A 71,750-nucleotide genomic window follows, 5' to 3' on the forward strand; every position below is an offset into this window, starting at 1 on the left:
AATATCCAATCTAAACCTCCCCCATTGCAACTTGAGATCATTACTCATTGTTCTGTCATCTGCTGCCACTGAGAACAGTCTAGATCCATCCTCTTTGGAACCCCCCTTCAGGTAGTTGAAAGCAGCTATCAAATCCCCCCTCATTATTCTCTTCTGCAGATAAAATAATCCCAGTTCCCTCAACTTCTCCTCACAAATCATGTGTTCCAGTCCCCTAGTCATTTTTGTTGCCCTCCACTGGATGCTTTCTAATTTTTCCACGTTCTCCTTGTAGAGTGGGGCGCAAAACTGGACACAGTACTCCAGATGAGGCCCCACCAATGTCGAATGTTTGTTAAGGGGGGGAACGAGAACAGGAAACGAGGACACAGGCAAGGCTCTGCGGCATCACAGCTGGGAAAGAAACACTGGGGAACAGACTGTACCAGCATATAGAGCAGGGGTCGGCAACCTTTCAAAAGCGGTGTGCCAAATCTTTATTTATTCACTCTAATTTAAGGTTTCACATGCCAGTAATACATTTTAATGTTTTTAGAAGGTCTCTTTCTATAAGTCTCTAATATATAACTAAACTAGTGTTGTATGTAAAGTAAATAAGGCTCTTAAAATGTTTAAGAAGCTTCATTTAAAATTAAATTAAAATGCAGAGCCCTCCCGAACTGGTGGGGCAGGACTCGGGCAGTGTGAGTGCCACTGAAAACTAACTCATGTGCTGCCTTCGGCACCCGTGCCATAGGTTGCCTACTCCGGTATAGAGACTGGTGTGAAGAGCTTCAGAATACATCATCCTATAGGTGTAAAAATTGTACAGACTATACCACGACCCTGTGACATCATCAGCAAAGTGGCCATTTGTGCCCGGGTAGCGGCCCTGCTATGGAAGGGAGGAATGCAGCAAAGATTCAGCATCGGTGGCCAGGGTCGTTGTTCATAGAGATGGGGAGGTTACATGAGGAGGGGGGTAATGAGTGGGAGAGGGAGGTTAAGAGTTAAAATAATAATTTGGGGGGGGTAGAAAATGTAAAAAGTGAAACTGAACAGAAATAAAACTGGAGTGTAGGCTCTAAAGTAACAAGGCTTCAGTAGGGATTAGGGGTTAAAGGTCTGGGATCCCCCACAGCTCTAGAGCCCCAAACCTCTCCTTCCTCCCACTGACCCACGCAGCCCACTTCCCGGGTGCCCTTCCTCCACACTCCCCTCCCCTTCTTCCCATTACTCTCAGCCAGCAACACCTCCCAGCACCTTGGGAGCTTCTTGTGTTCCCTCCTCATCTCTCATTACCTCATCCCTCCCTGCTGCTTCTTAGCTCTAACACTGCATACACGCTCCCCATGTCCTGGCACCCCAAAGTTATCTAATCCCCCCATCCCTTCTCCTCTCACAGTTCTGTTCTCCCTCCACCCGTGGGGTCCTGAATGGCAACATTATATGCTCTCCTACAGAAAGAGGAGCTCATCTGACTGTCACACAAGCTATGCATCAGTCACACACCTATTTATTCAATTTAGAATTCTACAGGCAGCATATTTTCCTCTTAAAATGAGGAAATGGCATGAAAGCTACAGTGATTAATATAGTTATTAATGTAGCCAATAAGGATACATTCAACGCAATTTTAAAATGACTGTCGGCACCAAAGAAGGCAAATGTCCAAAAATTACACTAGTGGGTGGGAGATAAGGCAAAAAAGCTGGGCAAGAAAACTTGTCAAAACTTGTGAGATGAATGAAGGTGTAAAGTTATTACTACTCAGGGTCTTTAGAGACCCCACAGCTTCTAATAACCAAGGGGACAGGACTTCTTACTCAGCAAGATCACTGTCTCATAGTTCTCCTGCATGACATCTCTGTAGAGGGCTCTCTGAGTGGGGTCCAGCAGTGCCCATTCCTCCTTGGTGAAATACACAGCCACCTCCTCGAAAGTCACCAAATCCTGAAAGAGAAAGAGTCCAACACTCAGTACTTGCTGCCCCAGTCACAACCCCAGCAGCACCAGTAAATGGAAGCCCCAGGAGGCACATGTTAACAGAGCCCCACCCCACCTTGCTTAGAGCAGCCAGGAGGCATCAGGGTAGAAAGAGAGAACCTTTGTGTCTCCCAGCTGATAGACAGAGGCAGGGTCTTCACATTTATCACATACCTACTAGCCAGAGCTTGATATAGGAGATGGGGCTGGCTCTGGACCCTACTGATGGCTCCCTGGTAGGAATCCCAACACTCTCCAAATAAAATATATGGAAAAAAGGGGATGTCAATAGTAAACAATATAAGTTAGAACAGGGGTAGGCAACCTATGGCACGCAAGCTGATCTTCAGTGGCACTCACAGTGCCCAGGTCCTGGCCACCAGTCTAGGGGGCTATGCATTTTAATTTAATTTTAAATGAAGTTTCTTAAACATTTTAAAAAACCTTATTTACTTTACATACAACAATAGTTTAGTTATATATTATAGACATAGAAAGAGAATTTCTAAAAACATTAAAATATATTACTGGCACTCGAAACCTTAAATTAGAGTGAATAAATGAAGACTCAGCACGCCACTTCTGAAAGGTTGCTGACCCCTAAGTTAGAAGGTCAACATTGTAGAAAGTTGGTAAGAGAAACTATCAAAAATCAATGACCAATCAACGAAAATAAGGAAGTTTTGAAAAGTATATTAATCCTAACAATGGTAGTGATAAATTACTAGATGGAAATGGCAGAATTATCAAAAATAACGCAGAAGAGGTAAAAGTGTTCAATAAATATTTCTCTCCTGGATTTGGAGAAAAACAGATGCTGTACTCATATCATAAAATGTTAACGACAACACTCTTTCCATTCCAATAAGAACTCACGAGGACGTTAAACAGCAGTTACTAAAGTTAGACATGTTTAAATAAGCAGGTCCAGATAACTTGTATCCAAGAGTTTTTAAAGACCTGGTGGAGGAGCGTGGTGAACTATTAATGCTGATTGTAATTAGGACTTGGAACATTGAGGAAATTCCAGAAGACTGGAATAAAGCTAATGCTGTACCAATACTAAAAAGTGTAGAAGAGATGACCCAGCTAATTACAAGCATGTCAGTCTGATATCAATACTGAGCAAAATAATGGAGCGGTCGATACTGGATTTCATTAATAAAGAATTAAAGGAAGGTAATATAATTAGTACCCATTAACAAAGGTTTAGAGAAAATAGATCCTATCCAACTAACAGGATATCCTTATTGGATGAGATGAAAAGTTTGGTTGCAGCTAATATTATTGATGTAATATACCTAGACTTCTGTAAGGCATATGACTTGATTCAGCATAATATTTTGACTAAAAAACTAGAATGATACAAAATAAACACGGCATACATTAAATAGATTAAAAACTGGGACTGTAAATGGGGAATCATGGTCGAGTGGATTTATTTCTAGCAGGTTCCCACAAGCATTGCATTTTGGCCATGTGTTATTTAACATTCTTATCAATGACCTAGAAGAGAATATAAAATCATCACAGATAAAGTTTGCAGTTGCCACAACTAATGAAGTGTCAGTAGATTCAGGCTCTGGCACTGGGAGTCTGGGAAGTTTTCCCAGTCCTGGCTGTAGGGTCATTTCCTGTTCCACAAAGAGGAGAAATTCCATTCCCAAATCCCATGCCTTGAAATTAGGCCCTATCTAACACTACACCCCATATTCAGCATAGTTGTATGATTATAATAGGATTAGGATATAATTATGATGCATTTTGTGCAAGATGCATCATGTGCTGAATATGATTATCCTATTTGTTTGCATGGATCATGTTTGTACTGAAGTTATAGATATTGATACATTTCAAATGTGCTTACTCTGGGTAACACCCACAATTGCCTTTCAGGTACAACAATGAAGCCAGACACTGCTGATGGCTCATTAACAAAAGACAATGGACCGTGGAAGAGCTTAGCCTTCCTGTGAATGTTTCAGCCAGTCTATTAGTCATGGATACTATGACTCAGCAGGGCATGCTAAGGCATGTGACCAAACCACATGACAATGAACTCCATTTTGGTACCTGTATTTTTGCACAAACTGGACTGGGAACTGAGTTTGGAACAAAGGGGTCCCGCCATATGGAAAAGGTACATAAGGTGGGGTATGCCATCATCTCTTGGCCTCTTTCCCCACACAAGAGAACTCCTGGAAACATCTGAGGAACAAAGTCTGAAGTGGAGGAAGTGCTGGTCCAAGGGTATAGCGATTTCTAGCTTGTGTATGGAAACTTAGGGGACTGCTTGTATCATCAGTCAGGGTGAGAAATTGCTAATTCAAATTCTATCCATTTAGTATGTTAGCAAATAACCAAAAACTCAAACTAAGCCTAACAGTGATCTGTTTGCTATCACTTAGAATTGTTGGGATATTTTAGGGTTAAGTAAAAGAGCTGGGAAGCTGCTAATGTGCTGACATGGCATTAGGGGACAAAGGCATAAGCAGGCAGTAATTCTTTGCTTAATAAATAAGTTGTCATATTTTTCCTTTCCCTGTTGCTTGTAAGAATTGATAAGGATGCAGATGCAAGCGAAATTTTTCAGAATGAATGTCTTTTATGTAAAAGAAATGTTATCTCTCCCTCCCGTCCTTTCCCAGCTACATAAACAAGCCCTGGCTTATGGCCCCTTCCTTCCTCCCCTGAGAACTGCTCATTGCCCCTTCCTATGTCCCCTGAGAACTGCTGTTTAGGGAAATTTGTAGCAACACATTATTGCAAATAACTGTATTTTCAAGGTAAAAATGCCTGTATGACATGCCTAATGCTTTGATATGGTGGATATACTAACGGTATGGTTGTTTCTCTTACTCAGAGGGTTTTTGGGGTGCTGTAACAGACGTAGACATTTACATACTAACTTAGAAAAAAGGAGTGTGATGTAACTAATCCAGTGCTGACTCGACAATTGGGTCGAGGGAAACAAGTATCACAATAAAGAAGCCTGCACTCATATCCGCCTCTGAGTCAACCTGCTCCTTTTTTTCTTCTAACAATAATCACTTAAAATTGATCTTTCTGCAGTTAATAAACTTGTTTTATGCTTTATCTTAATCAGTGTATTTTGAGTGAAGTGTCTGGGGAAAATCTCAGCTTGGTTAGCACAAGCTTGTTGTGCATATCTGTCCCATATTGAGGAGAAGGCGAATTATATTAATGATCTTACATTATAGAGATCCCTGTGCACTATAAGATGGTATAATTCTGAATTTATACTTCAGCAGGTGTGCAAGGTTGGGGAGCTGGAAAATTAGCTGTTGTTATATATCTGCCCTTGAGTGGCTTAGGTAAAGCACTCAGGTAGCTCAGTTGAGTGCATGGCACCACATGCTCTCATGTTGGGTGATAAGACGGCCTGGAGAGGCCGGCTGAATCTCCAGCAAAGCAGTGTGAGGAGGGCCAACCCAGCTTGAGGGTTAGCAGGCACAGTGGTTCCCAGAAGCCTCCCAGACTGCACCCCGGGGTGACAACCCATCACACCCTAGAGTACACAAGTCTCAGCAGGTTTGTCACATCCTGTTATTTTCTGCTTCCCACCACCTGTAGAAGCTACCACCTTCCTGTGCCTTTACTGCTCCTCTCCCTCCAAGCAGAGCCCACCACCAGTTCTGTGATAATCTCTTACCTGAGCCAGCTCCATTGCAGCCATTTCCTTCCCCCTGGGAGGATGGGATGATCTGGAGCAAACGTGGACGTTATTCTGTAGCTTGACAGGACAAGAAGGGCAATGTGAGAGAATTCAGACTGGGCTTTCGTCCATTCCACATGCCAATTCCCCCCAGGATTTTCCCCTGCTAATGGACATTCTGGTTCTTCCACACTGTGAAGTCCAGAGTGACCTTATTCCAGTACAGGCCTAGTCCTCTCCCACCAGGGTATAACCCCCTGACACTTGGTGAAACCTTCCCAATAACAGTCTCTGTTACACTTATCAAGTTTTCAGATGATACCAAGCTCGGAGAGGTTGCAAATACTCTGGAGGATAGGATTAAAATTCAAAATGATCTGGAGAAACTGGAGAAACAGTCTGAAGTAAATAGGATAAAATTCAATAAGGACAAATCCAAAGTACACCACTTAGGAAGGAACAATCAGTTGCACACATACAAAATGGGACATGACTGCCTAGGAAGGAGTGCTGCAGAAAGGGATCTGGGGGTCACAGTGGATCACAAGCTAAATATGAGTCAACAGTGTAACGCTGTTGCAGAAGAAAGAAAGAAAGGAAGAAAGAAAGAAAACATTCTGGAATATATTAGCAGGAGTACTTTAAGCAAGACACAAGAAGTTATTCTTCTGCTCAACTGGAGTACTGTGTCCAGTTGCAGGTGCCACATTTCAGGAAAGATGTGGACAAACTGGAGAAAGTCCAGAGAAGAGCAACAAAAATGATTAAAGGTCTAGAAAACATGACCTATGAGGGAAGATTGAAAAAATTGGGTTTGTTTAGTCTGGAGAAGAGAAGACTGAGAGGGGACATGGTAATAGTTTTCAAGTACATAAAAGGTTGTTACAAAGATGCAAGAGAAAAATTTTTGTTCTTAACTGCTAAGGATAGGATTAGAAGCAATGGCTTCAAATTGCAGCAAGGGTGGTTTAGGATGGAGATTAGGGAAAAAACTTCCTAACTGTCAGAGTGGTTAAGCACCGGGTGGAATCTCCATCACTGGGGATTTTTAAGAGCAGGCCGGACAAACACAACACCTTGAGTCCTGCCTTGAGGGTAGGGGACTAGACTAGATGACCTCTCGAGGTCCCTTCCAGCTCTATGATTCTATGAATCAAAGGTCAGAGAAGAGGAGAATCAAAGGAGTCACTTTGAGTATTCTCCCTGTCATTGGCCCCAAGGCAGCTGTCTCAGGTTAACTAAGTTGTTTGACGCTCCAGCCTTTATACTGTCTCTCCTGGGAGTGGCGCTTTCATGGGCTGGGCCTACTTTTAGCTTTTGGCAAGCGTGACCCCTGGGGCTCTGAGACTGGACCTTCTTGCTTCAGCACATCTTGTTTCTTTCTGTGGCTCCCCAGCGAGTTCAAATGAGTAGATACTCCTGATAGAGACCGTGAACATAAGAAGGGCCCACTGCCTCAGACCAATGGTCCATCTAACTCAGTGACCAACGCCAGGTGCTTCAGAGCAAAAGAACAGAACAGGTAATCATCAAGTGATCCATCCCGTCACTCATTCCCAGCCGCTGGCAAACAGAGGCTAGAGACACCATCCCTGCCCATCCTGCCTGTGACACTGGCAGATGAGGTGTTAGCTCTTGCAAAAAAACCCCATGTTTTAATTGAACATGGACAAACACATAGCTGGAATCAGTCTGACTCACCTGTGTTAGTATTGTTAAAACAGGTATTAGAATTGTAAGAATGTGTTTACACTTTATTGAATGCTTGAGAGTTGGTGCCTGGGTTAATATCTGACTAGTTGCAGGGGGTAGGACTAGATGACCTCCTGAGGTCCCTTCCAACCCTGGTATTCTATGACTATGACTGGCAGTAACCTGAACATTGCTGTGATTTGTGGTGTAAGGCAGTGATTCTCAACCAGGGGTCAGGGGCCCCTTGGGGGGCCCGTGAGCAGCTTTCAAGGGGCTGCCAAGCAAGGCCGGCATTAGACTCGCTGAAGCCCAGGGCAGAAAGCTGAAGTCCCAGTGCATGGGGCTGAAGTCCAGGGCCCTGAGCCCCACCACCAGGGGCTGAAGCCAAAGCCTAAGCAATGTAGATTTGTGGGGCCCATGTGGCATGGTACCCCGAGAGTGGAAGAAAGTGCCCCAAGAACTCAGCCAGAGGGTTGAACCCTGACACACTACTGGCTTAGAGGGTCTCTGCCAGTCAGGAAGGGGTGGTAGTGAGGGAAGACTGGCAACTGATGGTTGGAGGGGGGAAGAGGTTTGGGGTATGGTGGGGGAAGAAGCGTCTGGGACTGGATAACCTGGGGCTGGGCAGTCTCCATAGGGGACACTTGCTCCTCCTGTGCCCTTTCCAAACCCTCTTCCGAGCAGAGAATGACCACCCTGTCCCCACCCCCAGAGGCAGCCACATCTGAGGACTCTTCCAAGTTGCACCCACTAACTCTCTTCCCATTTGGAGTATAGCTCGGGGCAACAATTTGCCACCAAGATCAACCCAGCTGGCTGCTGGCTGTTCTGGTGCGACAGGGTGGGTGAAAGGCAGAACTGCAGCACTTCTCGGGCAGAATTTATTTTCTTCATGCAAAAAAAAAAAAAAAATTCTGCGCTGGATGTGAATTCTGTTTGTATGCAGTGGTGCAGAATTCCCATATGAGTAACTCACACCCAGCACAAACATAACCTGCTCACTCTCATCTCTTCTCCCTATGTGTCGAGTCCCAAAGCTGCTGCTGTCATTAATGCACACAGGCTTTCACTCCCATCAGTACTGGTGAGACCCAATACAGTTACAGGACTGAACCCTTATTTTCCCATCACATGGGACAGTCTCAGCTGAGGGAGGGTGAGAGTGGGAAGGGGTACAAAGGGAAAATGACAATAAAATAAATAAATTACCTATCTCCTAGAACCAGAAGGGACTTTGAAAGATCATTGAGTCCAGACACCTGTCTTCATTAGCAAGACCAAGTACTGATTTTTGCCCCAGCTCCTGAAGAATTGAACTCACAACCCTGGGTTTAGCAAGCCAATGCTCAAACCACTGAGCTATCCCTCCCCCCAAACAAAAAGGAAAAGAAAGCAACATGATGCAAACTACAACATCCTAGGACAAAAGTACACCATGGAAAATAGCTCAACTCAAACCAACACAACACAGGGACCAAACATGCTGAGGCAAAACAATGCACCATAAAACTGCAACACAACATGGTGCATCAGAGTTACAAATGGTACCATGCAAAACAGCTCAGCATAGAACAGGACACAGCACAAAAGAGAATTATTTAATTTAATTAAATTGTAGGCCAGGAAGGGATCTTGAGAAGTCATCTCCTCCAGCCTCCTGTGCTGAGGTAGGACCAAGTATCCTAGACATTCCCAGACTGGTGTATCTCTAACTTGATCTTAAAAACCTCCAATGAAGGAAATTCCACAGCTTCCCTTGGAAGCCAATGCAATGCAAACATAGACCAAAACAATGCTGTACACACACATGCTGGGCTTTGGGTTAAGGGGAGAGGCAAGAATTCAAACAATCTGGGTTCAGTTCCCAATTTTGCCCCAAATTCTCCACGCAAATTTGAGCAAATTACTTCAGCTCTGTGAGCTTCAGTTCCCCCATCTGTAAAATGGAGAGTCGCCTAGCACCATTGGCCTATTTAGCCTTTAAGCCTTTTGTGGCAAGGCCTCTCTGCAGGGCCAGCTCTATGTTTTTTTGCCGCCCCAAGCAAAAAAAATTTGGCTCCACCCCCCGACCTTTTTTTTTTTTTTGGCTTTTACACGTTTGCACTTTGGAATTTTTTTTGTTTTTTGACTGTTTAAAATTTTAAAAAATGAAAACAGACCATTTGTAGTTAGTGAAATAAAACAATTTCCGACTAGTGTACTCATTTAATTTTAAGCATAGAGAAATGTTTGAGAAATGCTTGTCTCGGTCTAATCAACTGCGAATAATTTACATTCTGAGTCCAACTTTTCAGGATAAGTGAATTTGACTTTTCTCAAAGCTGTATGTGTGTTTGAAAGAATAATTTTCCCCATTTTCTAAATATATTCTCCTATTCAGCACTTTCTTTACCAAAGTGACAGAATCTGCCAACCCTATTGCTGTTCCAGTGCCACATTTCCATGCTATGCTAAGCCAGTCCTTCTGTAGGGAGTATTTCTTGTTAGTATGGCACAGGAAAAATGGTAAAACACACACAAAATCTGCAGAGGTTCCTTTGCTCTGGCAGGAGAGGAAAAAAATAGCTGTCAATCTGGTTCACAACTGAGATCAGACTGATTGATTGTAGTAACAAAGCCAAGTAAAGTTTAAAATGGATTTAAGGTTAACAGTGTGACCTTGTAAAAGACCATTTGAGCTTTTTGACTACAGTGTCTGGCTTTTGTTCTTTTGGGACACAACCTGAAAGTTACTTGTTATCTGTATTTACTTTTTGGAACTCTGATCTCAGAGCATAACTTTCTGAAGAATATATTGGTACATCCGTAAAAGAATTTACCATTTTTTGTTTAATCTTTAAAATGCTTGTATTTTTAAATAAGACTCCTTTTTCCATTTATATGTAAGTGTGATTCCCCAAAGGATGGAGTATTTATTTGTTTTATTTTACCAAAGTTAAATATATATTGTCCTCTTTCAGGTAAGATCCTATTCATGTGCCGGAGCAGCTTATATGAAGAAAATATACATATAAAGCATTAGTAAAAGCATTTAACCATTGTACTGCTGTTATAGTACTTGTTATAGTACTATTGAGAAATATATTGTGGTTTCTGAGCATTTATTAGAAATTTAAACATTCTTAATGCTCATCACATTAAATATTTGCCCTGGGAATGTCACTGTTTTCACATAAGCAGAGCATAGAAAGTGCGTGCTTAGGGTCTGATCAGAGGCTCACTAAAGACAATGGAAAGAGGGCTGCCGACTTCATTGGGTTTGGGATCAGCCTCTTATAGTCCAACCTTGTTAACTAAATTAAAATTCGATAAGCCTGGTGATGAAATAGCCTCTGGGGAGCTTTCAGTCCATTCTGAGGCTCTCCCTCCCTCTCATTGCCCACTGGAGTGCTCCAGGTGGGACTGTCTCAAGGGTCCTCTAGGAAGCTGCCCACTGCCTGCTGATTGCAAGCTGCACCCAGCGTTGGCAGCATCAATGTGCTTGTCTTGCAAACAAACTGCAATAGGACAAAGTTTTGGGCAGAGTGGGGGGGCGCCCTTTGCTAAACTCCCTGGAATTCCCAATGCAGCAATTTGGAAAGCAAGGTTAAAGCAGATGATGATGAGTCTGACAGCATGTGTGTGTTTCTCATGGCGTGGCATCGCTGGCGTGGAGAACAGCTCTGCACCGCCAAGTCTAGCAAGTAGCTAGAGTGGAGGAGGCGGCGGTAGAGGCTGTGCACAAGGCTGCTCAGCAGGGGCAATTATTGCTCCAGCTGTTTGGACAAAGCCACAAAATCCTATGAGAGGAAAGGGTGGCGGATTTGGCAGCCCAGGAGCGGCGGCTGCGTTGCCTGCCCGGAGCCAGGCTCATGCAGGCTGAGCTGGTGGGCTCAGAGTGACTGGGATTCCCACTTCCCTCCCTCCTGCGGGAGGCTGGTGCTGGGCAGAGGCATCAGGCACCTGCCCAGGGGCGGGCTTGGCTCGAAAGCTGGGGTCCCAGAGCCACTGGAGAGGGGAATCCTTGGATTGGCTTCTCAGTTGGGCTCCCTGCTCCAGCAGCTGTTCCAGGGAGGGGACCCGCCTCTCCCTGTATGTGCCTGGATGGAGCTGGCGCTGCTGCCTGGGTCTAGCCACCGCCTGCTGCCCCAGTGCACAAGCCTGGGCCTGGGTGCAGCCGCCTAACAGGAGCTGCCCATGGACATGGGCTTGTGCCAGGATTGTGCCTGTGTGGCTGCCCGGCGTTAGCCCATGAGCCGAGCCGCTGCCCAGAACAAACCAGCCTCCTGCACTTCCCATATGCTTCAGCCTGCACCTGGGCGCCACAGCCACTGCTGGCTGGGACTAGCTGCCTCCTCCCCCAGTGGATGCTGCCGGGGAGCAGGCGGAGCACACAGACAGAGAGGCAGGCTGCCGTGGCCGCTGGAGCCAGAGTGCCTGTGCCCTCTGCGCTCACCAGTTTTACTTCCAGACGGTGATCATGGCAGGGACTGTGGTGCTGGCTTATTACTTCGAGTTCAGGGACACCTTCACCATTAATATGCAGAGCTTTTTCTGCAACAGGGCTCCTACCCAGGGCCGGCTCTAGGTTGCTGCCCCTGGAAATGTGCCGCCCCAAGCATGTGCTTGTTTTGCTGGTGCCTAGAGCGGGTCCTGCCTCTCTGTCACCATGGGCATGTCCACACTGCAGTCAGACACCGGCAGCTGGACCGTGCTCGCTGACTTGGGCTCACATGGCTCAGGCTGTGGGGCTGTTTAATTGGGGTGTCGATGTTCCCGCTTGGGATGCAGCCTAAGGTCTGGCACCCTCCCACCTTGCAGGGTCCTACAGCCTGGCTCCAGCCCGAGCTCAGACATTTACACTGCAATTAAATAGCCCCTTCGCCTGAACCCCGTGAGCCTGAGTCACCTGGCATGGGCCAGCTGGAGGTTTTTAATGGAAGAGTAGAGATACCCTTGGTATCTGTTCAGCATCTGTCACAATGGGGATTCTAACCATGGTCTGTGCAGAGCCGTGCACAACAGGGGCCTGATCTCAGCTGGGGGCTCTGCAACTCCCAGCATTACAGGATCCTTGATTTTGTTTGGGGTCCTGGCATAATGTGGGGCCAGGATCTCTGTCAGGGTCTGTGCAGCGCCCAGTACAGTGGTGCATGATCTGGGTCAGGGTCAGTGCAGTGCCAGCCCCAACATGGACAAAGATCTCAGTTGAGGTCTCTGAGGTGCCTAGCACAATGGAGGCAGAAATCTGGGCTGCAGTCGTGCACTCCCCGGCACAAGGGGGACCATGATCTCGGTTCAGGTTTCAGTTTTACCTGGCACAATGGGGGGCCTGATGTCTGTGAGGTCTCTGCAGTGCCCAGCACAACCTGGGCCCAGATCTCTATTAGGGTCTCTGCAGCACCTGGCAGAACAGGGCACAGATCTCACTTGGGGTCTCTGCAGCTCCAAGAACAAAGTCCCCGATTTTGTTTGCTGCCTCTGCAGCATCTGGCACAATGGGAGCCTGATTTCACTTGCTGTTGATGCAGGGCCTGGCACAACAGGGGCCTGGAGCTCAGTCAGGGTCACTGTAGCACCTGGCACAACAAGGTCCCTGCTCTCTGTAGGGGTTTGTGCAGTTTCCAGCACAACCAGTGCCCCAAACTCGGTCAGGGTTTGTGCGGTGCCCGGCACACTAGGGGACCTGATCTCAGGCCAGACCTGCACCACGCTCAGTATAAGAGTCCTGATCTCAGTCACACACCTGGGGAGAAAAGCAGGAAGATTTTCAAGAATTTGATATTAGTATTTCAGAACTGAGGAGAAAATTGGGCACAAACTAAATATTTTGCCAACGTAAGAGAGAAGCACCAACATCTGGGGAGATTTTATGTCACCATTCAACAGTTCAAGAGAAAAGAGGGGAAATTTGAGGAGATTATACAGTGATATTCAATTAACAACAGAATGAGATGGATTCTTCTTGCCTCACATTCACATGGCCAGCAGGGAGCCCTGGGTGATATGGCTTTCACAGGGGAAAGGAGTGGGGCTGGAGTGAGGTCACTGGCTGTGGGGAGGGCTGGTAGTGGTGTCTGGGTATGTGACTAGCAGGTGATGGCAGGGGTGCTGCTGGGTTGGGCAGGGGGAGGTGAACTGGACTGGACTGGGAAATCTGGGATAGGGCATCTCCATGGAGGACACTTGCTCCTCTCTTCCTTCCTGGGCCTTTTCATGCCCTGTTGCCAGCAGAGAGTGGCCCCTCCAATCCAGCCCAGGGGTATCCCTGTCTCAGGACTCTCCCAGCCTCTGCCCATTAACTGTCTTCCCAGTTCAGAAATCACTCAGGGGAACGATTTCCCACCTAAACAAGGACACATCACTGCAGGTAAAAATGGGAGAGAAACACCCCAAACCTGAGATTTGAACTGGACACTGGCAAAGTGGAGAGAAAATGAGACATAATCGGGGAAGGAGAACAGGTAACTTCTCAGGGATTTGAGGGGGAAGGGGTCATCCTAGATGTTGCTCGTTGCTCTCTAGAGAGAAAGGGGGCAGGACAGGAGAGGACAGCAGTAAATCCGAGAGGATCTCAGTCCCCACCCCCACTTTTGTCTCCCCGCTCCTCGGGGGTCACCTGCTCTTCTCCTCCCCCGACCACGTGAGGGCTACACAGACTTTTTCCACCCGCACCTCTCCCAGGTCTCTTCCCACCGCCAGGCAGCCCCCACCTGGCCCCATGCAGAGACCCCAGTGGGGCTGGTCACCGCTCCCCGGGACTCCCTCGTGGTGCCCCAGGGCAGAGCCTGGCCGGGCCCGGGGGTCGTTGGGCTCCTGCGGAGACAGCAGCTCCGAGCCCCCCGCAGGCGCTGCCCCCCATGGAGCAGATCCCCGCGCTGCGAAATGCCGGGTCCCCCCCACGGACACTGGGGCAGAATCACCGCCCGGCCCCACCCCCGCGGTTCGCTCCGGTACCTGAAAACTGCAGCTTCGCAGCGGGGCGGGCAGAGCCCGGAGCGGCGCCAGGGCGGCTGCAGCGGGAGCAGGGCGCGGGCCGGGCACGGTGGGGGGGAGGGGGGATTAATGAAGGTCTCTCCGGCACAGACCCTCCCGCTCTGCCCGGGCTTCCAGCTCACAATGGAGCAGCAGCAGCACCCAGCAACCAATCACACACCACCCAGTCCCCGATCTCCGCATGCCCAGAGCCGTGAAACGCAACTCGGAGAGTCAGGAACTGCGTTTCCGAGCCTGCCCCGGGGTCGCTTCCGCCCTCTCCAGCCCAGGAAAAGGAGGGTTTCAGCAGCTGAAATTGCGCATGCTCCTTGCGAGCCCCCGGGGGGGAGAAGAAAGCTGCTGACGTCTCCATGTGAGCTAGGTTGCTGCTCCCCGGGTCTGTGCGGGGAGGGAGCGGCATTAACCCCTCCGTGCCCGGCCGGGGAGGGGCTTTCTCCAGGCGGGGGCAGCCCCGGGGCTCTGCACGCACCTCCCCGGCCCTGAGCCCCCGGTGAGTGAGAGACCCCGGGGGGGCGCTGGGGCCGGCGGGAAAGTGACTCTGCCCGGAGAACCTGGGAGAAGCCTCGGAGCTGCCTCAGCCCCAGTGGAGCTGCAACAGGATCCGCCCCGGCCCCGCTGGGATGCGGGGGGCAGAGCCTGGGGCCCGGTGGGGGGTCCCTGTACGGTGTCGGGCGGGGTGGGGGAGAAGCTGGAGCTGGCGGGGGGAGTGTTGAACTGTCTCTGTGCAGCCAGGAAATTCCAGGGGGGGAAATGGCAGGACGGGAGTTAATTGGATCCTGTCCCTGTTTGTGCCACTTGCCTCTCACCCCCGATACAAATTCTCTCTAGTTCTGCTTCTCTTCTCGCTCAGCATCTCACAGGAGGTTTTAAAATCCGGGGAGATTCTCCCCATCCCCCTCCAATGATCGGTTCTCTTGGCTCCCCCGATTTCCCCCGTTCTCTGCATGATTCTCAAATGTCAATTTAAAACCTCTCCGACATGGGGCATTTTCCCACTCATTTTCTCTGCAGCGATTTGACCTTATTTAAGTGGGAAATTGTTGCCCTGAGTCATTCCCCAGAACGTGGCTGCCCTGGAGTGGGGATGGGATGAGATGCCTGTTCTCTGCCAGGGCGGGGAAGGGAGGATCAGGTGTCCCCCATGGGGACTTCCCAGACCCTGGGTTCCTAATCCCACTTGTTGCCCCCTAATTACCAACACAGTTGCCCCCAACCATCAATTTCCATCACCTGCCCATCCCCCACTGCCCCTCCTTCCTTTCTCCGGGGAGCCTTCCAGCTCCCCCTCCCTCTCCCTTGTCCTCTTAAAACAGCTCCTCAAGAGGCTCCCTGCTGCCCATGAGCCTGGTGTGGGGGGGGGTAACTATCACGTTCTGTTTATGTATTGGACAGTGGTATAAAATCCAGTCAAACAGCCCCCCTTTTCCAACTAGCAATATAAAATTCCCTCTTATCAGGGAAAGTGCTGGGGATTGGCATAAAAGTGACTCTGCACAAACAGCCCCCCTTCATTTCTTCTCCCATTAACAATTGCGAAGAGAAAATCCAGCCATGTGAGAGCAAAGCACCAAGGAATGGGACTTTCCCAGCCACAGAGGTAGGGATAGAGGACAGGGGAAGGAGAGACTGAAAGGGGCAGTGATGGAAATGAGTGGAGGGAGAGCTTTTCAGCTCTCTAATCCACTGAGACAAATGTATTGCAGGATGAAGGGGGATAGCTTAGTGGTTTGAGCATTGGCCTCCTAAACCCAGAGTTGTGGGTTTAGTCCTTGAGAGGGCCATTTAGGGTACCTGGGCCAAAAAAATGGGGATTGGCCTTGTTTTGAGCAGAGGGTTGGACTAGGTGACCTCCTGAGGTCCCTTCCAACCCTGATAGTCTATGGGTCTGTGATCCCTGGGCAGAATCACATTCCAATCAACAAGAGAAGGATCAGACAGAGGAAAAGCCAGTTCTTCACTCCATATTCCTGCTGCTGTGGGGTCAGTGTCCAAGAGAATCGCCCACAGTGATTCCTTTGGTTCTGCTCATTTTCTAGCATTGTCTTCAGTCTTTGTTACGGGATGGAGGGAGGGAGAAGGGAGGCTAAAAATCTCTCTGTGGGCTTACTGGCAAGAGGGGCCAGGTCTACACTGTAATAAAGAGATCAAGCATTTTCCTAGCATGGCAGAATCTAGGATGTCTGTCTGCATGGAAAGGGCCTGGGAGGATCATGATGTGAAATGAACTAAAGCCTATTCTGAAACCCCCACAATTACCCTTCTCACCCTCCCAGGCTGCAGAATGACATCCATGTTTCTCTCCAGCACATCCCATCCTCCCATGGGACAGGGGAGAAAAATGGCTGCATTGGAGCAAGTTCAGGTAGGGATTATTGGGGGGTTGCTGGTTGGCTCTTGCAGGAGGGAAAGGGACACCAAATACACTAGAGATGGGAAGATTTGCGCAATCTGGTTTGGAGGTTGGAGCAGGGCAGGAAATTCACTGGGTGGGAAAGAGAGGAGGACAGGTTGTGGCAAACCTGCTGGGAGTTGTTTAATAAGTGGCCTGGATTCTAGGAACAGACCCATGCAATTAGCGGGTGGAAATTCTGTAATTTGTTCAACAGAAAATAACCCACTTTCATGGGGCTGAAAAAATGCAGCTTCTCACAGTGAGGAGGGTTTTGGGCTTCCTTCCACAGAACTCTCCCTAGACCCTTCTAGGGGCTCCATTTCCTTTATCAGTCTGTGGCTAGTATGTGTGTGATGGATCTGCTGGGAGAGATGAGGGGCTCTCTCTTTGTCTCCTCACCCTGGTGTTTCCAGGATGCTCTGAGCAGCTAGGGGTGGGACTCTGTTGACTTCGATCTACCAGAGCTTCCATTTGATTTGGAGTGTGAGTGAGGCAGCAGGTACTGAGTGTTGGACTCTTGCTATTTCAGGGGCCGGTGACCTTCGAGGAGGTGGCTGTGTATTTCACCAGGGAAGAGGGGGCTCTGCTGGACCCCACTCAGAGAGCCCTCTACAGAGCCGTCATGCAGGAGAACTATGAGAATGTGACCTTGCTGGGTAAGGATTCCTGTCCCTTCTGTTCTTGGAAGGGGAAATGAAGAGTTAAGGTTCATGCCACCTCCATAATACCACCTCTACTCTGTCCTCTTTCAGCATCACCCCAATATGCCAGTGACACACACACTACCAGAGACCCTCCCCTACTGCAGAAAACTTTGGGATCAGAGCACAGGAGCAGTATCACACAGTGTCAAATATCTCCTGTTTGCTCAAGTAAAACGGGGGGTTAGGTCCAGCATAACGAACAGAAGCTTCCTACCCTTGACCTTCACTCAAACCCTGAGCTTACTGCACCGGGACCAGAATGTGCTTGGGGTGTCGCAAACGGGTTGCTGGGGTCAGAGCTGCTAGCCCAGAGTTAATTATCTCACAGACACTCAGTATGTTCTTGAATGCTGGCTGGGAGTATCCAGACAAGGGAGCTCCAGCAGCAGAACACCGAATCTCACCCAGGATTACAGGTCTGTCGCAACTTACGTGCATTTAACATGCGCGATTTCAGCTTTATGCTGAAGGGCTGGAGTCTGGGGCATGGCCTCAAGTGGAAGAGGTGTTTTCTCAAGATTTAAAGGTCCTGAGGCACTGTCATGGAGTGTGGGGGAGTCCGGCCCTGCACCCCTCTTCCTGGGACCCACAGTGACTCTCGGCCAGCCAGTAAAACAGAAGGTTTATTGGACAACAGGAACACAGGTTACAGCAGAGCTTGCAGGCACAGTCAGGACCCCTCCACCGAGTCCTTCTGGGCTTTCAGGGTGCTTGGATCCTAGCTAGGATACCCTGAATTCCGCCCATCCAGCCCCAAGCCCAAACTCAAACTGCTTCCCTCCTGCCGCTCCCTTCCTTTTGTCCCCTTCCCGGGCAAAGGTGTTGACCTTTCCCCTCCCTTACCTAGCTCAGGTTACAGGCCCTGGCATCGTCCATCCCCTAAAGTCCTCCCCTGCTCTCCCACTCCCCACACAGACAGTCCCTACTGCATCACATCTCTCCCCCCTTCGAGACTGAACTGAGCGGGGTCACTCTGCCCAGTGATCTGGGGAAGTTCAGGGTCCCCTCTCCGGGACAACGCATCCGCTGTCAGGTTGGCACTTCCCTTCACATGGACCACGTCCATGTCATAGTCCTGCAGGAGCAGGCTCCACTTCAGGAGCTTAGCGTTGGCTCCTTTCATCTGGTGCAGCCAGGTCAGGGGAGAGTGGTTGGTGTACACGGTGAAGTGTTGCCCAAAGAGATATGGCTCTAGCTTCTTAAGGGCCCACACCATGGCCAGGCATTCCTTCTTGATGGCCGCGTAGCTTTGTTCCCGGGGTAGCAGCTTCTTAGGTACACGATGGGGTGTCTCTCCCCCTTTTCATCCTCCTGCATTAACACCGCATCCAGTCCCGTGTCTGAGCCATCGGTGAATACCATAAAGAGTTTGTCAAAATCTGGGTTTGCCAGAACTGGGTCGCTAACCAGAGCCTCCTTCAGTGCCCGGAAAGCCTCCTGGCACTGCTCAGTCCAGATCACCTTGTCTGGCTTCCCCTTTTTGCACAGTTCAGTGATGGGGCCGGCTATGGCACTGAAGTGGGGCACGAACCTTCGATAGTACCCCGCCATCCCAATAAAGGCCTGGACCTGCTTTTTGGTTTGGGGAGCAGGCCAGTCTCTGATCACCTCCACCTTGGCTGGTTCCGGCTTCAGGCAGCCGCTCCCCACCCGATGGCCCAGGTAAGATACTTCAGCCATCCCCACTTTGCACTTCTCAGCCTTTACTGTTAACCCAGCCTTTCGGAGTCGGTCCAGGACTTGTTTAACCTGGGACATGTGGTCCTCCCAGGTCTGGCTGAAGACGCAGATGTCGTCAATATACGCCACGGCAAAACTCTCCATCCCCCTCTGTAGCTGATCCACCAGGCGCTGGAAGGTGGCCGGTGCTCCCTTGAGGCCGAAGGGCAGGGTCAGAAACTCATAGAGCCCCAGAGGGGTGATAAAGGCTGATTTCAGCCTGGCATCTGCGTCCAGCGGCACTTGCCAGTAGCCTTTGGTAAGATCCATAGTGGTGAGGTACCGAGCACCTCCCAGCTTGTCTAGGAGCTCGTCAGGCCTGGGCATAGGGTAGGCATCAGATACGGTGATGGCATTGAGCTTTCGATAGTCCACACAGAACCGGATTGACCCATCCTTCTTGGGAACCAGCACTACTGGCGAGGCCCAAGGGCTGGAAGACGGCTGGATCACCCCCAAAGCCAGCATGTCCCTGACCTCTCTTTCAAGATCCTGGGCAGTTTTACCAGTGACCCGAAAAGGGGAGCATCTTATGGGGGATGTGACCCGGTCTCCACCCGGTGGACAGTCAAATTAGTGTGTCCAGGCTGGTTGGAAAACAGCTGTCGGTATAGATGCAGCACCCCTCTGATCTCAGCGTGCTGGCCCGGGGTCAGCTGATCAGAGAGGGGAATCGCCTCCAGGGGGGAACCAGCTTTTGTCCCAGGGAATAGATCTACTAAGGGGTCATCTCCCTGCCCCTCCCAATGTCCACACACGGCCAACACCACATTCCCCTTGTCATAGTATGGTTTCATCATGTTCACATGGTACACCCGACGGTGATGTGCCCGGTTTGACAGCTCCATCACATAGTTTACCTCATTCAGTTGCTTGATAACCTTGAAGGGCCCTTCCCAGGCGGCCTGGAGTTTGTTTCTCCTCACGGGGATGAGAACCATCACCTGATCTCCGGTGGCGAAGGCACGGGCCCGTGCCGTGCGGTCATACCAGACCTTCTGCCTCCTCTGGGCTCGGGCCAGATTCTCCCTGGCCAGGCCCATGAGCTTGGCCAGTCTTTCCCGGAAGGTCAGGACATACTCCACCACTGACTCTCCCTCGGGAGAGGCCTTCCCCTCCCATTCGTCCCTCATCAGGTCTAGGGGTCCCCTTACCCGCCTTCCATACAACAGTTCGAAAGGTGAAAACCCGGTAGATTCCTGCGGCACCTCCCTGTACGCGAACAGCAGGTGAGGTAAGTACTTGTCCCAGTCCTGCGGGTGCTGGTTCATAAATGTTTTTAGCATCATCTTCAGCGTCCCGTTGAACCTTTCTACCAGCCCGTTGGACTGGGGGTGATACGCTGAGGCCCAGTTGTGCTGGACCCCACATTTCTGCCATAAGGACCAGAGCAGGGCCGACATGAAGTTGGACCCCTGGTCCGTTAAGACCTCCTTGGGGAACCCCACCCGGCTGAAAATTGTCAGCAGCGCATCTGCCACTGTGTTGGCTTCGATAGAGGACAAGGCCACCGCCTCGGGGTAGCAAGTGGCAAAATCCACCACCACCAGGATGTATTTCTTCCCTGACCGGGTCATCTTGCTGAGGGGTCCCACTATGTCCATGGCCACCTTCTGGAAAGGTTCTTCTATGATGGGTAAAGGCCTCAAAGCTGCTTTCCCCTTGTCCGGGGCCTTCCCCACCCTCTGGCAGGGGTCACAGGATTGGCAGTACTGTCGGACATGGGTAAAGACCCCAGGCCAGTAAAAGTTCTGTAGCAGCCTCTGCCTGGTGCGTCGGATTCCCTGGTGCCCTGCGAGAGGGATGTCATGGGCCAGGTACAGCAGCTTGTGACGAAACTTCTGGGGAACCACCAGCTGCCTCCTGATCTCCCATGACTCTACTTCCCCTGGGGGAGCCCATTCTCGGTACAGGAACCCCTTCTCCCACAGGGACCTCTCCTTGCAACCTCTCCTCATGGTCTGTACCGCACTAAGGTCAGCCCGGTCCCGGTGCTTCCGCAAGGAGGGATCTTTCTGCAACTCGGCCTGGAACTCAGCAGCTGGGACAGGGATGGGGACCGGCTCTCTCTTGCTGGCTGGGTCTGAGGCCGCAGCCTCTCTGCACCGTGCCCCTGGGCGTTCCCCGCTCCCTGGGTTAGGGTCCTGCACCTCGAGTGGAGTACCTTCCCCGTTGTCGGGGTGCAGTGCCCTTTGCCGACTCTGACTACGAGTCACGACCAGGGCACTCTGGGTGTTACTAGGCCAGTCCTCGAGGTCCCCTCCCATTAACACGTCAGTGGGCAAATATCGGTGTACCCCCACATCCTTGGGGCCCTGCTTAGCCCCCCATTTCAGGTGTACCCTTGCCACGTGCACCTTGAATGGGGTCCCGCCCACGCCCGTCAGGGTCAGGTAGGTGTCGGGCACCATCCGATCTGAGGCCACCACCTTGGGTCGGGCCAGCATCACCTCTGCGCCCATGTCCCAGTACCCAGTGACCTTCCTCCCATCTACCTCCAGGGGAACAATGCACTCCTTCCGGAGGGGCAGCCCCGCGCCCACCCTGTAAACCACAAACCCGGAGCCTGGCGCATCCACAGGTGGTATGTTGCCAGCCCCCCTTTCCTCGGAACGTAGCCCCTCCTCCGATTGGGTTTTTACTCAGTCCACCCTCTGCGGGTTGGGTCTGCTTGGTCTGTCCCTGAGCTTGGGGCACTGGGACGGTATGTGACCTCGTTGGCCACAGCGATAGCAGCCCATGTCTCGTGGGTCCCCTTTAGTGAGTCGGAGGGACCTGCTGCTGGATGCCCCCCTTTTGGGGGGGTTCTCCATAGGACCCCGCTGGGAGGTCCCATGATGACTCTCTCTCTGCGTTGAGGCAGGCTTGCTCCTTCGAGACTCCTCCCTGCCATCCCCTGCCCAACTGTCCACAAATTGGTTGGCCAGCTGGCCTGTGTGCTGTGGGTTCTCCGGCTTCTGGTCCATCAACCACAGCCTCAAGTCGGACAGGCACTGCTCGTACAGGTGCTCCAGTATGAATAGGTCGAGCAGGTCCTCTTTAGTTTGGGCCCCAGCTGTCCACTTGCGGGCATACCCCTGCGCCCGGTTGACCAGTTGTAGGTATGTGACCTCACGGGTTTTACGCTGGCTCCGGAACTTTTTCCAGTACATCTCAGGAGTCAGCCCAAACTCACGGAGCAGGGCCTGTTTGAACAGTTCGTAGTCTCCTGCCTCCACCCCTTTCTTTACACCTCCACGGCTGTGGAGTCCAGTAAGGGGGTGAGAACTGTGATCCTGTCTGCAGGGTCAACCCTGTGCAGCTCGCAGGCATTCTCAAAGGCCGTCAGGAAGGTATCTATGTCCTCCCCCTCCTTACGCCGGGGCAGCAAGTGCTTATCAAAGCTCTTTGTAGGCTTGGGTCCGCCCCTCATTCACCGCAGCTGGGGCCCCACTGCTCGCCAGCCGGGCCAGCTCCAGCTCATGTTCACGCTGTTTCGCCTTCTCCTCCAGCTTTTGCCTCTTTAACTCGAGCTTCTCCCTTTCATATTCCAGCCGCGTCCGCTCCACGGATGCCGAGCGTTGCCGGGAGGATCCCCTGCTGGGGGGTGGGCTTCGCCAGGCAGATCCCCTGCTGGCCGGGGGTGTCACGGTGCCCTCGGTATACACTGGGCTCCTCCCCGCCCTTCCCCTAGGCCTAGGAAGGGGGGGTCTCGGGAAGCCCTCATCCGCCGGCTGACCACTCCCATTGGGGACAGACACTGGTGCCTGCGCTGCATCTGCCCGGCTGCTTCCCTCAGAGACAGGGCTCCGTTCATTCATGCAGTCTCCCTGCTCGAGCTGGGCAATCAGCTGGTCCTTGCTGAGCCTCCCTGGGTGCAGCCCACTCTGCTTACACAGCTCCACCAGGTCACACTTGCGCCGCTTGGCATACATCTTCCTGATGACCACTCACAGGCCGGGGTGCTTGCCGCTCCCCACGGTTTCCAGGGGGACCCCTAGTGCACCAGCCCTTCTTGAGGTCACCACCTCTCTGCCAGGGTCGAGCTGTAGACTCCTCCGCCCCTGGGACCGCTCGCTGCAATCCCCCAGGGGACCCTGTGATAGGGAAACCCCCCTGACCCCACCTTACCCAAGGCCCCAGGCTTTTTTCTGAGAATAAAGTAAGAGTAGGCCCTTAGCTAGAAGTTGGGCCCTGGGGTTGGAAGGGGACTGCCTGCGGTCCTCCGATTCAGGAGAAGCCCTCTTGTGGGTTCCCGGCCAATGCACCAAATTGTCGTGGAAAATGACCACCACCGAGTTGAGTTGATCAGACAGCCTGAGGCTCCTTTATTGATTAATCAGAGAATACATGCATATGCATGGAGAGACGACAGGTCCTCTAGCAAGAGGTAAGTCGCTCTGCCCTACAGCAGTGATACCTGGGTTTATAAAGCCAAAAACCGCACATTACCATATGAACTTATACATCCGAGGATACCATATTTGGTCAATACAATGACATCTTTTAACCATCTGCTAAAAAACAATTGCTATTAATATACTGGTTATGAGCTAATTTGCAAGCCTGCTCTTTGTTACTTCCCCTTTTTACGGGTTTTTGTAATTGTCAGGACTTTGACACCTGGTTTCCACCTACTTGCGGTTTCAGCAGCTGTGTTCTGAAGCAAATTTTGAGGAACTTGGGTCCAAAAATACCTATTGGTGTACCTTTGGTCAAATGATCATGAGTTATATTTTACGCCCACACAAGCAACTTAATAAACCATAATAAACTAAAAGCTGTTATAACTTAACAGATTTTCTGGTTCCCCTTTATCCAATTCTAGTTCCTCTTTTTGAGGCCCTGACCACATCTTTTTGCCTCAGCGTGCCCTTTGTACAGAAAAACAAGTTTAGCAGGAGTTAAAACTCTTGCTTCTAGCTAAGGGCCTACTCTTACTTTATTTTCAGAAAAAAGCCTGAGGCCTTGGGTGATAGGGAAACCCCCCCGACGCCACCTTACCCAAGTCCTTCTCACTGGGCACACACTCCCAGGGGTTAACCACCCCTTCGTTTTACTGCTCCCCAGTCACTTACTGCAGGAAGCGCCGTCCACGGGGTGCAGTATCTCCCGCCGCTGCCACCAGTTGTCACGGAGTGTGGGGGAGTCCGGCCCTGCACCCCTCTTCCTGGGACCCACAGTGACTCTCGGCCAGCCAGTAAAACAGAAGGTTTATTGGACAACAGGAACACAGGTTACAGCAGAGCTTGCAGGCACAGTCAGGACCCCTCCACCGAGTCCTTCTGGGCTTTCAGGGTGCTTGGATCCTAGCTAGGATACCCTGAATTCCGCCCATCCAGCCCCAAGCCCAAACTCAAACTGCTTCCCTCCTGCTGCTCCCTTCCTTTTGTCCCCTTCCCGGGCAAAGGTGTTGACCTTTCCCCTCCCTTACCTAGCTCAGGTTACAGGCCCTGGCATCCCAGGGCCTTTAAATCACCCAGGGGGCTCCCAGCTGCAGAGGTGCCTGGTAGCCCCTGGAGTGAACTAAAGGGCTCGAGGCTCCAGCCACTGTGGAGCTCCGGGCCCTTTAAATGCCAGCCCCAGCCCAGCTGCCAAAGCTGCAGGTGGGATTTAAAGGGCTCCTCCAGGCTCCCCAGCGTGGCGGGGAGCCCGGCGGAGCCCTTTAAGTCCCGCCCACAGCTCCAGCAGTGGGGCCGGGGCTGCATTTAAAAGGCTCCACCGGGCTCCCTGCCGCCACAGGTCCCTGTGGTGGCCGGAGCCCAGAGGAGCCCTTTAAATGCTGCCCCGGCCCTGCCACGGGAGCTGCAGGCGGGATTTAAAGGGCTCGAGGATATAATTTTCAGCATACGCAGTTTTCGCTTTACGCGATAACCGCAGAACGGAACCCCTGCATGTGATAAGACTTACCTATACAGACAACACAACTCCTTACTGATCTGGATTTCACACCAGCATGTGAAAATGGCTTAGGCTGGTAATGAGACTCTTGAGACATGGAAACTCTTGCTCCCCCATCACCATGGGAAATAGCCACAATCTCTCTTCTCTGCAGGCTCCTTGGATTTTTGAGTCCCTTGTTCCCGAACTCACAAGACCCCGATTCTTCTTTTTCACATTCTGCTTTTCCAGAATAGTTAGAGTCTGTTGCTCCTGAATTATAGCTTCTAATTTCCCAATGTTCTCCACACCCAGGGATTTTCCTGCTCCCTCCCATTACACTGGACTCACTCAATTCCCTAGTACATAAAAAACAGCTATACTGGGTCTGTCCAGAGGTCCACAGCCCTGTATATTGCCAATGTCGGGTGCTCCAGAGGGAATGGACACAACAGGTAATCATCAAATGCTCTATCACCAGGGGGGAGTGGTAGCTCAGTGGTTTGAGCATTGGCCTGCTAAGCCCAGGATTGTGAGTTCAATCCTTGAGAGAGCCACTTAGGGATCTGGGGCAAAAATCAGTACTTGGTCCTGCTAGTGGAGGCAGGGGGCAGGACAAGGTCCCTTCCAGCTCTAGGTAATAGGTATAATTGGAGATATACCTGACATGCTTTGCCAGCTTCTAGCAAACAGAGGCTACAGATATCTTCACTGGCTAACAGCCATTGATGAACCTATCCTCCATGAATTTGTCATGTTCTATTTTTGTACCCTGTTATAGTCTTGGCCTTCACAACCTCCTCTGGCAGAGTTGCACAGGTTGACTGTGCATCGTGTGAAGAAACACTTCCTTTTGTTTGTTTTATACCTGTTGCCTATATATTATTTTTTTTTTGGTGATTCCTAGTGCTTGTGTTATGAGAAGGAATAAATAACACTTTCTTATGACTTTCTCCATGCCAGTCATGATTTTATAGACCTCTTTCCTCTTCCCCCTTCGTCTCTTTTCCCAGCTGAAAAGTCCCAGTCTTCTTAATGTCTCCTCATACAGAAGCTCTTCCATACCCCTACTCATTTTTTTGCCCTTTTCTAAACCTTTTTCAATTCCATTATATCTTCTTTGAGATGGGACCACATCTGCAGGCAGTATTTGAGGTGTGGGCATGCCATGGATTTATACAGACGCAATTTGATATTTTCTGTCTTATTATCTATCCCTTTCCTAATGATTCCCAACATTCTGTTCGCTTTTTGACTGCCGCTGCACATTGAGTGGATGTTTTCTAAGAACTATCCACAGTGAGTGCAAGATCCCTCTCTTGAGTGGGACCAGCTAATTTAGACCCCATCATTTTATATGTATAACTGGGATTATGTTTTCCAATGGGCTGCACTGTGTGCTATCGTGACATCTAGTACTGCTGAGATCCTGCATTCAGTAATATCCTTGCCCTTCCTGTTCTCTTTTTCCACTGAACCCTACCAGCCCATGGTTCCTGTTCCCACCTTCTGCAGGACTCTCTCACTGTCTCTGGACCTGTCTGTCAACAAGAAGCAGTGCCAGGGATTCTTGCCCTATGTCTTGAGTCTTCGATTTCTGGGACATGGATTTAGTTTCTCAGTGTTTTAGGAACCGCTTTGAAACTGAGTGTCTGTGACATTAACCACAGCACAATTTGGACTGTTGAACAGCTGTGTCCCCTAAGCTCCCCAAGCTGGGGTGCCTTTTACACTGCTTTACTGTGAGAGAAGCCACTGTGAGGCAGTTAACACATAGTCTTCAGCATGTAACTCACTCCCAGCCACACAGTATTGAGTGCTGCTAATCAGCGACTCACGAATTGCAGTACCCCACTGGAGAACCCCAGAAAATTCTCTGGTCACAGACTTTCCCCAGAAATGTGAACTACTGAACAACGCAAGCTCATATGAAGTCTGTCATTTCATCAGTGGAAAATGACATGCACCAGCCTTGTTATCCCAAATGGAGTTTCCAACACTCTTTTATTGTTCTATCTAACTAGCGTGTTTGGATTAAGCAAGATTGTTAAAATCTATTTTTTTGTAGTTAAGTGCCTATGGGTAATGAGGCATTAAAGTCAGAATTGTTTACAAAAGAAATGCAAGATAAAATACAAAGTAATGTCTAACATGAGAAGCTAAAACGGATTCAAAGCAAATGTTTCTGTCGTCATATGCTGAAACAGGGTGGATTTCCTTTCAGCCAAGATTCCCCCTAATCTGCATCTGCCTCCCAAGTTCAGTTCTTCATGAGTTTTCATGAGCAGAGGGAAAGAGGGGGGAGAGAGAGAGAGTCAAGCATTTTCCTCACCTCTTTTTATAGCTCAGTCCTTTGTACTAGAAACAATTTCAGTTCTCATAGACTCATAGACTCATAGGTCAGAAGGGACCAATCTGATCATCTAGTCTGACCTCCTGCACAAGGCAGGCCACAGAACCCCACCCATCCAATTTTATAACAACCCCTAACCCAGGACAGAGTTATTGAAATCCTCAAAATTGGTTTGAAGACCTCAAGCTGCAGAGAAACCACCAGCAAGCGACCCGTGCCCCACGCTGCAGGGGAAGGCGAAAAACCTCCAGGGCCCCTGCCAATCCGCCCTGGAGGAAAATTCCTTCCTGACCCCAAATATGGCGATCAGCTAAACCCTGAGCATGTGGGCAAGAGTCACCAGCCAGCACCCAAGAAGGAATTCTCTGCAGTAACTCAGTTCCCATTCCATCCAACATCTCCCCGCAGACCATTGAGCAGACCTATCTGGTGGTAATCCAAGATCAATTGCCCAAATTAACAATCCTATCATAACATCCCCTCCATATACTTATCAAGCTTTGTCTTAAAGCCAGGAAAGTCTTTTGCCCCCACTGCTTCCCTCGGAAGGCTGTTCCAGAACTTCACTCCCCTAATGGTTAGAAACCTTCGTCTAATTTCAAGTCTAAACTTCCTAATATCCAGTTTATACCCATTCGTCCTCGTGCCTACATTAGTACTAAACTTAAATAATTCCTCTCCCTCCCTAACGTTAACCCCCCTGATATATTTATATAGAGCAAGCATATCCCCCCGCAGCCTTCTTTTGGCCAGGCTAAACAAGCCAAGCTCTTTGAGTCTCCTTTCATAAGGCAGTTTTTCCATTCCTCGGATCATCCTTGTAGCCCGTCTCTGAACCTGTTCCAGTTTGAATTCATCCTTCTTGAACATGGGACACCAGAACTGCACACAGTATTCCAGATGGGGTCTCACCAACGCCTTGTATAACGGTACTAACACTTCCTTATCCTTGCAGGAAATACCCCGCCTGATGCATCCCAAAATCGCATTTGCTTTTTTAACAGCCATATCACATTGGCGACTCATAGTCATCCTGCTATCAACCAGTACCCCAAGGTCCTTCTCCTCCTCCGTCGCTTCCAACTGATGCGCCCCCAACATATATCCAAAATTCTTATTATTAATTCCTAAATGCATAACCTTGCACTTTTCACTATTGTATTTCATCCTATTTCTATTACTCCAGTTTACAAGGTGGTTCAGATCTTCCTGAATAGTATCCCTGTCCTTCTCCGTGTTAGCAATACCCCCCAGCTTCGTGTCATCCGCAAACTTTATTAGCACATTCCCGCTCTTTGTGCCAAGGTCAGTAATAAAGAGGTTAAATAAGATCGGTCCCAAAACCGATCCTTGAGGGACTCCACTAGTGACCTCCTTCCAGCCTGACAATTCACCTTTCAATACGACCCTCTGGAATCTCCCCTTTAACCAGTTCCTTATCCAACTTACAACTTTCATATTCATTCCCATCTTTTCCAATTTGACTAACAGTTCCCCGTGCGGAACCGTGTCGAACGCCTTACTGAAATCTAGGTAAATTATATCTACCGCATTTCCTTTATCTAAGTAATCCGTCACCTTCTCAAAGAAGGAGATCAGATTGGTTTGACACGATCTACCTTTACTAAATCCGTGTTGCAATTCGTCCCAATTACCATTGACCTCTATGTCCTTAACTACTTTCTCCCTTAAAATTTTTTCCAAGACCTTGCATACTACAGACGTCAAGCTAACAGGCCTATAATTACCCGGATCACTTTTATTCCCTTTCTTAAAAATAGGAACTACATTAGCAATCCTCCAGTCATACGGCACAACCCCCGAGTTTATCGATTGCTTAAAAATTCTCGCTAACGGGCTCGCAATTTCACGCGCCAGTTCCTTTAATATCCTCGGATGGATTGTCCGGGCCCTCCGACTTCGTCCCATCGAGCTGTTCAAGTACGGCCTCTACCTCAGTTGCGGTAATATCCACTTCCATATCCACATTCCCGTTTAGCATCCCTCCATCATCGCAAGGTTCCTCACTAGTCTTATTAAAAACTGAAGCAAAGTACTTGTTTAGATGTTGGGCCATGCCTAGGTTATCCTTAACCTCCATTCCATCCTCAGTGTATAGCGGCCCCACTTCTTTCTTTGTTTTCTTCTTATTTATGTGGCTGTAGAACCTTTTACTATTGGTTTTGATTCCCTTTGCAAGGTCCAGTTCAATGCGGCTTTTAGCCTTCCTCACTTTATCCCTACACGTTCTGACCTCACCAAGGTAGCTTTCCTTACTGATCCTGCCTTTCTTCCATTCCCTGTAAGCTTTCTGCTTTTGTCTAATCCCCTCTCTGAGTTGCTTGCTCATCCAGTTTGGCCTACAACTCCTGCCCATGTTTTTTTTCCCCTTTCTCGGGATGCAGGCTTCCGACAGTCTCCGCAGCTGCGACTTAAAGTAATTCCAGGCCTCTTCCGCATTTAAATCCACTAATTCCTCCGTCCAATCCACTTCCCTAACTAATTTCCTTAACTCTTTAAAATTAGCCCTCGAGAAGTCAAAAACTCTGATCCCAGATCTACATTTGTTTATCCTTCCATCTAGTTTGAACTGAATCAGCTCATGATCACTCGAACCAAGGTTGTCCCCTACCACTATTTCTTCTACGAGGTCCTCACTGCTCACCAACACCAAATCTAAAATGGCATCTCCTCTCGTAGGTACTTCAACTACTTGATGAAGAAATCCATCCGCTATCACATCCAGAAAAATCTGACCCCTATTATTCTTGCAAGTACTCGTTCTCCAGTCTATGTCCGGGAAGTTGAAGTCCCCCATAATCACACATTTCCCCTTTGTGTTTACTTCATTAAAGACATTAAAGAGGTCTCTATCCATATCCCAATCAGACCCCGGCGGTCTGAAGCACACGCCAAGCACTATCTCAGGGGAAGCTCTAGTTGCTTTTTTACCCAGTGTGATTTTTGCCCAGACAGACTCTGTCTTATCCATTCCATCGCTTCTTATTTCGCTACAGTTAATTTCATCATTGATGTACAAGGCTACTCCACCACCTTTGCCTTTCTTCCTGTCTTTTCTAAACAGCACATAGCCTTCAATACCCGTGCTCCAGTCATGAGTACTATTCCACCAGGTTTCAGTTATCCCTATAATATCCGGTTTCACTTCCTGCACCAGTAACTCCAGTTCCTCCATCTTGTTACCTAGACTCCTCGCATTAGTGTACAGACCTTTTGGCGTCAGTGACATTCTTTCCCCCATTGTGCAGAGACCTTTTACCACCAGCATCACCCGTTACTCTGGTTTCTCCACTATTCCTCCTTGGATCAATTCTTGGGACCGCAAGGGTATCCCCTCTCACTTTGTTTACTTCCTCTCCAGGTTATATTCCGGCGTGGAGATCTCCCGAACATCTCCCAACCATCTCCCCCAACTTCCTAGTTTAAAGCTCTCTTGATGAGGTCGGCGAGCCTCCATCCTAGAATTCTATTTCCCTCCTTGCTTAGATGAAGTCCATCCTGAGCGAACAGTCGTCTATCCGTAAACGCTTCCCAGTGACCGTACATCCCAAAGCCCTCCTTATAACACCACTCCCTAAGCCATCTGTTGATCGCCATAATCTTGTCACTCCTTCGTCGCCCCGCTCTAGGAACCGGCAGAATCCCACTGAAGATCACCTGAGCCTCGATGTCTTTGAGCCTCTTCCCCAGTCTGGCATAGTCCTCCTTGATACAGTCCAGCGAGTAACTAGCCGTATCATTCGTTCCCACATGAAGCACAATCAACGGATTCTTTCCCGCTCCCGCTAAGATCGTTTTCAGCCTCAGGTCCACATCCTGTATCTTAGCCCCTGGCAGACAGCACACCCTTCTGTTCTCCCGATCAGGCCTAGTTACAGGCCTATCTACTCTTCTCAGTAAAGAGTCTCCAATCACGTAGACTTGCCTTTTCCTGGCGACAGTGCGATTCTGCGGTCTATCCCCCACAGCAGGTGGTCGCAATTCCTTTCGATTTGTATTCGCCCTTACAGTCCTCCTAGGGCTCATACTTGGTGTCGCCTCCATCGACTCCTCCCCTCCTTCTGCAGGACTAGCTGCTCGCCTCTTCTTCCTCGCCCTTTGTCCTTCAGCAGCCTGCTGTGCTCCATCTTCATTTCCCAACTCAGCAAACCTGTTCCTGAGTTCTATTTCTCCATCGCTGGCCCGTCTTTTCCTCTGCCTGGTTCTCCTAGTCACATGCTTCCACCGTCCACTTTTCTCACCCAGCAGCCCCTCCTCAGAGTCCTTTGGTCCTGCTTCTATCCGCTCGTCTGAGCTCGTCCCCTGTGCCTCATCATGTCTGTGTTCCATCAACTGCTCGAATCCCCTTCTAAACTCAGCCAGAGTTTCCACTTGCATCTCCAGTCCCCTTACCTTTTCCTCCAGCAGCTCTACCAGGCGGCACTTCATGCAGATGAAACTCCTTTCAGGTGCTCCCTCATGGTGACAGGCTATCTGTTGGAGGTATGAACTTCCAGTGAAGGAATGTAAATGTCTTCTTCACACCTTCCTCCCTCCAGAGAATGGCTATTTGACCAGCTGTTTTCCTTGCTGTCTCTGAGGAACTGGTCTGTGGGTGTTCCCCAGAACTGTAACTTTTTCGGTAATATAATACAGTAAAATCTCATAATTTTACGTACAGTGCTGCTACACATATTTTAACAGGAGGATAATATTCAGTAGATTATGTGTTTTTAAAATGATACCTCACAAGCTGTACTATGTACAAAATTGGTCATAATTTTCTTGAAGAGTCAACATAGGGGTACAGACTGACACACTGTGTGTATGTGTTCCCAGCAGATATGTGGGTATTTCAATCCCTCATAAGCAGAGTGTTTGGCATCTTCAAGGCCCTGGGGAGCTGGTCCTGGGAATTCAGTGGTTTACGAAGTGTGACACTGTATGGAATTGAGGCAGTTTATATTATTATTCTATTATTAATACCAATGTGATATTGCAATGAATTGTGCTATATATGCCATGTAAAATGTTATGATTTTACAAGTATGATAATTTTGTTTCTGTTTGTATCACCTTTCTGTTGTGAGTTATAGATATTTAGAGTATATCTGTATTTCCAGACTTGTGCAGTGTTTCTAGGTGATACCCCCAGACATGTTGGCATCAGCACTGCCTAGGCTGTTTGATGGCCCATTCAGGGTCATCAGCTGTACAATGAGCCCATGGAAAGGATCAAAGGCAGGGGTGGGCAAACCTTTTGGCCTAAAGGCCACATCGGGTTTGCAAAACTGTATGGAGTGCCAGGTAGGAAAGGCTCGCCAAACAGCTTGGCCCCACCCCCTCTGAATTCCTGCCCCCTGACTGCCCACCTCAGAATCTCTGACCCATCCAAGCCCCCCACACCCCCGCTCCTTATCCCCTGACCTCACCCTCCTGAGACCACCCACCTTAACTGCCCTCCCAGGACCTCACCCCTACCCAACGCCTATGCTCCCAGTCCCCTGAATGCCCTGACCCTTATCCATCCACCCACCCAACCCCTGACAGACCTCCGGGACTCCCATGCCTATCCAACCTCCCTGTCCCCTGATCTCGCCCCCCGCCCAGAACCTCAGCTCCATCCAACTGCCCCCTGTTCCCTGACTGCCCCTGGGACTCCCTGTCCCTTACCCAAACCCCTGGCCCTCTTACCATGCTACTCAGATCAGCATGTCTGGCAGCCATGTGGCCTGCATGGAGCCAGACATGCTGCCCCTCAGGAGAGCACAGCATTCCCCCCAGAGCACTACCTGCACAGTGGCATGGCTGGAGGAAAGGGGGAACAGCAAGAGGGGGAACTAGCCGCCCTGGACAGGAGCTCAGGTGCCAGGCAGGACCGTCATGTGGGCGGATGTGGCCCCCGGACCATAGTTTGCCCTCTCGTGATCAAGATACACTTTATTGAGTCAGCAAGACATGCAGGGATATGCCTGTGTACTGAGAACTCCAAGGCTTTTCCATGCCCTGCGCTACGAAGCTTGTGTTTGGGACACAGGAAGTACAAGCCACATGGCAAAAGGAACATAAAGGGCAGCTGCATCATCTCCATTTTGTCTTCAATCCCTCTTTCTACTGCTGGAGCAACTTCTCTGCAAACTGAAGCCTTTAACAAAGAGCTGAAGACCCATCCAAACTGTGGATGGCTTCCAGATGGACTTTCAAGCCAGCAACTCACCAATACTGCTAAGAACCCAATCTCTAGATTTTGGAATGTATATGGCTGCTTTCCCATTTAACAACTCCCTTTTTCTTTCTATCTTTCTTTTATAATAAACCTTTAGTTTTGATGCTAAAGGTGTAACAATGCTGGTTCTGGTGGGACCAACTGAGAGTGCCAATTCACAACAAATTGCTTCAAGCGGGGCCATTACAGCCCAAGGCTGGGGTTTTTCCACCTCTAAGGCAAACCAGCCAGCCAGAGAGGACTTTGGTTTTATCACACTGGCTAGCCACAAGTCACACAAGCAATTCCCTTGCTTGTGTGACTTGTGTGACTTGTGGTGATACCGTTTTCCCGGTATCACCACAAGTGCCACTTGCTTTGGGGACAAATGGTTATGAAAACCGATACCCCAGTAAAAGAGAGAGGTTCTCCCGATCTCAAAGGACCAAGCCCCAGACAAAGGTCATTATACAAATCAGATCTTACCCACAAATTGTGCTGTTGCTGATCCTTTAGAATCTGCAACCTAAAGGTTTATTCATAAAAGGAAAAAGAGCTGGCATTGTTTAAATTGAATAAATTCCATACAGTAATGGCAAAGTTTTTGGTTCATCAAGCAGGCTAGGCAGAGCTGATACCAGCTTTTGTGGGATGTCACCCAGAAGCATAGCATAAGTTTGCAATACAGACAGTATAGAGACAATATTCGTAACTTCAACTAGAAAAACGATACACACATACAGACAGCATAACCATAACCAGCAAACCAGAAACTTGTCCTAAACACTTCAAATGCCAGCCTTTGTACAATTCTTGCTGCAAATATGTAACAGTGGTTGCAACAGTGATTTACGCCGTTACAGGTTCTGTCAACAACGTCACAAAAGGATTGGCTGGCAGCAGGGTATTTTGGGTAATGTCCGAACCTAGAGTGACCCAGTAATGTGGCTGAGCCTTGGGGGTCAGAAGAACACTTTGTGTGTGGGCAGAGTTTTTAAATAACCTCTCACTGTGTTGTACCGAGGTGCTGATTTTGATTCAGAACTGGGATATGATAAAGGGGGCTGTGTGATTTCTTTTTTCAGTTTCTCGATAGTAGTGTGGGGGATCAGAAGCACAGTTTGTGACTGGTTGGTGAGGGTAACTTCAGTGTTAACCACCAGTTTTGAGAGCGTCTGCCCTTCCTTTTTCAGCCTGACTTGCCCTTGGCATTTTCAGTGAGGACTGCCCTAGGCACACCAGGTCACACTAAGCACTGAAGTTAAATTTATAGATTTTTTTTGACAAAGTCTTATGAAATCAACTGAACTCCTTTGTTTTCTTTCATCTGAGCAGTATTTCCAGTTTCCAAACCTGATATAATCTCCCAGCTGGAACAAGGGGAAGAGCCACGGGTCCCAGACCTGCAGGGTTCTGAGGAAACAGAGATCCTGAGAGCTCCCTGCACAGGTGAGGAAACATTAAACCAACTCAGAATCTGTAAGTGCCTGAAGGAAACATCTGGGATGCCCTAAAAAGCCCTTGGGAGGTCTCTCAGTTCATTATTGTCTCTAGCAGGGGTCAGATCCTCCAGGTAAATATAGCTCATGGCTTCCTATAGATCCTAGCAGACACCAGGAAATAGTTTCCTCCCTTCCCCCTGTGAATTTGGATGGGATGTGAAGGCCGAATTGATCCCTTTCTCTCTCCTATTTGGGGGAAAGTTTGTGAGAGTTCAGTTTCTGATCTTTATTTGACACCTCTCCAGCACTTGTTTTATTTTGCTCTTCCCATCTCCATCCCTGTCTGAGGTTTCTGTCTCTATCACAGCAGGTGATGCAATGGATTGTGAGAAAGAGGAGCAGAATTCTCAGCAGGAAAATGTTGAGCAAGTGGATAAACACAGAGAATTGTCGCAAAGATCGAAAAGGAATGTGTCCAAGAGTCATGAGCTGGGGAAATCCTGTAAGATTCAGCACGGACCAGAAAGAGAACAGGGAAGCCAGCCAAGGGAGAGAAAGTGGGTGAATGTATTTCCTGTCCAGGAACCCAGAAGGACCTTAAGGAAAGCACAACACAGCAGGAAATCCTCAGGGGAAAGAGAAAAAATACATGCGCTGAGTGTGGGAAAAACTTCCGTGACTATTCAGCCCTTATTAGTCATCAGAGAATCCACACAGGGAAGCAGCTCTATGAATGCAGTGAGTGTGGGAAAAACTTCACTACTAGGCATCAGATAATCCACAGAGGGAAGAGGCCTTATAAATGCAGTGAGTGTGGGAAAAACTTCACTCACAAAGCAGCCCTTTCTGAACATCAGAATATCCACACTGGTGTGAGACCCTATGAATGCAGAGTGTGTGGGAAAAACTTCACTCACAGATCATCCATTATTAGGCATCGGAGAATCCACAAAGGGGAGAGCCCTTTTGAATGCAGTGAGTGTGGAAAAAGCTTCAGTCAAAGATCAGATCTGTTTCAGCATCAGAGAATCCACACAAGGGAGAGACCCTAACACTGCACTACGTGTGGGACTACCTTCTCTTGACACTCAGACTATGTTAGGCATCAGAGAATCTACAAGGGAGATCAACCTGATAAAAACCTCTAGGATTACCATTTTTTTTTCTTTAATACTTTTCCTGATTCCCACAGAGTAACTTTTAAAGCTGTTTCACTGTTTGCAGCACCGTTATCCCAGTTTGTCCAGTTGATTGGCCCATTTTTGCTTTTTGCAGTTCTCCCTGTTTTGAGGTGGACAAATAGGTCTCTAATTTGAGTGTGCCCTTCCTATCGGGAACCAGGGAGCATCACATTAATACCATTCCTCCTCTTTCAAAGTTATTATTAGAATGTGATGTTATTAATATGAACTGGGACCGTATAGATCAGTGGTGTCCAATAGAAATTCAATGCTAGCCACACTTGTGGTTTTGAATTTTTCTTATTAGCCATATTATAAAAAAGCCACATGCATTGGCCACAATTCAATAGCCTATTCGCCAGATGTGGCTAGTTGCGAACGTGTTGGACACTGCTGATATAGGTCATTGTTGCAACTAAGGTCCTGTAGTGGAACCAAATCTTGTATAAAGTGGGTCGAATAAGATGTCTAAGACAAGGTTATGATTTGCTAGTTATGTTTATGCTATCTCTGTGCCTGTATCATTTCTGTATTTAAAGTTAAGTATTTGCTCTATACTGTCTGTATTTCAAGCTTGTGCTATTCTTCTGGGTGACACCCCAGACAATTTGTCAGCAGCACTGCCTTGCCTCCCTGATGGCCCATTAAGGACCATCAGCTATACAACTGACCTATAAAGAGCTATCTATCGATCAATCTATCTATTTTCTTTTTATGAGTAAACCTTTAGATTTTAGATTCTAAAGGATTGGCAACAGCGGGATTTGTGCATAGTATCTGATTTGTATATTGACCTGGGTTTGGGGTTTGGTCCTTTTGGATTGGGAGAACCTTTTTTCTTTTACTGGGGTGCTGGTTTTCATAACCATTCATCCCCATAACAAGTGGCACTGGTGATGATACTGGGAAACTGGAGTGTCTAAGGAAATTACTTGTAGAACTTATGGTTAGCCAGTGGATTGAGACCAAAGTCATCTCTGTTTGACTGGTTTGGTGCCATAATAATAAAGGAAACCCATCCTTGGGCTGTGACTGCCCTGCTCTAAGAAATTTGTCCTGAATTGATACTCTCAGTTGTGTCCTGCCAAAGGCAGCATCGTTACAGAGAGTCACCAGTGATACAGATTGTGTCATTGTCAGTTGTTCTCATGTTGCTCTGGGTTGTGCTGAAGCACAGTTATATTGGGAACTTTTCAAATTGTATTTAAGTGAAGAGGATCAGGGCGGGAAAAAAGTCATTTCATCCTCTCTGACACGCTACTACAGATGCTACTATAGATGCTTTCACCCAATGGGAGAGATCTCTCCCATCAGACTTTATTATTCCAGCCCCCGCAAGCGGCAGTGGCTCTGTTGGCAGGAGAAACTCTCCTGCTGATGTAGCACTATCTACACAGGGGGTTAGGGCTCTGTAACTACATTGCTCAGCTGTGTGGATTTTTCACACCTCTGAGCAATATAGTTATACTGATCAATGTCTTTAGTATAGACCAGACCTTAGTTTTCTCTTGTGTATTGTGCATTTAAATCACTTCTCTTCTCCTACTTTGAAAGATTAAAAAGTATGACGAGACCGGTATTTTTCCTCATGCTGCAAACTTTCTGACATAGGAGAGCCCTTCCACCAACACGCAGGGCAGAAGATCCTGAGATATATGAACTCACAGAAGTGGGCGGGACCTATGTTGGGACAAACCGCACCTTTAGCCAAGGTTCAGTTGTTGGCAATGGGGATTAAAAGAAAACCAACATATATGACCAGATTTTTTGTTCTTTGAATATGTTATTGTTACCAATGAAAATGAAATTTAGGTGAAGTTGTTGGTTTTGAGCAAGACACTACTTGAGTGATGATCGATCTGAATTATTTTGGAAATAATTCAGGAAATGATGTCAAATCTTGAAAAGTTAATTTGATTTAATCCATTCCCTGTAGTGTAAGGCGTTCTGGTAAAAAAAACCACCCTCCAAAGGTTGGGGTGGTAGAATGTGTGTGAGAATGAGTGTTTAAGAGAATATTGGCCCAGTATCGACTTTAATTTTTTATGTTTCAAATAAAACTTATTTTGCTTAGCTTTAAAGTCAATTTCTATTAAAGGGAAAACTACTCAAGGAGACAAGTTGTATAACGTTTTACCCACTTAGACTGTAAGGGTCACTGACTTCCCCACTTCTCTAATTTGCAAAAGAAAGGCCTGACATCTGTCATAGGATGTGTCCAGCAGATAGGAAAGTTGCAATCGTCAACCATCAATATCAAGGAAAAGGCTGATTACTTTGTTTCCTTTCATGTCAAAAAGCCACCTAGAGGCTGGTCTGCACTGAAAAGCCATGTTGACATAGCCACATCTCTCAGAGGTGTGAAAAATCCACGCCACTGAGAGAAGTAATTAATGTGACCTGAGCGCCAATGTAGACAGTGTTAGGTTGTCAGAAGAATATTTCCAGTGTTTGAAGTGTAGACATAGCCTTAGACAGATTGATCCCCTATGGGAATCAAGTCATTACATCAGTTCCAATTTTGACCCATCTCCCTGCATGCGAGAAAGCTGCTAGTATGGAGGGCTGAGCAGCTGTCCGATTGCCTAGTTCCTCAACTGTAGCTACAGCTCTTAGTGCCCATCAATCCAAAGACTGAGAGAAATGGAGAGTTCCAACCATTGTCATTTTAGTGTAATCGGAGAAAAAGGTAGTTCTCACTCTCTGGTTGGGTGCAGCAAAGTCAGATACTTTATTTCTCAAGCAATTGCATAGAGAGAGTGAGTGTGCTAGGACACGGTTTCCCCCTCCTAGGCAGGTCTCTCTACAGGTAAACAATTCCAGCAGCATGTATACCTTTTGTTACAGACAATATTAAGCAAGAGCTGCATTTTGTTTATACATAGGTCATCTTGATATCTTATTTTTCTCACTTCTATTTAGACTACAGTCTACATTCCATATCTAACACATGGTCATAACAACTTCACACAGTTCTTTCCCATTTGCCTCACACGATCCTCACTTCTACAAATCTCGCGTTATTAGGGTTACAGTTAGCCTGACTCTTGCTAACAGAAACTGGCATGCATTGAAATCCCCTTCAAATCCCTGTCAGTTCTAGCTCTACTTCCACATCATCTGCCCCCTTTTGGACTTCTAGTACAATAAATATTCTCAAACCTCTATTTGCATTAAGCCATGGATTTCAGATTCTACATCAGATGTTTCAACCTTAGGTGTTTTAATTGGATGTAATGACAATGTATGATTAGCCTGGACATGAAAGGTATTACTATTATCACGTCCTTTACAACAACAACATAATCCTAAACTAAATAACAACAATACAAGCAGTAACATACAGAAATATGATGGGGTTGTTGTACAGTTTTAGTCACAAAGCACAATACATCATACTTATTACATAAAGTAGACACTCTATAAGCTGTATGAAAGGCATTCTTTTCAACTTGATATATATTTTGAATCATGTGAATTTGCCCTTGTACTTCAGAGATTCTTAGAACCTCTGGTAACAATGAAAGCGAATCTTGAAACCTATCAGGTACTAAACTAATCCAATTAAAGGGTATCTGGAACCTAAGGGCTACTTGTAAAATGCTATCTACAGGCCAGTAAATAATATGATTGCCTGCAGCAGTAGTGAGATTAAAATGTATATCTTGCAACATGGTGGTTTTAACATACACACAGCTATCATCATTAGCTTGAAAAAGTAGGTGTCCTGTCAGAGTAGTTCTTTGTCCCCTAACCTCCCAGCAAATGTTATGAATGTTGACAACTTCCCCTGGCTTCAGCTTATGTATACACTGAAGCTGGGGGAGGGGATTCTAACTGCGAAAATGTCCATTGACTCCCTAACCCCATCCAAATGTCGAGTGTTATTCCAGGAACACTAACAGCAAATCGGCAAGGCATACCAGATGGTCTAATCTCCCAGCAGCTACATCAAACCCCTGTGTAGCTAACAGGAATGAACACAAACACTCCCTTGTATCTGAAGAGATGTTTAGTTTTACCCTTAGTAAACTACATGACTAAAGGGAAAGATGGTGGTGCCAAATATAAAGAGTGAAACATGAAACACCTGGCAATTTGCTAACCAGGCCTATCTTAGCAAGCAAGGCTTTCTGTTTACCCCAGCTTTCTCTTAGCTGATGACTATTTGCTAGGCCTCTGGTCCCTTGACCATTCTGGACTTTGGGTCTGGAAAAGAGCTGGCACGATCCATAGACCAGGTTGTTATATAAAATCCACATGGATTTTAACTCTTCTCATACAGTAATGTCAAAGTTCTTGGTTCAGGCTTGTAGCAGTGATAGAATAAACTGCAGGTACAAATCAAGTCCTGGAGTCCATCCACAGCTGGGATGGGTCATTCAGTCCTTTGTAGAGAGCTTCAGTTTGTAGCAAAGTCCCTCCAGAGGTATGAAGCAGGACTGAAGACAAGATGGAGACGAGGCATCAGCTTTTTATAGTCTCTTGCCATGTGGTCTTTGCTTTCTTTGTCCCAAGGACACTCTATCCAGCATGTGATGTAGAAAAACCAGAGTTCTGTCCGTAGGCAGGTCCCTGCATACCTTGCTGAGTCACAGAGCATATCTGCCTTCTCTTAATGAGTCGACTGTATAGCTGAGGGTCCTTAATGGGCCATCAAGCAGGCTAGGGCAGAACTGACACCAACTTGTCTGGCTGGGGTGTTCCCTGGAAGCATAGCACAAGTTTGAAATAGGGACAGCATAGAGCCAATATTCATAACGTCAACTACAAAAACGATACACATCTAGAGAAAGCATAATTACAATCAGCCAATCATAACCTCTCCATAGACCCCTTACACGACAACCTTTCTACAATATTGGCTGCAAATATAGAACAGTGGTCTCAACAGTGTTCTATACAGTTACAGATGATGTCAATAACATCACAGGAGGTGACATGGCATCAGTGAGACTGATATTGGAATAGCCTCCAGTTTTGGTGTCCTCATTTGAAAAAGATGTGAAATTGGAGCCGGGGCAGCAAAGAGCCAGCAAATGTTCTGAGGGCTGGAGAAAAATGCCTTCTAGTGAGCGATTGAAAGAGCTCAACCTGTTTAGCTTATCAAAAGAAGATTGAAAGGTGACTTCACTGAAATGTTGAAGTGCCTTAATGGAAAGAAAAGATTGGGTATTAAAGGGCTCTTGAATCTAGCAGAGAAAGGAATAACAAGACCCAATGGCTGGAAGGTGAAAAGAGACAAATCCATATTACAAATAAGGCACAAATAGTCAACAGTGAGGATGTTTCACCACAGGAACAAGCTATCAAGAAAAGTGGTGGATTCTCCATCTCTTGATGTCATTTAATGAAGACTAGATGCCTTTCTGGAATGTGTTTGCTCCAAAGGTAGCTATTGTGTAATACAGGAGGCCTGTGATATGCAGGGGGTCAGATTAGATGCTCTAATGGTCTCTTCTGGCCATAAAGCTGACTAATTTCTGAAAAACTGAGCGTAGCATTGGGTGCAGCGTCTGATGTTTTACTGTCTAGCCGGCTTGCTTCCTAGAAAGAACGCTCCTTGAGTGGGGTGATCCACAGGGAGTAGCTCAAACCTCCAAAGTGCCTGGCTGGGGCAGGACATTAGCACAGCAAGGGAGGGGTGTGGCAGTGACATCACAAAGGCCTTTTGAAGGACCTCAAACTGTTGGTCAAAAGTGGTGGGGTGGTGGTGACCTCACAGAGAGATGCTGACAGCAGCCAGACAGGATAGAGGCGAGGGGCCAGGGAAACCTCAGAGACCCCTGTGTCTTTGCTTCAGCAAGTCTCCGTCTCGAGGTCTCTCTTTAAGGACAGAGAGAGTGTTTGGGTTCACGTACATGAGCGCCAGGAGGAAACTCTTTTGAGTTTTCTCCTTCCCTTTTAGTGATTTTACTAGAAAACAGCCGTCCCTGTTTAGAAGGTAAGAGCCTCCTCGAGGGAAGGGGTGTGATGGGGGCATCACAGTTCGGACACCAGTGCCTCCCCCCATGCTGTAAGGAAGCTCCTGTCACCCTGCTCTGTGTTCACAGTGCGGGAGAGAGCAGCATTCCACTGCAGTGATTTGCTCCTGGCTGCTGGAGCAGAGCAGCAGGCTCAGCTGTCAGAACGTCCTGGAGCTATGAAAGAGGAGGGGCCCATGGCTTTGCAGCAGGAATGCAGGCATTGTGGGATACTGGTGGAGGCCAGTTATGGTGATATAATGAACAGCAGCATCTGCACTGACACTCTGTCACTTTAAGTTTGCTGCAAAAAGCTCTAGGCATCTGGTTGAGATGGTTTTATTTTGTCACCAAAACAGGGCAGTTTTGTCGCCAGATGTGGCATTGCAGTGTGTACACCAGCCACAAGCTGCTGACTGAGGGAGCGTAGTGTGTTTTTCACACACCTGAGCAGTATAATTCTACACACACGCGCGCACGCGCCTTGCCAGGAAAACGTCACCTACTCCTCTGCTTTGCAGAATCCAAACACACGCAAAGCTTGTCAGGTCCCTGTGGGGTTGGCAGGGAATCATGTGTGGGCAGACACAATGTTTTAACCACAGGCAGGCACCATGGCTTAGTTGGTTAAAGCACCTGCTTTCTAAACAGTAGATCCTGGGTTCAACTCCCAGGGTGCAAGGTTGACTGGTTGTTGGGGCCCCTTGCATTGGCTACTGTTAGAAGACAAGATTCAGAGCTAGATGGACCTTGGTTCTAGCCCAGTGTGGCTTTTCTTATGGTTTAAATTACACTCACTGGCACTGATAAAAGAGTTACTGAAAGTTTGTGAGTTAAGAGCTGATAGGTCAGTGGTCCAGTCCCCTCACAGACGATCCCCTCCCTCTGGGACAGGGGCAGGTCTGAGCTCTCGCACCAAATGCTCATTGTGGCTGCCAGAATCTGTGGGTGGCTCATTTAGTTTGCACTGAGGGTTGGATCCTGCTTTGTGCACCGTGTTAGAGGATGAAAATCTTAAACCACCCTTTGAAATAACGAATGCAGCAGGTGTTATTGTCCCTGCCCCAAAGCAGACAGACCAATGGAGAAATGCCACGAGTCCAGGATAATACTCCACTGCTGTTCTACCTTTTTCACTTGCTAAACTCCCTGCCAGCTTTGTGAGGTCCAGAGCCCGGTATTGAGCCTGAGCCGAGATGTCTACTCTGCAAATTTACCACCCCATGGCCCAACCGCCAGGAGCCTGAGCTGGCATGGGGCAGCCCTGGGTGTTTCATTGCAGTGTCGGCATAGCCTAACATTATGTCTACACTGCCATTAACACACCCAAGTCACTATTCTCAAACCCTGGGTCAGCTGATTCAGGCTTGTGGGGCTTGTGCTGCAGGGTTATAAAATTACAGTGTAGACACTTGGGCTTGAGCCCAGCCTCCGAGACCCCACGAGGAGTGAGGGTCTTTGAGTCTGGGCTCCAGTCTGAGCCCAAATGTCTACACTGCAGTTTTTAGCCTCACAGCCTGAGCCTCAGGAGCCCAAATCAGATCATGCAGGCCAGCTGGGCCACAGGGATTTTATCACAGTACAAATGCCCTCTTAGGGTATGTCTACCTTGCAATGTAAGCCCAGGGTTAGTAGAAGTCATGTCAGCAGCCCCAACACATAAACATAAACCACAAAGAAAAGATCCACACCCAAATAAGCTGGGCAGTGTCTTTTCCCCTCAAGTTCATAAATCTAGCAAGCAAAAGTCTTTTAACATAAACTATTCCCTCTCTGCACCCCACTCACAATTGTTGTCCTGAATCAGTGCAAGCCCAGAAGTGCCTCTGTAGAGTACACCTGCCATCCTGGGTGGAAAAGAGAAAAACAAGAAGGCACCATACTCACTATGTTGTCTAGGGACTCATTCATTCATTCATTCCTCCACAACCACCCTGTCCTAAAGTTGATCTCCTAAATTTTAATAATGGGACCATAGCCCACTTGGCTTTGGAACCCATGTCCCCTGCCTGGCAAGTGCTCTTGAATTGAGGGTGAGTCCTTCAATCGGCATCTGCCATGCACAGTTCTATTGCCCTTGAGTCACACAACAAGGATAACAACCCTTTATTTCTCCTTCCCCAATAAAGAGGAGATGGGGAATCCAACACCAGCCAAAAGTGATCATTTTGGCAAGCAGTCCCATCATGCTGAGCTCTTAGACTGTGCCCATGCGAATGAGATCAGCTCCAGAAGTGCTCTTCCACAGCTCATCACTAGATGTCAGGGGAAAGCTCATTCAAACCCTGCTTACATATTTAATATAGACATTTCCAACATACTGTAAAATCCACATGAAGAGTCATACACAAAACCTAGCAAGAAAATCTTCCTGAGGAGGTCTGAGCACTTGCTGCTGGAGGGAAGGAGAGAGCCCTGGGTTGGGACTGAGGAACACTGTAAAAAGGAGGGACCTGTGGGTTGGGAATGAGGGGCACTGGGAATAGGAGGGGGTTATGGGCTGGGATTGAGGGGCACTGGGAATAGGAGAGGGTTGTGGGTTGGGACAGAGGAGAAGGGTGAAGAGGAGTAGGCTCTGGTTGGGAGTGAGGAGCAGCGTGCATAGGAGGGGCTGTGGGTTGGGACTGAGGGACACTGGGAATAGAGGGGACATGGGTTCAGGCTGAAGAGCATCCTCATTTGGGGATCCAGCAGGCCAGAGGAAGGCAGCAGGTGATTCTTATTCCTTAAAGATATTCTGTGTGTTTGTGTGTGTGTGTGCAGGGGAGGAACAAGATATATGCCCAGAGGCCTTTATTCCTCCAGGCTGTAAGGACAGAGGGGATGTCAGGAAATTATCCCTTCAATCCCCCACACACAAAGGCCCTTCTTAGGAAAGGCAAAATCCTGAAGAGAAAAAGTAACACCAACAAGGACTCCAGAAAGACAGATTTTTAAGATTTCAATGAATAGTTTATCAGCTGACCAGGGACTTGAATGCTGGGCCCTCAGATTAAGAGTCTGATGCACTACCACCTGAGCTAGCCAGGCTCACAAAGAAAGAATGCAAGTTGGTGCAGAGGAGAAACTAGTCAAGAAAAAGCAAGATGGACACAATAGAGGAAACCTGATGCTGTCTCTCTCTTCCCAGCCCTGGCCTGGTCTGGTATTAGTGCTGGTTAAACAGAGGGGAAAATATCGGCATCTAGCAGCCTTTCATAGCTCTACAAGATTCAGGCATAATAGAGATGTGCCCATCTGCAAGTGCTGAATGGATGGATTGGCTAATGCAGCCTGTAGAAGTCCAGGCCACACTGGGATATAGAGCCAAGTGTCCATCATCATCATTATTTCAAAGGGATAATGATAATGATAGGAAGGGTCACAAGTGACTCAGTAGTTGCATACAAAGGTGCATGTTTGACAGTTACATTGGGAAATTTTGACTCCTTCTCAGGCTCAGATTGGCCACCCCAGTCTAGATGCAGAAGTTACAAAATTAAAACTTGAACGAGGGACCAATTTCCCCATCATTTCACACCTTTACATCCAAACACGATCACTTTCTGAATGAACCCTCCTTGTTCAGCCAGAAGATCTTGGGGTGGATGTAGGAGTCACTGGGTAAAATTCTCTGGATTCTGTTCTGAATCAAGTCAGAGCAGAAGTACCTAGTGATCTAATCTGGCTGTAAAATTTATATATCAACAGCAAATATGGTGTGAAATTAATACTCAGAAATGGCTCTTCCCCACCTGGATCCCAGCAAAGGGCTCTCCCAAGAAGGTGGCTGTTGAGGAAGGAAAGAAGAAAGATGTTCTCTCCCTGGAGAAACCGGGCTCTGTGCTTCGGACAGAAAAGAGGGGAAGGAAATGGCCACACGATGGCAGCAGAACATAAGAAATGAAACACAACAGGCTTCTGTGAATATTGATTCTGAACAGTGAATGAATCTGACTCCAATAATTCCTGTCTGAACTTGAGCTGCCTGTTATTAAAAGTTGGTTCCCCAATTCAGTTCCAGCTGCTCTGCTTGAAACATCCCCAGATTCCTGCTCACCCCAGGAAGAGGAAAAAGAGAAACCCCCACTGGGCACTGCCCTTGACTCAGGCTGCTGTCCTGGAGTGCGGGTGGGGACTGATTCCTGCTGAGGAGTGAGCCAGTAGAGGCCTCTGGTGCTCTGCTCCTAGCATCTGCCCAGCCCAGGCTGTCCTCTGCCTCAGCTGCTGCTTCCTGCCTGCTCTAGAGTCAAACACACAGGTCCCCCAGGGGAACAGAGGCTGGGACAGGGCAGCAGTCTGGGTTGGGCTGGGAAGATGCTGGGAATTCTCGTTCCCTGAGAACTGGTCTGACTCACTTCTCAACAGCAAACAAATCAATTCCACGTCCCCTCCCAAGAAAAATCATCCTGGAGCCAAGGGCAGCAGGAGACGATTCCCTTTAGCTCTCACCGAGGCATGAGAGAACCCACGGCATTTCTAGCAGATCTTATGGAACTGATGTGGAGAAAACAGCCTTTAATAACAGGCAGTTCCAACTTAAGCTAAGTATTTTTAACAATTTTTACAACATTAAATAACCCTTCAATTATAGTGTCACCATCCATAAAATTGCTTTAGCCTTATAGGTTCCCAAGCGCAAAACTAAACATCTCTTCAAATCCAAGGGAGTGGAGATCAGTCAATGTTCAGAGTCACCCTACATAGAAGAACCATGTTGTGGTACACACTAGTCCCATCATGTGGCCATCGCCTTTCCTTCTTCTCTGTTAAAAGTTTTGGTATTTTGCACAGAAACTTTCTTCCCTCAGGAGAGACCTGGGAACCAGGGCTGCCAGACAGACAAACACCTTTAAGAGGAGACGTAACCTGTCAAAATATGACCTCCCTTCTTCAATTCAGTGACAGCCTGAAATGCTACTTATCCCGGCAGAGCTGGCAGATTGAAAGCAGCTACATCAAACCCCTGTGTAGCTAGCAGGAATTAACACAAATGCAAGTACTAACAACAGTGGCTGCCTTTTAGCCATAGCTGTTAATCAGGTCAATACATTGATACAAATACCTGTTAAAAAATTTCTCAGCCCGAGTCCTTCACCCACTTTCCTTAGGGCATTGGGCCACCATGTGGATGTTTCATTTCCCTCAATTTCACACAAGCTAGGTCTACATTGGAGGATGGGGAGTCGACCTAAGATACGTAACTTCAGCTACGTAAATAGCATAGCTGAAGCCAGGGTATCTGACTTCAATTTACCTGGCTGTGAGGACAGCGACAAGTCGACTGCTGCCACTCCCCTGTCGACTCCGCTTCCACCTCTTGTGCACGGTGGAGTTCCGGAGTCAGTGACAAAGCTATTGAGAATCGATTTTATCGAGTCTACACTAGGTGCAATAAATCGATCCCCAATAGATCGATCACTACCCGCCGATCCTGTGGACAGTGTAGCCATATCCACAGAGACACAATTTCCTTTGCACAGATCCATGAAAAGAAAAACCTCCCTGTGTCTCTTGTCTGAGCCAGGGCATTCAATTCCACTGAAATCTTCTCTCCTGCAATGGCAACAGTCAGACAGAGGGGACGTGGCCACCTTCACCTCTGACAGTGAAATATTGGCTCAGCTCTTTCTTTACGCTGCTGTTGTTAGTCCGTGAAACATCAGGAATGGAATGCAAGGCTGAGCTCATGCACCAACCCCCTGAAAAATTTCTGTGCCCCAGAGAAATCCTGACCCCAGGTATTGAAATGATATGGTGGAGATTTGAATAGGAACCGGACTGTCTGAATTGTCAGTGTGGGGAATGAACAACAATCTATAGCAATGTCATTATGCACAGACACACTCTAATCATGTTCCAGCTGGAAGAGAAATGGTCAGGAACTTTTGCTGTTCAGCCATGGACACACTTACATTCATGCACAGCCGTGAGTGTGCTGGGGAAGCTGGTCTGAGCAATTTGAAGTGAAAATTCAGTGAGAACAGAATCGTTGTGCAGTGAAGTAACTGTACATCTAATAGTGGTGGCTGAGTGGTTAAGGCAATGGGCTAGAAATTAAATGGGGTTTCCCCACACCAGTTCAAATCCTGCCAACTATGGAAGTATTAGTGTGTTGTCATTGCTGGTACCTGAGCACCCATGGAGCCATATTTGGTCTCACTCTGAGGCTGTCTACACTTAAAGCACTGTGGAGTAGACTGTTGGTATGGTGACTGCAGGGCTTTTCTATCCCTATCATAGCTACCTTGACAGAACAATCTTTCCTTTCACTTAGCATTATTTAACCATGGCTTAGGTCAGCTTAATTATACTGGTTCCAGTGGCGTAGACAGATTTTAAATGTAGGGGGAGCAAACATGAAAAAGGTGCCCTCCCTTGGCTCCTCCTCTGGCCACGCCCTCCAACACCTCCCCAGATTAACCCCAGGGCTGGCTCAGGACTCCTGCGGGCTTCCCGGGGGTGTGGATACCCCCCCATCTCCCTGCAATCCCGGGAGAGTCTCTCCTGCTCAGCACGCTCTGCAGGTATCCCCCGCCGGGCTGTGCCACCCAGCCCTACCCACGGGGTCCCATCCCCCAGGCTCCTGCACCACGCCAGGGCCCCTCCCCGTACAGGCTGCGCCCCGGCCCTGCGGACCCGCTGAGGAGCCCCTCACCTGGACCCCCCAGTGCAAGGCACCGGATCCCCTGCCCGCTCACCTTCGTCCTGCGCCACCGCCTGTCCCCGGCCTGTTGCCGGCACTCGGTGCACTCCATGTGGGGCTTACAAGCCAGGTGGCCTATAAGGGGCAAGGGCCATTTCACCTGCCTCCGCCCGCCGCATTAGCAAGGTGTCATAACTTTCCTACTCAGATCTGAACCTTAGAGTTCAGAACATGAGAAGCTAGCATGAAACCTCCAAACTTAATTACCAGCTTGGATCTGATATCGCTGCCACCAGCCAGAAAATTCCAGTGTCTGGCTCACTGTGGTCTCCCCAAAACTTTCCCTGGGGGACCCCAAGACTCAGATTCCTTGAGTCTCACAACAAAGGGGAATAAACCATTTCCCTTCCCCTTCCTCCCCTCCAGGTGTTCCCTCCCTGGGTTCCTGGAGAGATATACGGATTCAAGCTCTGTGAATCTAAACAAAGGGATTCCACCCTTCCCTCCCTCCTCTATTCCTGTTAAGTACAGACTCAATTCCCTCGAGCCTCAACAAGGGGGAAAAACAAAACCAAACAGGTCTTCAAAAGCAAAACTTTATATAAAAAGAAAGAAAAAGACATAAAATAGGTCTCTGTATCAAGGTGACAATGTACAAGGTCAATTGCTTAAAAGAAAAAATGAATAAACAGCCTTATCCAAAAAGAATACAATTTAAAACATTCCAGCAACTACACACATGTAAATACAAAAAAAACCTATTGTCTTACTATCCTTGTACTTACAACCTGGAAACAGAAGATTAGAAAGCCTGGAGATAGAGAGATCACTCTCAGAGCCGAGAGGGCCACCGAACCAAGACAAAGAACTCACACCCAAACTTCCCTCCACCCAGATTTGAAAAAGTCTTGTTTCCTGACTGGTCCTCTGGTCAGGTGTTTCAGGTCACTGTTTGTTAACCCTTTTATAGGTGAAAGAGACATTAACCCTTAGCTGTCTGTTTATGACACAAGGGGTGGGGGCCAGGGAGCGCTTGGGCACTGAGCCCTGAGCTACCGCCACAGAAAATGGCTGCAGTGATGTTGGGGCCGCACTGAGCGTGAGGCATGATGGCCGAGGAGCCGGCCCCCTCGCTCCTCCGGCTGCGCCTGCCGCCCCCTCGTGGCTCCTCCGACCATGCTGCCCGGCTGGCACCACTTCTGCGCCTGCTGCCCCCCCATACGGCTCCTCCGGCCATGCTGCTTCCAGTGCTAGCCCTGCAGGCGCCGCTTTCACAGCTGACACACACCCCCACATGGCTCCTACGGCTGTGCTCCTGCCAGTGCCAGCCCGGCAGGCGCCGTTTTTTGAAAATATGCTGAGGGGAAGCGGCTGCTTCCCCTGAACCCGGCTAGCTATGCTACTGACTGGTTCCGGGGTTTTTCACACCCTGAAAGACATACTTGTTAGAGGGTGAGAGCAGCAATACACGAAGTTCAAAGGTGCAGATAATTCAATGTTTGTTAGGGTAAACTTCCAGCAAGCAATTATTCCAATTTCCTTCCTCAGTATCCCCCTTCCCAGCTCTGACACCACAGAGGCTTGCCTGTGTCCCTGTTCCCATCCCCTGTTCCTATTCCCCCCCCCTTAGCAAAACATAATTCTAATTCCAATTCCCCTCCCCCATTCCCCCCTTACTTCCTGATTGACTGCAGACTATATAGTAAAACTGAAGTTCTGCTTAGCTATACCTTAGCCAATCATTTTACTGAAATGTAACTAGCCAATCCTAACATGATTATCTAACAATTATATCCCACCAACTTAATCAGTTTACACCCAACGAATTAATTATACAGCAGACAGAAACAATCACAGAACCAGACAGAGATTATACAGCCAAGCAATAGGAAAGTGGAGACTACAGTGATAGAACAACAAAGAAATGAGGATTTCACACCTCAGCTATTGATAAATGAGTTGTTGCCAGACAGGATGCTATCATGGTAGAGGTTGTGGGTGCTGGTTGCTTAACTGTCTAGCCCACAAGACAGGATTTTGAAGGTCACCATTACTGTCTCAGAATGCCAGCAACCATCTTTTGTTCACTTAAAACGTGAACAGGGAGATTCCAACACCTCAGAACTCACGGAGCTCAGGAAACATGTAACTTTAGGTGCGAGTGAGTGTGTCTAAAAATCAGCTGAGCTGTAGAAGGTCTCTAGGAGTTGAAAGAGATGTGCCATCTCAACCTCCCTAAAGAGTTAATCAAATATTAATGAAAACAAGAATTGATAAATCACATTCTTTGTAGCAGCAGGATGGTAGACTGGTCTAAAGTGCTAGTTTTATGACTCCTTTTTCCTATCTCTTGGGTGTTTTGGTCTCTGCATAGAGACGTGGTTTCAAATCCCACTCCTGACATGCCCATTTTCTTCTATCTGGAGAAAATGGCCTCACTTTAATCTCCTTTGCAACAGTAGAACACCATTTGCTTAGCTTTTCTATTCCAGAGGTTGTGAGAGAAGTTCCAAACCAGGGGGAAAGAGTGCCTTTTCTCTCTACCAATCAATTTTTGTCTTCCTTCATTCTAAGCCATTTTCTCAAATACATCCATATTTCCCACACTGTTTTGTTTAGCCTTCTTTGCTTTTAGGGTCATCATTTAATTGCCACACAACTGTACTTATGAAGTAAAGTGAAACACAATATTTTTTGGATATTCTTGCAGAAAAGTTTTGCTTTCTGATCTGGAATTGAACAGGGGCTGCCCGAGGGGGACAATGCTACTCCCTTTTCTTGACTCATCCAAAAAACATAAGTTCTTGATGGCCTTTGTTTCCCTGTTCTTCAAAAGGAAATCAGCTGGTTTAGCAGCTACTGAGAAAGCCTTAGAAAAGGGCCCCAGAGCTGACAATAGCTGGTTTCTGTAGTGTAGTGGTTATCACATTTACCTAACACACAAAAGGTCCCTGGTTCAAAACCAAGCAGAAACATTGTTATTTTCCCTGTTTTGGTCTTTCATCACTCCAAGTCCTTTCTCAAATACATCCATAGCTTCTATGCTTTTTCCTTGTGATTTTTTTCCCTTTCATAGAGCTTTAAGTTCAAAAGAAGAGGCTTAGCTGGCATTTTGAGGGAAGGAACAGACCATCATTTGGGAGACTGCCAGCTACATAACAAATCTGAGCACAGAAGAATCCCAACCCTTTGGACTGCATATTTAGCTCCCAGCCAGCAGTTTCCCCCTCACTTTTATTTATGTTGAGCTAACTACAAACAGCCTCGTGTATCCTTTTCATGTCAGAGAAATCTATTGACTGATGATCACATTTCCCCTCCTTTCCAGGCTAGGCAAGGTTGGGGTGTGAGGAATCAGAACATAATAATTGGAACTCTCTAAACCCTCTTTTTAACATACAACATTACATCCCCTTTTAAAATAACATTTCTCCCTTAATATTTTTGAACTCTCATCATCTTGCTTGTCTTCAAATGATGCTAACACAAGCTCTGAGCTACAAATTTCCTTATTGATCCACTGGTATTTTTAGCACAGTATATTGATTTTTATTGCCATCTTGTTTTACTCTCAGGCTGGTTTTTATAAATCATCACAAATGCAGTAACGAGGAGTTAGAGAAATATACAAGAAATGAAGACAGTGTGATCCAGTCGATAGGCAGAGAGCTCACTCCTTCTGCAGCCTGAAACAATCTCCATGACAATAAAGAGGGCTGGGATGGATATGACACGGAAGTATTTGTATGCCCAGTGCAGAGCTGGAGCCAATGTAGGAAGAAGTAGAGAAGCTAAAGATGGCTGAAGGAAAACAGTCAGCTCCTGAAGGATTCTTTTCTCCTCTCTTAGCTAGGCTAGAATAGAGGAGGAGAAAATTCTCTCTCACTCGCAGAGGATGATGGAAAGGTCAATTTGACCTCTCTTCCTGTTCTACTAAAGCTCAGAGACAGGAAGAGACATTTCCTGCCTAAGAGCCCCAAGAGAGCAAGGCTGAGGAGCAGGCAAAGTTAAGGGCCCCATTACACAGACTCTAATTCCTGTCAGCTCATGTGAGGTGGTATCAAAACTGGATTCTAGGAAAGAGTTAGGTGTTTTCCTGGAAAAGCCTCTAGTAGGAGGAAGAAGAAGTGGAGAGGGTTGCAATGGGCCTAAATGAAAGCAGAGGAGGATTATTCTCCTTGGGGTTTGTTTGTTACTCTTGTGATCCTTGTGGAGAAAGCTAAGATATAGTTTGAGTTTGTGTCAAAGCCTTAGGTTGGGCTCAGTTTGTGACCCTGAGCACAGGGGATCCTTCACACTCTGTTCTTGTCCCATCAGGGCAATGGAGAAAGGACCAGATTCTAAAATTAGAGAGAGGAGCCAGAGAAAGCCTAGTACAGGTGGTAAAAAACACCCACTGTTACCTCTCTGGTGATCTAGTCTATTCATTAGGTTTTGGTGCTTTCACCATCATGAGCCAGATTTGATTTCCAGTCAGGGAAAGAAGCTTTTCAACACATATCTTCGCTTGTTGTCTCCTCAGTTGATACTTCATCATGCTCAGATGCGTTTTGGAGACCAGGAGAAAATCAAATGGCCTCAGAACAGAGCATAGGTATCTTCCCATTGTGGACCTTTCATACAAGTAGAGCTGGACAAATCATTTATTGCCTTGCTTGCCAGCTAGCCTAACATACTTAGTAATAATAATAGTTCAGATTGCCCCAGGATGAATTTTTTTCAGTTTTCTTGTTGAAACAAAACTGAAAAAAAAATAATCATTTTTGGGCCACTAAATTATTTCAGTAAATAAAATATTCATCAAAAAAACCATTCTCCCAGCTCTATAGACTAGTCTTCAGAATTAACCATCTGGAGAGAATTATCAGTAGCCTCTTCCATTCCTGAAGTTTAGCTGCTGAAGGGTTCTGAGGAGAACCAGATTTCATAGCCTTCCACCTGTATGCCACTGATTGCTGCCTTGCTCAAGGTGAAAGACAACGTGGCTTAGTGGCAGATCTACATATAGACCTGTTCAAATGCCTACAGAGGAGAATTTGTTTTGCATTGCATATAAAAATAAAATAAATTGTGTTGAAACCTAAACCTGGGATCAAGGTGAAACATGATGATTTTAAATCAAGGACAAAATCGCTATCAAGCTGAACAGAAGGAAGACTTTTTCATCAGGTCCTTCCCAAGGCTAAACGTTGAGATGGTTCTTAGAGGTTCCAGACATCATCAGCCAGAATTTTCAGAAGATCTCATACCCACCACTAGAGCCAGATTTTCAGAACTCAGCTCCCAGTTAGGTACTTACATTTTTGCCCAGTTTTTCATCTTGGGTCAACCTGAATGTCTATTATTGTTATTATAATGTCAGTTAGGCTAGCTAGCAAGGGGGGGAATAATTTGCATATGTCTATTTGTGTAAAAGCGCATGCAGCCTGGACTTGAAGTGTTTATTATGTTAAATGAGGGCAGGGAATGTTTTGGGGGGGGAATGTGGGGGTTTACTTTGAGGGGGAACCTGGAGAATTATTAGGAATGTTTTGTGAAATGGTTGTGTGGAATGTGAAGCATCTTACAAGTCAAAAGAACAAAAAATACGATTTTGTTCTGAAAAGGGAGGAGGTGTGCCACAGAATCGCTGTTTCCTATGAGTAGACCAGTCCAGCACCTCTGTGTCAGAGCAGGTGGGCCCAAGTGAGTTAATTAAATGGGGCAAGGCTACACCTGCAGCTAAAAAGGCATATCAGAAGGCAGGAAAAAGGGAGTAATTGGGATAGATTATGCCAGGGAGTTAACCCATAGATGAGTCGAGTTAACTCCTGTGGTGGGGCCGTGGACCAAGGTGCCAGGTGCCTACTGCCCAGGAATGTTGCCCTGGTTCTGCTGTTCCAGAAGAGTACCAGAGCTGTTGGAGAGCAGTGGTGGTTGAATAAGAACTGGCTGAGAAGGGTGAGATGAAGAGCTTTTTGTGTTTGTTTTGCTTTTGTTTGGACAGTAAACCTGGGCAAGGCAGGGCAGTTTATGCTTGGAAGCTGGGGAGAAGCCCCTTGCATGGCTGGATGATTGCAGGCAGTCCCTGAAATAGAGGTGATGGGAGGGTAGTACCCAAGGAGTTTGTAGAGAGAAATAGGGAGCCTCAAGTGTGTGCATTGTCCTCAGCCAATGACAATTACTACAATCAGTCATCAAGAAACAAGCATCTAAGAATGTGAGCTCACTGGGGTGAGTGTTTCCCTTATAATGCAGGTGCACAGATCACCGCATAATGGCACCCTAATCGCCACTGGGGTCTCCAGATGGGAATATCAGAATTACAGCCTGTCTGGAAGTTTTCAACCAAATATCTTTTAATCAGAAAAAGCTAATTTGTTGTAACCAAAACTTTTAATGGGAAATATTCAGTTTTGATAAATTTGTCTACGTGATTTTTTTTAAACTTTTCCTATTGTGAAAATTTTTTGTTTTGACTTTTTTAATTAAAAATTTTATTTTTCCACTGCAAAATGACTTTTCATTTCCAAATGGAATCTAATTATAATAAAATGAATAAAATGGTCAAAATCAAAGTAAAACAGTTGTGAATTATACAAATGAAAGCTTTTTTTTGTCCCAAACGAAATTATTGGGGGTGTGTGTGTTATTTTTGATTCACAGATATTTCAGAGGTTTTGACTTTTTGGCTTAATTCTGGACTTTTTGAACTCTCAAATATATTCATGGAATAGGAAAACCAATTCCTGCTGAGCTTTAGCAATGACAAAATAATAGATTTCTGAGAGTTTTGAAGTGATACAGACTAAATTTATTCCATTATTGGATCAGTGGTTAAGAAAGCTACAAAAACATGATGTTCATTACACAGTGTCAATTTTCACAACAGGCCATGGTAACGAATTGACATATATGTTAATGAGTTGAAATCATTGATATACTAATCTATAGGAAAAAGACACTCCAACATTAGTAAGGTGAGAAAATACAAATAAGGAAAAGGGGAAAAGTCCCCTACTGAATATACATCAAAGATAGCAGTGTCAGCCTAACATATCATAAAAGTGGCATCCTAGGGGCAGTAGGAGAAGGAGATGTAGTCGTTGGCAGGTGGTATAAGGATGGCTGCTGGTGATGATAGGGAAAGTAATGGAGATAGGAAGATGATGGCTAGCATTTCAGGTTGTTTTAAAGGAGATGGTGTCAGTATATGGATGTGCAGATGTACATTCTGTTGTATCTCTATCTACCTTACTGAGTTGGGGTGTTTGTAACTGGGTTAAATGTATTAATAAATGACAGTTGCAAATATAAAAGCATTCGTATCATGTAAGTGTTGCAACTGTGCACATCGGGGTTCCCAACTAAATAATAATTTAAGTAATACTGGGCCTAATCTTGGGACAAGAACTTGTCAGCCCTCAAATTGATAGCTGGGGAATCTTAAGTAATTAATATAATTAATACATAAATCTAAAGATCAGACAACTTAATGTATTGCATTATAGAGAGTGCCTTTCTAGAAAACACAACTGATACCCCACTGAAGGACTGTCATCAAGAGCCAAAGGATAACTATCGAGGCCTATCAACTTTGATATCTCTGAACTCCTGGCCCAGCTCCATGGGACAATGTTTCTTCTACACAATGTTTCTGAGTGGGAGAAGTCTGACACGGGGAGGAGATTGGAGCCTTTCAGCTAAGCACATGGCTAAAGGACACAGAGAATGTACGTTAGAAGGGGTACTGCTCTAAGCAGAAGAGCCAACCAACACCAGATATAGGTGGACTTGCAGAAGAAAGAGGGCATGAGGGACTCTGCACAGCCTGAAAACATTGCCTTCAGAAATCTGTCTCTGCTTCCTAAGAAGCCCCATCAAGGCACCCCTTCCTTTAGGCTCTAAAATTTTCTCTGTGCAGGGACCAATTCTCTTTCCTGTTCCCAAGGAGGGATTTCCTCCTATCACAAGCAGCCACCACCAGAGGAGTTCACAGCACTATCTGAACATTAGTGAATGGACCCTCCTACCAAATTGTGAGACCCTGAGTATTATTGTCTCCCATGTACATATGGGGAAAGTGAGGTACAGGGTGCTTTGGTCGCTGTCCCAAAGTGATATGAGAATTTTTGACAGAGGCGGGCAGCCAGATGTCCTGAATCATTGTGCTGCCCATTAACTACAGCAGTCACTCTAACATTGCTTCTTCGGTTTGGAAAGATCCCATTTTTTTGAAATCCGCTTTATGTACTAGATGGAATACAGATAGAACCAGAGGTGTCTCTCAAGCCAGTGGAAATAATAATATTAATGTAGATACTGGGCTGTGTATGAATTTTCCTTTCCTCCATCTCTCAGGAATCAGATTTCTAATCTGCATATTTAAACTCAGCACACTGGCTGAATGATAAAATTTAGTAGCTTGTCCTGGTCAATGTTATTTGATTTTTCAATGTGTAAAATCCAGTCTATGCTAGATACAAAGCTGTGTTGGTAACCCATTTTAATGAATATTAAAAAAAACCCCACTATAATTCCAAGATTGGCTCTGGTTGGTATCAATGCTTCCAACCATTCTCTAAGGACTGGGACTTTTCTCTCCATTTGCTGGTTCAAAGAGAAGGCCATAGAATCATAGAATCATAGAATATCGGGGTTGGAAGGGACCTCAGGAGGTCATCTAGTCCAACCCCCTGCTCAAAGCAGGACCAATTTCCAACTAAATCATCCCAGACGGGGCTTTGTCAAGCCTGACCTTAAAAACCTCTAAGGAAGGAGATTCCACCACCTCCCTAGGTAACCCATTCCAGTGCTTCACCACCCTCCTAGTGAAAAAGTTTTTCCTAATATCCTAAACCTCCCCCACTGCCACTTGAGACCATTATTCCTTGTTCTGTCATCTACTGCCACTGAGAACAGTCTAGATCCATCCTCTTTGGAACCCCCTTTTAGGTAGTTGAAAGCAGTGTTACTGAAATATCGGGTCTGCCTAGCTGAGAGCCAATAACAGTCTCACAGAAATAAGGAAAAATGCTTTATTCTGCAGAAGAAAGGAGAGCCTGTACCTTGGTACAAAAGACTCTGTCTTACACAAATTTCACAAACCTTTTATACACATTCAGACAAAGACCCTTGCATGTTAACACTTGATTGATAGTTGTCAAATCTCACACTCTGTTATCTGTTCATAAAAACTAGTTTGAAGCAAGTTTTCTATGCTTTGAGGCAGAAGAAAAGAGATAGTTCAAAAGTTCAGGCTACTGTGTCCGTGAGGCTTCTCCCCCCCCCCCCACTGGCCGCTTGTAAGCTATTAAGGGGGGCCAGCAGTAGCTTTCACAGCAGCTATCAAATCCCCCCTCATTCTTCTCTTCCGGAGACTAAACAATCCCAGTTCCCTCAGCCTCTCCTCATAAGTCATGTGATCATTTTTGTTAATCTCCGCTGAACTCTTTCCAATTTTTCCACATCCTTCTTGTAGTATGGGGCCCAAAACTGGACACAGTACTCCAGATGAGGCTTCATCAATGCCAAATAGAGGGGAATGGTAACATCCCTTGATCTGCTGGCAATGCTCCTACTTATACAGCCCCAAATGCCATTAGCCTTCTTGGCAACAAGGGCACACTGTTGACTCATATCCAGCTTCTTGTCCACTGTAACCCCTAAATCTTTTTCTGCAGAGCTGCTGCCTAGAATATTGTGGGAGACTGCATCAAAAGCTTTGCTAAAGTCAGTGAGCAACACATCCACTGCTTTCCTCCAATTCACAGAGCCAGTTATCTCCTCATAAAAGGCAATTAAGTTATTCAGGCATGACTTGCCCTTGGTGAATCCATGCTGACTGTTCCTGATCACTTTCCTCTCCTCAAAGTGCTTCAAAATTGATTCCTTGAGGATCTGCTCCATGATTTTTCCAGCGAGTGAGGTGAGGGTGATTGGCCTGTAGTTCCCTGGATCCTTCTTCTTCCCTTTTTTAAGGATGGGCACTACATTAGTCTTTTTCCAGTCATCTGGGACCTCCCCTGATCACCAAGAGTTTTCAAAGATAATGGCCAATGGCTCTGCAATCACCTCTGCCAACTCCTTTAGCACCCTCGGATACAGCACATCTAGCCCCATGGACTTATGCTCATCCAGATTTTCTAAATAGTCCTGTACCACTTCTTTCTCCACAGAGGGCTGGTCATCTCCTCCCCATATTGTGCCGCCAGTGCAGTAGTCTGGGAGCTGACCTTGTTCGTGAAGACAGAGGCAAAAAAAGCAGTGAGCACATTAGCTTTTTCCACATTCTCTGTCACTAGGTTGCCTCCTCCATTCAGTAAGGGGCTCACACTTTCCCTGACCTTCTTCTTGTTGCTAACATACCTGTAGAAATCCTTCTTGTTACTCTTAACATCTCTCCCTAGTTGCAACTCCAATTGTGATTTGGCCTTCCTGATTTCACTCCCGCATGCCTGAGCAATAGTTTTATATACTCCTCCCTGGCCATTTGTCCAAGCTTCCACTTCTTGTAAGCTTCTTTTTTTGTGTTTAAGATCAACAGTGATTTCACTGTAAAGCCAAGCTGGTCGCCTGCCATATTTACTATTCTTTATACACATTGGGATGTTTTATTCCTGCAACCTCAATAAGGATTCTTGAAAATACAGCCAGCTCTCCTGGACTCCTTTCCCCCTCATGTTATTCTCCCAGGGGATCCTGCCCATCAGTTCCCCGAGGGAGTCAAAGTCTGCTTTTCTGAAGTCCAAGGTCCATATTCTGCTGCTCTCTTTTCTTCCTTGTGTCAGGATCCTGATCTCGACCATCTCATGATCACTGCCTCCCAGGTTCCCATCCACTTTTGCTTCCCCTACTAATTCTTCCCTGTTTGTGAGCAGCCGTTCAAAAAGAGCTCTGCCCCTAGCTAGTTCCTCCAGCACTCGCACCACTAAATTGTCCCCTACACTTTCCAAAAACTTCCTGGATTTTCTGTGCACTGCTGTATTGCTCTCCCAACAGATATTGGGGTGATTGAAGTCCCTCGTGAGAACCAGGCCTGTCATCTAATAACTTCTGTTAGTTGCCTGAAGAAAGCCTTCTCCACCTCATCCCATTTGTTAGGCAAGAGTTAAAATTCACTTAGCAGATGAGAGAGAAACCCACATAACTAACAAACAGAAATACCAAAGGCCCAAGGACATGACAGCTGTAAACACTTGATAAACTTATACTGTCAAATGTCTGCCTGGTAACTTGGCTCTTAGAGGAGCACAAACCCTCCTTCCCCGTACCCCACACTGCTCCCTGGATATCTGTGCACACTCAACCACCCCACCCCTTCATCTTACAGGTAGTCATAGATAATTGATGTAATAAGGATAGCTTCTATGTGTATGTTCTGTTCCTGTCATTATTATGTTATATGTTCTCTGCTCTCTCTGAAACAATGTGTGTCTCTGTTAGTATAAGATATAGGCAAATGGAGTGATAAGAAAAGGTATATAATTGGTCACTGTAGCACTACACCTTTGAAGCTGTTTATCAGTCTTCCCAGTACTGTGAATAAACCCTTTCAGTATTGTCTGTTCCTGCCTGATTCTTGGGGAAAAGAATCTCCTTGCTTCACACCCTGGTCCGGTGGTCTACAGCAGACTCCCTCCACAACATCACCCTTGTTGGTCACACTTCTAAACTGAATCCAGAGACTCTCAGGTTTTTCTTTACTTTCATACTGGTACTCTGAGCAGTCATACTGCTCCCTTACATACAATGCAACTTCCCCAGCTTTTCTGCCCTGCCTGTCCTTCCTGAACAGTTTATATCCATCCATGACAGTACTTCAGTCATGTGAGTTATCCCACCAAGTCTCTGTTATTCCAATCACATCATAATTCCTTGACTTCCAGTTCTCCCTGATTGTTTCCCAGGCTTCTTGCATCTGTGTATAGGCACTTAAGATAACTTGCTGATTGTCCTACTTTCTCAGTATGAGGCAAGAGTCCTCCCCTCCTGCTTGTGCTTCCTCCTGGTATCCCACTTCCCCACTTATTTCAGGGCTTTGGTCTCCTTCTCCCAAGGAACCTAGTTTAAAGCCCTACTCACTAGGTTAACCGGCTTGCTTGTGAAGATGCTCTTCCCTCTCTTCATCAGATGGAGCACATCTCTGCCTAGCAACCTTTCTTCTTGGAACACCATCTCATGGTCAAAGAATCCCGAGCCTTCTCTCCGACACCACCTGCATAGCCATTCATTGACTTCCATGATTCAATGGTCTCTACCTGGGCCTTTTCTTTCCATGGGGAGGATGGACAAGAACACCACTTGCACCTCAAACTCCTTTATCCTTCTTCCCAGAGCCACGTAGTCTGCAGTGATCCACTCAAGTTCATTCTTGGCAGTATCTTTGGTGCCCACATGGAGAAGCAGGAAGAGGTAGCGATCCAAGGCTTGATGAGTCTTGGCAGTCTCTCCATCACATCGTGAATCCTAGCTCCTGGCAAGCAGCACACTTCTTGACTTTTCCAGTTGGGACGGCAAATAGATGACTCAGTCCCCTTTAGGATGGGGTCCCAGACCACCACAACCCACCTCCTTCTCTTGGGAGTGGTGGTCGTGGAACCCCCATCCCTAGGACAGTGCATCTCATGCCTTCCAATCAGTGGAGTCTCCTTCAGCTCCCTTCCATTAGATGTATCATCTAGTGCACTCTCTGCATTAGTACCTGTGGAGAGAACATGAAAATGGCTCCTCACCTGTATCTCCGTTGCTGGTACATGGACGCTCCTGTTTCTTCTTCTGGAGGTCATATGCTGCCAATTTTCCTCACCATCCTTCTGTCCCCGCTGCATAGCCTGCTCTGATTCTTCAGAATGTTGTGCCTGCAGAAGCATACTTGACATCTGTCCAGGAAATCTTCATTTTCTCTTATGCAACACAGGATTGATACTTGTTTCTCCGGTCCTTGAACCTTCTCTTCCAATATGGAGATCAGCTTGCACTTTGTGCACACAAAGTTGCTTCTGTCCTGTGGAAGAAAGACAAACATGGCACAACCCATGCAAGGCACAACAGCCGATTGCTCACCATCCATATTGCCTTCCTTTTAAGAGCTTCCTCACTCAGAAAAGCCTGTAAGATGAAAGCCTCAGTGGGCTCTCCCCAGGCAAACTACCAAGAAAACTCCCTCTGTTAGCAGCTCCACTGTTCGCCTCTCAGCTGGTTCACAACTGGCTGTCTTTTTATACAGGGCCGGTGCAAGGATGTTTTGTGCCCTAGGCGAAACTTCCACCTTGCGCCCTCCCCTGTCCCCGAGTCCCCACCCTGATCCCCCCCACAGGACCTCCCCCACTCTGCCCTGAGGCGCCCCCCCCGCGGCAGCTCCCCAACCCCACCCTCTGCCCTGAGGCACCCCACCCCACCCCAGCTCACCCCTGCTCCACCTTCACCCCGAGCACACCATTGCCGCTTCACTTCTCCCACCTCCCAGGCTTGTGGCACCAATCAGCTTAGGCACTGCAAGCCTGGGAGGCAGGAGAAGTGAAGCAGCCACAGTGTGCTCGGGGAGGAGGCGGGGCATGGGTGAACTGGGTGGGGAGCTCCCCTGCATGCCATCCCCCTGCTGAAGAAAATGATGCCCCCCAAATCCTAGCACCTTAGGCGACTGTCTAGGTCACCTAAATGGTTGCACCGGCCCTGTTTTTATAAGTCAGGCCCACTCAAGGCCCACCTGGAACAAAGCACTCCCAATTTACATTTTTCAAACAATCAAGCACGCGGTCAAACTGACAAACTGTCCCTATAACAGACACTAAGATACTCACTCCCACCCCAGCTCCCAACACATCCCTCCTAAAGCAGCACTTAGCTTAGCTCCTCTCAAACAGATCCCAGGCAAACTCCCTCTGTTAGCCTCTCTGCTACAACAGACCAAGGAAGTGGAGAAGTGAGGAAAGAAGAAAAGGAGATACAGGTGTGTGTGCATGAAAGTTTATGAACAGATAGAGTCTTATCTCAGAATGTACAGCATTTGAAATAAACACATAGGTCCAAACTTTCCCCTGGATGGGAAAATGTTGCTTAAAACAGGAAATTAAGTAACTGCACGAGCTGTAGCCAACGTATTATTTGGGAAAAAGATAGAGAAAATGGCTAGTCTCAAACTGAGAGTTTACACTTCCTTCTTTATCTTAATTAGGCAGGAATTGATGACAAGACCAAGATTTTTGCACTATATTCTGATTTCTTTTATATAAAATTCATATCGACTGATTAAAGAAAGCAAGGATTGTCCTATTGTCTCCTAAACCAAGACAGTTCCATTATTAGCTCTTGCCTCAGAACATGGATATTATATTATTTTAAATAAACGGCACTAAAAAACTACACAGACTCAAATATTTCATAAAGTAACAACTCTTGAAAAATACTCAACCCCCCCCAATGAAAATACTGAAACAGAGACTAACAATCCTACCTTGTAAGGTATCATCTCTCTGCGTTGTGCTGAAGAGTGGTATATTTCACCTTCCCACAGTAAATCATGTACAGTACAGCCAGTGCACTCTATCTGTGGACTTTATTCAAGTTACTGAGGATAAAAGCTGTTCTGTGATTCCAGGACACTCCCATTTTTAGGGGTGGGGGATGGTGCAGAGATCCCTGCTAGACAGTGGAAATGAGCCCTTTCTATGTCCCATCAGAGGGCACAGAACACTCCTTTTCCCATCTCCCTCACCTGCTGTGTATTGGGCATGTTGTAAAAGGAAAACAACAGGGTCATGGACCTGTCTCTTCATGTCCCCTACAGTTCAGAGCCACAGGGGCATTTGCACTTCAGTGTGTGATCCTTGATTGCTTCACAGAAGAGGGAGTGCGGGGCAGGACAGAGAGGCTTATGGCACCTTAGCCCTCCAACGCTTTTGTCATTGTGCATCTGCAGAGTGGTCAGGCCTGTTCTGGCCCTGAATCAATTACACATTGCTTTTCCAGTGAAACCTGCTCACTTGTACTGAGCAAAACGAGGTGGGCCAACACAAGTAATGGGTGGCTGCTGAGCTTCCCACTGACTGCTTTCTGAACCATTGTTAGTATCCACCCGAACATTGCTTCAAAGCCTTCTCCTAAGGAGTAAGATAACTGGATTCAGTGAACTCTGATATAGATTTATTGGCACAGCAGAATGGAATGAAAACAGACTTTTCTGAACAGCTGAGGGTGTTCTAAGTTACACACAACTGGGGGGGTGGCTGAATGCGGTATTACATAAGATTGTATTGGGTACATTGCCCATTGCTTGTGAGATACTTAGACTAGGAAAAAAAAAAGAAAACTATGACCCTGACGTGACACATTCTTGCAATAAATCAATATAGCAATGCACAAAGGAAGCTGTTATAATGCCTTATTTGGCAAGTTTGTCATTTCTATTTTATCTACATGATATAAATATATAATACCTCAAACTCATTGTTACTTTTTTTCTATGTAGATTTTAGTTCCTTTAGCTAAATAGGTTAAATTTGTTAAATAAGTCTTGATAGCAAAGAAGAGTGGTTTCTTTAAAAAGAAATCTGCCATTTTCATCTTTAAAAATACTCATTAGGACTGGCTGTGAGTCGGTGGGTGCAAGATATTGTGGCTTTATGGTCAGTTTGTGGTCAAAAGTTGGCATGTCATTAAAGACAAAGCCACGGGACACAATGAAGTCTAACTATGTGATACAAGTATTTTATGAGTATGAAATATCTTTGTATCTGGTGTCATACTGCACTGACCAACAAGAAGTTTGGATAATTAATAATGGATGTTGCTGGACAGATTGTTTTATTTGCCTCCTGGTGTCAGAATCTTCAGGGTCCCAAGGGGCCACATGTTTCAGCTTTTTTCTGAAACCATGATGGTAGAAACTTTTTTTTTATGATGAAGTTGAAATTCTCATGATTCCAGGACCTGGAACTTCAAGAAGAACAGGAAATATCAGGGGACTTGTAATAAATCCTGAGAGATGGCAATCCTGCACTAGCTCCCTTTATTGTCAAGACACCAAAGCCTCAGGTTGCCCACAATATGGCTACTATGCCCATTTAACCTGCGCAAGTGGAAATGAGGCTTTGTCCCAAAACGATGATCCCCACCCACTATTGTTTCTAATAGGGATGAAACAGGCTATCCTCAGGAAAGGTGGTGGGTACCATACTCACTTGTCCATGCAAAAGTGTTCAAGGCTCATTGAAGATGATTTTGAAAAAAAAACCTTCTTGTTATTTTAGTTCAGGAAATGAAATTTCCAAATTAAGTCAACTCTTTAGCCAATGAACAATTCTAACACAGATTTATTTACAAGTAAAAAAATAGTAATTTTATTTCTAACAATCATTTGATATGCTAAAGCCAGAATATTACAAGCTCACTTGGCAAGAATACAGTTATTTTAGTACTTACAACTTTGAATTTTTCCACACATCACTTTCTGTCGGTATAATGTTTACATCAATTTCTCAAAGTTATCTGTTAACTGGAGATTGAAACTGAAAGGGGGGTGTGTGTGTGTGTGTGTGTGAATGAGAGACAGAGAAAAAGGCAGTTAATTTCCAGTTTCAATAACTTTTTGACATGAATATATGTTGCCAAAGTTAAAAAAGCAGTGGCAGTTAGGCATCAGTTTTTATGCAGTGGACTATAAAGGGTTTCCCCTCCTCCACTTGCTGAGACGCAGTTAGGTGGGGTCAAAGAGCTGGTGGGGGGAATGGTAAATGAAAGAGGAAAGTGTCCCTGGGTGTGGTGCTTCTGAGCATTTGTGTACAAGAGTTTTGATTGCATTTGACAATTATTGGATTTAAAATTGGTGTGCTCTCACCTCAGTCATGCAGAGATCTCTGATGTCAGGCTATCTATTTTACTTTATGGTCCATTTCTGATTCTGTTACATGCATATAGTACAGAAGTTCCTGAGGCCACGTCCAGACTAGGTATTAAAATTGATTTTAGATACGCAACTTCAGCTACGGGAATAACGTAGCTGAAGTCGAATTTCTAAATTCGAGGTACTCACCCGTCTGGACGGCGCGGCATCGATGTCCGCGGCTCTCCGTGTCGATTCCGGAACTCCGTTCGGGTTGATGGAGTTCCGGAATCGATGTAAGCGCGCTCGGGGATCGATACATCGCGTCCAGACTAGACGCGATATATCGATCCCCGAGCAATCGATTTTAACCCGCCAATGCTGCGGGTTAGTCTGGACGTGGGCTGAGACTCTTTCTTTCATCTCTAAGACACTGCAACTGATTTAGAATTGAAAAGGTGAGCCTATACATATGTACTGCTTTTAAGGCCCAATCCATCATACATTAGCCCATGAAAGGAGTCTCATTGATTTCAATAGGCATTGGATAAGGCCTTTAAGGAAGAATTATCTGTTGCATTGTGGCAAGCAGCAGATGCTCAGTCATCCCATCATGCGAAGAGTAAAATATTTGTCATGTAGCCTGTGTACATTGGGTACCCACCGATGGTCTCTACTCTAGCACAGAATGTGCTTTGTGGAGAGGATGTGATGAGGAGACTGCGTATGGACATCATCTTCAGGGTATAACCTTGCTCTTGTACCACCTGCTGCTGCAAAATCAGTGGCTTATGCAGGCCCTCAGTATAATTCTCCTGCCGCAGAAATGGAGTAACTGAATCTTGTCCTCATCTGGGTGGATAGAAGGAACCAGCCAAGTCATGTGATGGCATCCATTATTTCCAGCCCTGACTAATGGCATCAACATTATTCTATTCCCCAGTAGGAACCTCTCTCTTCTCTACTTTTTCCTCTGGTGTCACAGTGGTCTATCGGATATCAGTGTCAACATTGTCCTTGCCCTCGTTAGTGTGAAAATATCCTGTAGTGATGCCATGCTGAGTGAAGCTGTCGTCTCCTCAGTATGTCCTGTCCTCAAAATCAGCAAATTCAAATGTTCAAATATCATCGGTGAGACCTCTCCCCAAAATTACTGCTAGTAATAGTAAAGTGATGTAAAGTTTGAGCACGAAGCAGCAATACTTTGCACCACTCATTCACAGCTCCTCCTAATAAGCATTTTTTAAGATGAAAATGACAGATTTTTTTCTTAAAAGAAACCACCTTTGCCTGCTATCACGACTTATTTAACAAATTTAACCTCTTCAGCTAAAGGAACTAGAATCTACATGGGGAAAAAAAGAAATAATGGGTTTGAAATGTTATATATTTACATCATGTATTTTAAATAGAAACAACATTCAAACTTGCCAAAGGATGCATTATAATAGCTTGCTTTGTGCATTACTATATTGATATATTGCAAGAATGTGTTCCATCGGGGTCATAGTTTTCATTTTTTTCTAATCTAGAAATCTCACAAGCAATGTGCAATGTATGCAACAAAATCTTATGGGTTTCTAGTAAAGCAGTAAAACATAAGAAGTGATCAACCTAAGATCGTAAACTCTTTGTGAACAGAATTTTCAATATCTCTTTCTATTGTGCTTTGAATTTTGGTCATGATCCCTGGTTGTGATTTTCAAACTTTTTAAGCAGAGCTCTCCCGCCCCTTTGAAATACAATTTGTGGTCGCACCCCACACCAAACCAGACAAAAATAGACACATGAAAAAGTCTGCTTGATAGCCTACTCAAAAATCTAAAAGAGACCTCAATACAATTTATATTAAATTGCCTACCCATGTAAGTTTAAAATACTCACAGTTTCTTGTCAACTGTTCGAAATGGGCCATCCTGATTATCACTACAAAAGTTTTTTTTTCTCCTGCTGATAATTGCTCACCTTAATTGATAACTCTCGTTACAGTTGGTATGGCAGCACCCATTTTTTCATGTTCTCTGTGTATATATATCTTCCTACTGCATGCATCCGATGTAGTGGGTTTTAGCCCATGAAAGCTTATGCTCAAATAAATATGTTAGTCTCTAAGGTGCCACAAGTACTCCTCGTTCTTTTTGCTAATACAGACTAACATGGCTACCACTCTGAAACAGATATTAATGTGAAAGGTGTGTGTGTTTCTCTGTGGACAGTTTATCAATTTGTGGGGAGATTTTTGAAACCGACATTCTGAGGTTGGTCTTCGCCTCCCATCTCAAACAGCGCTCTGTCTTTAACATGGCCAGCATAGAGAATCTGATCTCACACAAATATGATGAACCTAATGGTAAAAGCATTTTGATTGCACTTTGACACAGCTGGATGTTCTGAGCCAACTTTCAACCAAAAATTCCCCAAAGACTGTTTTTAAATTGAATTTCCATTGTCCCATCCTCCAATATTGATGTTTCATGAGAGTAACAAATGTAAGCAATTAAATGAGCTTCTTCTAATATATCAGTTATTTCGTTGAATTGGATTGCAAATAAACTCCATTTCAATCAAAAGATTTGTGACCAAGAATCAGGACGTAAATGTCAATTGCAGCTGGGAGAATCAGTTTTTCCCCAGTTGTGTAAAGTTTTTGATTCTTGGCATCATGGTATACAACTTGATGTGATGCTTTTAAAGCAGTAGCAGGGCAGAGGGATACCATATTTTTCATTTTTTGTTTTTGTTTATTAATTTTTTGTAGCTTTTGTTTGAAAAAAAAGTCTCTTCTTTCCTACCAGATCGCCATGTTTTTTTTCTAAATGGCATCTTAATTTTGTTGGCTTCAGGCTATCATTTGCTAAACATTGAGGACTGATTTCTTCATTAACTTCAATGGAAGTGAAACCAAAATCAAAATATGCTTCATCATATTTTTGTGTTTTAGCAGATTTTTGATCTGTGTCAATTTTAGCCATTGCAAGCTTCTGGCTTTTGTTTTGGAACACTACCATCTTTTGGCAAAAAGTACTCATCCATTTTTTAACACACAATGGCATGAAAAAATATCAGACTCACCAGCAGAATGAGCACTGCACAGCTGCTTGTTGTAAGGACAGCATGTGATGGGTTGGATCACGAAAACCCCCTTGGGGTTGCCAACTGATGTGCCATGACTGCTTCTGCCCCTGCTTTCTTGCCCTGGCAGCTTGGGACTTCAGTGCCCTTCCTGGTTTGAGGCTAGCCTACTGCAAACCCAGACCCAGGTCTGAACCATATCCCCTAACAGCTGTAGGCTTAAACTGAAATCAGCTTAAGAAGTGTTCCTGTCTTTAACACTCAGTTGCCCAACTCCCAGTGAGGTCCAAACCCCAAATAAATCAATTTTACCCTGTATAAAGCTTATACAGGGTAAGCTCGTAAATTGTTCATCCTCTATAACACTGATAGAGAATATGCAAAGCTGCTTGCTTCCCCCGCCACAGGTATTAATACATACTCTGGGTTAATAAATAAGTAAAAAGTGATTTTATTAAATACAGCAAGTAGGATTAAAGTGGTTCCAAGTAGTAACAGACAGAACAAAGTGAATGACCAAGTAAAATAAAATAAAACCCACAAGTCTATGCCTAATACGGTAAGAAAACTGAATACAGATAAAACCTCGCCCTCAGAGGTATTCTAGTAAGCTTCCTTTAAAAAGACTAATCTCTTTCTAGTCTGGGTCCAGCAATTACTCACACTCCCTGTAATTATTTTCCTTTGTCCCAGTTTCTTTCAGGTATCCTTTGGGGTGGACAGACTGAAGACAAAATGGAGGGAGTCTCTCATGGGCTTAAATAGACTTTCTCTTATGGGTGGAGACCCCCCTCCTCTCCCTGTGTAGAATTCCAGCTACAAGATGGAGTTTTGGAATCACATGGGCAAGTCATATATCCATGCATGACTCAGAACTTACAGGTAGCAGCCATGGTTTACATGTTACCTTGAACACCCTCATGTAGACTTCTTATGTGAATTGGACCCTTCCAAGATTCATTGGCCGTTAAGTGCTTCTTGACTGGGCATCCAATTTGCAAATTCCTTTCTCAAGAAGATGACCAAATGCTTTACTAAGGCTACTTAAAATCAAGCAAGTACACAGTCAATATTCGTAACTTTGAATACAAAAGTGATACATGCATACAAATAGGATGAATAGATTCAGTAGATCATAACCTTTACAGATATATGTTACATGGCATATGTAGCATAAAACATATTCTAGTTATGTCATATATACCTTTATAAGCATATTTCCATACAGCATTATGGAGTGCACCGTCACACAGCACATGATACTAAACTGGAAGGTGTGAAAGGTAGTTGTTTCTGTAGACATGATGGGATGTTGGCAGAGCTCTCATTGTCCTCCCCAGATGGGTGGCAATGGTACTCCCACTGTCAGCCCCAGGCAGCTAAGTGTGGCTCTCCTGTTCTCAGACCTGGGGTGCTGGAAGTTCCTGCTCTCAGCCCCATAGTGGCAGGGGTTCTCTCTTTGAGCCCTGGGTGACTGGCAGCTGGGGCTCCCACACACCACAAACATTTCTCCACATATCCCTGGGGGGATGCACCTCACACTTTGAAAACCCCTGCACCAGACTGATATAAATGTTGTGGAACTGAAAGCTGTGTAAATACAAATCTGCTGAGGACCATAGTCCATGGGTGTTTAAAGAACACAAATGGGCCCTTCAGCTGAGGGCAGATGGGGCCATCACTAACATGAGTGTTGGTTGAGGGTGGGCAAAGGAGTCATCCATCCAGGCAGGCAAGGACATGAGGGTACACCCTCACCAGCAAGTTTAGGTGGTGACTTGAAGAAGAGCTCTGCCTAAGCTTTTGAGCTTGTCCTTCTCACTGACCAATGTTAGTCCAATAAAATATATTACCTCACCCACCTTGTCTTGCTAATATCCTGGGGTTGACGTAGCTACAACAACACTTCATACAAGTTTAGATGGTGACAGCTCAATGAGGAAAATGAAGCCAGCCAACTCTGTAGCACTCTGTACGCAGCCTGGGATATTGGACCACATATGTGAAAGAGCCTCAAACAGTTTTGTTCTGTCATAAGCAGGTGAAATTTGAAATCTATAATGATGGTGTGGATTGTCAGAAACCTCGACTCTAGGAGGAATGCTGTGGCTTGAGATGAATCCTATATTATTCCTATAAACTCTATTTTCGAGACGTCGGAGAGGAGAAATTTCTCTGTATTGACTCTGCTGTTGTCCAACTAGGGACCACCTCATTCAGAGAAAATCAGGAGTCAATCACATCAGCTTGCAGCTGAATGTCTTATGCAGGCTGCTCTGCAGGGTCTTTAGGCTCTTACACGGACACTTCCAGGTGCTCGGAGCCCAGACACAGTAGCTGGTTTGACCCAGTGTGATGATCCATGTTGTCTGGATGAGGACACAGAAGAAAGGGCATGGGGATGATGTAGAGTCTAGGGGGAAATCCAGAGGCTCCAGAAAGACCACTGGTAAGGGACCACACCCCAAGGCCTGACAGTCACAGTCCCACAGGTTGCCCTATTATTGGACCCAAGTGTATGCTGGGTGATAGAATTTAGAGGGGAAATGACAAGCCCTGCTCCAGGAGTGGGAGATATGTGATCCCACTTCAGAGCCAGAAGAAAGCTCTCCATCTGCTAACCATGGAAGGGCCAGCCCTGTTGGCACTAGAGACTGGTACCAGGATTCGGGAGACTGCTGAAGTCATGACACCACAGCAGGCTTCCTCCTTACCTGAATCAACAGGCAGACAGTCCTCAAAGTCAAGGAGTAGTGAGGTTCCAAATGTTGACTGCAGGACCTGGTGCCAGGTGATGTGTTGACACTGGAACAGTGGTTCCCTATAATGCTGGAGACACTGCCACTGACAGGCTTAGAAAGTCTTTCATTGGTGCTGTAGACAGGCCGGACTCACCCCCGTGGCACCTCCTGCTGGTGACTTCTGGGAATTAGCTCAGTTTCCAGCCCGGAGCGCCCTCTGCAGGCTAGTGATCCACCTTCAAGCTACTGGCCCCTGTGTCCCTCCCAGGACCCCTGTGCCCCTTTAACTGGGTCTCCTCCTCCCAGGGGAACCCCCACCCCACTATCCCCACTTTGCCTCAGTATTGGCTGCTGCCCAGTCTCCATCTAGCCCCTGTTCCCTGGG

The 71,750-nt window shown here is 46.7% G+C and overlaps 4 long non-coding RNA genes and 1 other non-coding gene across 5 annotated transcripts; 3 read left to right on the forward strand and 2 right to left on the reverse strand.

Annotated features, from left to right (window-relative positions):
• Positions 1–1,499: 1,499 nt before the first annotated feature.
• Positions 1,500–8,322, reverse strand: LOC115641803. The gene is made up of 3 exons (XR_003998118.1): positions 8,312–8,322; positions 5,639–5,719; positions 1,500–1,932 (listed from the first exon to the last, which is right to left on the reverse strand). It is a non-coding gene; the product is annotated as an uncharacterized LOC115641803 (long non-coding RNA).
• Positions 8,323–17,322: 9,000 nt separating this feature from the next.
• On the forward strand, positions 17,323–25,347 carry LOC115641804. Its single transcript, XR_003998119.1, has 2 exons — positions 17,323–17,356; positions 25,158–25,347. It is a non-coding gene; the product is annotated as an uncharacterized LOC115641804 (long non-coding RNA).
• Positions 25,348–34,880: 9,533 nt separating this feature from the next.
• Positions 34,881–35,443, forward strand: LOC115641802. The gene is made up of 2 exons (XR_003998117.1): positions 34,881–34,989; positions 35,350–35,443. It is a non-coding gene; the product is annotated as an uncharacterized LOC115641802 (long non-coding RNA).
• On the reverse strand, positions 34,893–50,630 carry LOC115641806. Its single transcript, XR_003998121.1, has 3 exons — positions 50,525–50,630; positions 47,306–47,309; positions 34,893–34,903 (listed from the first exon to the last, which is right to left on the reverse strand). It is a non-coding gene; the product is annotated as an uncharacterized LOC115641806 (long non-coding RNA).
• A 1,023-nt stretch (positions 50,631–51,653) lies between these two features.
• Positions 51,654–51,726, forward strand: TRNAV-AAC. The gene has a single exon. It is a non-coding gene; the product is annotated as a tRNA-Val (tRNA).
• The last annotated feature ends 20,024 nt before the right edge of the window (positions 51,727–71,750 follow it).

This window comes from Gopherus evgoodei, unplaced genomic scaffold, assembly GCF_007399415.2.
Source record: "Gopherus evgoodei ecotype Sinaloan lineage unplaced genomic scaffold, rGopEvg1_v1.p scaffold_35_arrow_ctg1, whole genome shotgun sequence".
Taxonomy (NCBI): Eukaryota; Metazoa; Chordata; order Testudines; family Testudinidae; genus Gopherus; species Gopherus evgoodei.